The sequence below is a fragment of the Triticum urartu genome, chromosome 7A (assembly GCF_056163025.1).
Source record: "Triticum urartu cultivar PI428250 chromosome 7A, HENAU_Tu73, whole genome shotgun sequence".
NCBI classification, from domain to species: Eukaryota; Viridiplantae; Streptophyta; class Magnoliopsida; order Poales; family Poaceae; genus Triticum; species Triticum urartu.
Genome location: NC_141879.1, coordinates 668,438,788 through 668,510,876, shown reverse-complemented (window position 1 = coordinate 668,510,876; position 72,089 = coordinate 668,438,788). Strand labels below are relative to the sequence as shown.

Sequence of the window (72,089 nt, the reverse complement as noted above, 5' to 3'; positions counted from 1 at the left end):
GATTTAGCGTGCAGAGTTGGCCGCTGGCCGCTGGTGGTATGTGTGCATTCTATAGCATGGCTTATTCTTTCATTTGTATCTTTGGTTACAGCGATGTTGGTGGCCATAAACTGACGTTTTATAAACCATGTTGTCTTATTTACCTAGGCTTAAAATATGACAGAGAATGGCTTCTTCAAGGATCAGGTGGTGAAATTTTGACTCAAAAAAAGGTAATTGAATTATTCCTGCTTTCTTTGTGTTCAACCTTATGGATAACACCTCAATGCTGTCCCAAAAGCTGAAAGCAAAAATTTGCAACTACCCACTACTTTGTTCATTTTGTTAGATTTCTTGAGCTCTCCAGTAAAACAAATAGTATGGTTACAGAAGGTGAAGACAGATTATGCATCCTAGACATGAACAAAGCAAACTTGAATGGAAGAACTTTTTTACATTTTAGATATTTTGTTCAAAGTTTGTTGGCGAACCTGCCTGTCAGGATTTCTTTTTAGTGTGAGTTGACTTCCATATTCTTCAGGTACCAGAGTTGGCCTCTATCCGCACATTGATCAACCTGGAGCTTGGGAAGCTCTTTGTAGAGTCACCTAAACGAAAGGATAAATTGCAGATTTCTCTTCTGGAAAATCTGATTCATCTAACTGCAGAAGTAGATGTGTATGGCCAAAGGTAAGAACCGTACCAGTTTTTACATTATTTGATCAACTTCCTTTCCATTCACCATTTGGTGTTGGGTTTATTCGATGTTGCCTTTTTATTTGGAGACGGCCTCGAGTTTTTCACTTAGCTTCAGACTTAGAATAATCCTGGAATTTGCTTCAGGTACGAGGTAGAAAGTTATGATGAGAAGGTAAACACATGGTTCAGTGAAGCTATTGGACGCCATTGTACCTTTATGAGATGTTCAAGCTCCAAGAACAGTTTCTGCACATCTACTGGCAAGAACGGTCGTCTATGCAGGGATACTCGAAGCAAACTTAATTTTGTCAACGAAGGACAATTGCTGCTAATATCTGAAGAGAGCGTCTCTGACCTCAACAGTCGGCTTAGTTCAAGTATGCAATTTTCTTTCCCCGTTCCCTACTTATTGCAAAATGACCAAAAAGGGCTCTAATTGTTCATTGAAATCATTGGATAATTAGCAATTTTGACTGCCTCAGATAATAGTCTTATTTGCACAGCATTTTCTTGGGTAACATGATGTAAACATTTTGCAGGCAATGGAAATGGTAAGCAGCACGTTCTTGTTGATGCAATGAGATTTCGTCCCAACATCGTTATCTCTGGCTCGACGCCATACAGAGAGGATAACTGGAAGAGGCTTCACATTGGAGATGCCTATTTTACTGTAAGTGTTCTTCTCCTTTCAGCATCCATCGACAGAAGGGTTTTTTGTGCACACAATTGAACTTCCTTGTTAGAACTTCAGAGTGATCAAGCTCCTTAATTAACAAAATCCTGATGCTAGCTATTTAGACATATCACACCTGTTCACCAAATGTTGCTGAATCACTCCTGTTTGTCGGACTGTTTGTGTGCAGTCCATGGGAGGATGCAACCGTTGCCAGATGATCAACCTACATCAGAACGCGGGGCAGGTGATCAAGTCCAAGGAACCGCTGGCAACGCTGGCCTCCTACCGACGAGAAAAGGTGAGTCGCCTGCCTGTTGAGCGAGCCGGCACTTGCATTTTTCACCGTGTAAATTTTTTATGCTGTTCATATGTTTCCAGGGCAAGATTTTGTTTGGTGTCCTGTTGAACTATGAAGACGGCTTGAGCGGACAAGAAGAGACCGTCGCAGAGAGATGGCTCCAAGTAGGGCAAGAAGTGCACGCTTCGACAGAGTGATTTCGTGTACAGATACAGAGCCAGCACCCACACCAGAAAAGGTGCTTGGCAATGAGTTGTTTAGGACTACACTTCTACACGCAGTGTGTGCAACAATTTTTTTAATGCCTGTATGTAACATTTTTGTATACATACGACCTGCCTTTCGGAGAGGAAAAAGAAGTTGAAACATGTGAAAAATGTATAGTTGTAAACGGTTCAGATGCCAGAGTTACACAGAACTGATGTTCCTGTGACCATGACATTTGTATAACAGCATGCCAGTTTTGTATTTGTAACCGCGGAACACAGCCGAGCATTATAAAAACCGAGGAACATGACGATTCATGAACTCATGATGATACATGATGATTCATGAACTCATGATGATCCCAGAACTAAACTTGGTAACAACTACTGAGACATGAACTCATGGTAATTCCATAAATGAATTTGGTATAACAACTGTTCAGAACAAGGCAAAAAGGGGACACTGAGACGTCTCAGTGTGCTCGCTGTAAGGTGTAACGTCAGCTCACTCACTGCTCAGTGTGAGCAGTCACAAGCTACAACAGTATTGTGTATGCAGCAGAAAGGGTATTACAGACAGACAGGACAGCTAAGTAACATTTCTTACATCTTACAAGCTACAACAGTATGTAACATTGCATCACGGTGAAGGCGAAATTTTGGTGACAGGTATATGGTGGAGTGACAAAAAAAGATATAGCATTCAGGCGCGCAGCTTCAAAGGTTGAGGACTGACATATATCAACATTTGGATTGGGAGCTCTTGCCGATTATATTCAGCTTCCTCCACCATCAGGTCTCCTCCTCTACAAGAAACAAGTCTCCTCTGATAAGTTTCCTGTGTTAGAACCATGATGTTAGCACCAGATTGATCAGTGAAATGCGCAATGGGTTGGTGGCAAGTAGTTTGATGCATGGCAAAAGGGCTGAAAAAGCAAAAACAACAGGCCTAAATTGCGTCCATGTATAGAAAGGAACAAACCTCGGAGCGTTAGGCTGCTCATCCGACAAAACCCTCAACAGCCTCTCCTCGAATGGTGTCGCATGCCAGCTGACCTTTTGATCCTAACACCAGTGACATCTTAGAATGGTTAGCTCATGTTAACCATAAGTTTGGGTATGCATTACTGGACAAACCATAAACCATCAGAGCACATACCTCCTTGTATTTGGTGGTCGTGTTTGGAATGCCATTGCCATCCCATGCCTTGGGAAACCTTGGAGTAGGGTTATCGACATCTGCGTCCATCCCAGAAGCTGCCGTGAAGACGGGGCTCTCCGTGAAAAGCGTGTTCTCATCGCGCGGTTGGTCGGAAGCAGATGAAGTGACAACACCTTGATTCTCATTGTCTGTGGATGAAGGTTTTAGCCAGTGAGTCAGACTCATTGCAGCACGCTTTTCATCTGAATTTGATTTTGATAGAGCTCCACCATCCAACAGATTTGGGCTTCTGGTTTGGCACTTCGACTCCTCCGAAGGGGGTGATCCTTTTTCTTGGTATGAAGCATTCTCACTGGGAAAACTGAATGGCACTGATTTTGAGAATCCCACCTTAGTGACTGAATTTGAAGAGGTCTGCTGCAGTTTCTTGATATGATCTGCTCCCAAATTTGTACGTTTTGGAGAACTGGAGGGCAGCATTGGTGAAGAATCTTCTGGCGGTTCCATTTGCTGAAGCTTGTTCTCAATGGGTCTCAAGACAGGATAGATAAACTGTTTGCGGGTGCGCACACGCTTCCTAGAGATAGTAGACCCTGTGTGTGAAGCATAAATTGTTCCAGGGGTCTGCATATCATCTCTGAGAACCAAAGGTGTCGGGAAGGGTGAACCATTGCAGTCAGAGAACCTATTTTGCATGCTCCAGAATGGGGACTTATCACGGAGAACTGATCGAGGAACAGAATCAAGTGATTTATCTTGTAAAACTTCAAGTTCAGTCATCAAATCCTCCTCACATTTGAAGCTGAAAGGTTGACATAGGCATCAATTATATAACATCATCAAACCATGTTAAAGGAAGTCCAAACATATAGGAAAACTGGGGCAGTTATTACCATTCAGATGAATTAAATCCAGACACTGATGTTCCTCCCCTTGCAAGTGCATTGATGGACATGTCATCAGACTGCATATCCAAAAAGAAGGCATCAGAGATATGAAACTAATAACAAAATTATTCCATAGATACTGTCCCCACCTCATTAGCGGATTCAGAATTACTTTCATATGACACATTCCGAAGTTCAGCCGGGGTTTGCGATATTGTGCCGTACAACTGGAGGTGAGCTGCCTGGGTGGATTTAAGAGCCACATGAAAATTTCAAATTAGGATAGAATATAAAAACGCCTCAGTTCTTGGAATATTTTACAACATACTCCCAAGCTCTGAAAACAAAGTCAGGTACTGCCAGAACATAAAAAGTAAACAAATGCAGAAAATAAAAATATAAGAGATCAGAACAGACTGTACATTTTGGTCAATAATACCAGCACCAGTGAGCTTTCCCAATAAGAAAGGGCTAGGAAGAATGAAAAATTCTGGACTAAGCCCATATGTTCCAATGCTTAAAATAGAATTATTATCAGCAGGTGCAATGAATCAAGCTCGTGAACTCTTGAAAACATTGGATTTACTTATACAGCTACAGGACAATTAAAATGTAAATTTTACAGATATACTTTACAAAAATGCAAATGCACATACAGCTGTGGGTATATTGGCTATGCCAGCCACACATTTGCTTTCATGCAGTCAAAAAGAAACACAGGAAGTTTCTATTTTTATAACCAGAACATATAAAAAGAATGATTTACCATATACAACACCCAGTGCATGAAATTCCAGAACCATCCTTTTATTTGGTCATAACATATAAAGTAGTTATTTGCAGTGTGCATTTGACAAAATACACTAACTAAAGCACTTGCCATGGAAAATTGTATGCCACAGCTAGTAGGTACAGTGCAAATACTGGGTATACCTAAACCTCTTCATATAAACTACCATAATGCTGAACACAGAAATACAGCACAATCAAATTCAACCTAAACTGCTACCTTGTATCAGATGGAAACCTAAAGGTAACACAAATTACAATAAAACAATGAACCTAGATCCGTCGAACTACACTGGGACCGTCAAAATGGTTGCACAAACATTCCCACATATGTGACTCGAAGAAGGGACATAAGATCATTCAGTTATCAGGTACTGTGTAAACTTAATATCTCCATCTAAACTATCCACATACATTGTGCGCGTCAGGGAAATACAGTACCATATACAACACCCAGTCTATGAAATTCCAGAACCATCCTTTTATTTGGTAATAACATATAAACCATCCTTTTATTTGGTCATAACATACAGGAAGTTTCTATTTTTATAACCAGAACATATAAAAAGAATGATTTACCATATACAACACCCAGTCTATGAAATTCCAGGACCATCCTTTTATTTGGTCATAACATATAATGATATAAACTAGTTATTTGCAGTGTGCATTTGACAAAATACACTAACTGAAGCCCTTGTCATGGAAAATTGTATGCCACAGCTAGTAGGTACAGTGTGATACTGGGCAAACCTAAACCCCTTCCTATAAACTACCATAATGCTCAATACAGAAATACAGGCACGATCAAATTCAATCTAAAGTGATACCTTGTAGCAGATGGGAACCTAAAGGTACCACATATTTACAGTGAAAAAATGAAGCTAGATCCGTCGAACTACAATGGGACAGTCCAAATGGTCTTACACAAACATTCCCCACATCTGTGACCCAAAAGAGGGACATGTATTCATTCAGTTATCAGGTACTGTGTAAACTTGATCTCTCCATCTAAACTATCCATATACATTGCGCGCGTCGGGGAAATACAGTAACACATATGCAATCACAAAAGCAGCCTGGAACGACAATCTGACAGTCACAGTAAGCAAGCGCACGACCATTCCCCACATCTGTGACCCAAAAAAGGGGCAGGAGTTCACCTAGCTATCACCAGGCACTGTGTGAACCTGATCTCTCCATCTATAAACCATCCACATACATCGCACGCATTGCGGAAGCACAGGCGTAATTTGGAAACCTTGAGTTCTGAACCTAGAACTACAACCTGACAGACAGTAACAATATCACGCAGCCATTCCTCACGCGTGTGACCGAACAGAAATTCGTTTAGCGGTGCTCTGGTAGGCGTACCTCTCGCCGAAGCTCCTCGTCGGTGTCGTCGCCATCTGCCAACTGCTCATTCGACCCTGTGCTCTCCGCAAAACCTGAAGCAACACCACGCACGCATCGAAACGAACGACGCAGGGGTTAACCACAGCACACCAATGACGAATCCATGAGGCCAAAATCGCAAATCTGATGGAGACAATCGAGGATACCTTTCTCCTCGTCCGAGGCCGGGAGCGCCTCCCCTCCCCGGCCCTTGGGCACGAGCGGATCCTGCACAGACGCGACCGCACCAAAAACATCATCACCGCCTGGGCTCGAAGCACGACTGAATCGAGGAGCCGTAGGAGGGAGGAAGCGGGATGGAGAGAGGGAGAGGGAGGGTTGGCTTACCCGGTGGGCGGAGGCCGGGCTGTCGGGGCCGGGGCGGCGGCGGAACCAGGAGAGGAAGCAGTCGACGAGGACGGCGTCGAAGAAGGCGACCACCGCCCTCACGAGCGCATCCGCGCACCCGCACATCGGGGCTCCGCCGGGGGCCTAGGGTTTCGCCGCGCCGCCGCCGGATCGGGACGGGATGGGGACGGAGGCGAGTCGGCCGTTTGAAATGGGACACGGGAAGAGGAGGAGGGGACCGGAGAGAGGTAGCCGTAGTGAAACTCGAAGAAGCTCGACGCGACGGGCCGGGCCCGGGGAGTTTCGGCCCGGTTCGTCAGCAGGTCTTGAGTTCGTCGCCGCGGCCCAGCTCTTCTGTCATCACTGGGCCGTCCCGTGGTAGTCTTCCTGGGCCGCAGATGCGTTCGGGCAACGAACGAACAGGTCGCGGTCGCGGGCTGTGTGGTGAGATGCGACGTGATTTGACCGCCGTGGTGGATTCGGGTGGGAGGGAAGTCGGCGTCGAGAATGAGCATGGAACACTGTAGACACGAGGAAAATGACTCCTCCGACGCCGACTGTTCACCGGCCGCGGGGATTTCTTGCGGATTCCGGCGACGAACTGGCGGAAAAAGATGTGGCTGCGAGCTACGCTCGGCACCGCCTCTTTGACATTGCACCAAGGAGGAAAGAAGTTATATACGGATCCGCACAAGTTACCTGTCAATTAACTCGCCTCCTCGCTTTCTCCCTGCCTTCCAGAGTTTTCACCTAGAAGCGGGGTAAATGGGTTAGATCACACGTTTCTCGTGTGTCGTTGCAGTGTTTGAGTTTTATGCGTTGATCAACTAGTTGCTCTAGCGCGTAGCGCATCGACTGGTTCACAAAGGACTTAGTTCAGTGCGACAAAGAGGCATGTGTGAAGGTCTCTGAATGTTTTGGCTTGCCTACAACAGCTTCTTTGGGCTCGCCATGCTACCATCGATCGACGGTCATCATGGTGCCACGTGTCCGTCCCTTGACCAAATCTTCGAGGCAAACTCTGGCTCCACTCAGAGCTAACCATGTAAAGTTGACAGTGTATTGTGAGTGAGAGGGGGCTATAGTTTTTGAACTGTGGTCCAAAGACCTCACTCTAGTATTAAATAAGAAGAAGAGGGCGAAAACCCGCACAATAAACACTTGTCCACAAAAAATTAAGGCCACAGAGCAAAATCATCACTCACGTCATAGGGCTAATTCGACTTCATCCTAGACGACCAAACTGGAGACACCCCTAGTTATAACGACATGGTGCTGTCCATTCACATAAGCAAATTAATATGGGTGGCTGGTTTTTTTCGGTGAGCTTCCCAAACAATTTCGTAGAAAAAATATGACTCAAAATAAGAACCTTTAGGCAGGAGATGTCTCCAGTTTTTGAGTCAGCGTCGGAAATGAGCGAGGAACACCGTTGTCACGAGGAAAATTGTATCCCAGATGCCGACTGTTCACCGGCCGCGGGAATTTCCTGCGAATTCCGGCGACGAACTCGCGGAAAAAGATGTGGCTGCGGGCTAGGCTTGGCACCGCCTCTTTGACGTTGCACCAGGAAGGAGAGAAGTTACGTTGGGGATCAGCTCAAGTTACTTGTCAATTAACTCGCGGCGTCCCCTTCCCCCTGCCTTTCTGAGAGTTCACCCGGAAGCGGGTTAAATGGGTTAGATCACACATTTCTCGTATATCGTTGCAATGTTTGAGTTTTATGCGCCGACCGACTAGGTGTTCTAGCTCGTAGTGCATCGACTGGTTCGCCAAGGATTTAGTTCGGTGCGCCAAAGAGGCATGTGCGAAGGTCTCTGGATGTTTTGGCTTGTCTACAACAGCTTCTTTGGACTCGCCATGCTACCATCGATCAATAGTCATCATGCTGCCACGTGTTCGTCCCTTGATCAAATCTTCGAGGCAAAGTCTGGCTCCACTCATAGCTAACTATGTAAAGTTGACAGTGTATTGTGAGTGAGAAGGGGCTATAGTTTTTGAACCGTGGTTCAAAGACCCCACTCTAGTACGGAGTATTAAATAAGGAGAAGAGGGCAAAAAAACCACACAATAGACACTCCTCCGCAAAAAAAAAATTGAGGCCACATAGCAACATCATCACTCACGTCATATGGCTAATTTGACTTCATCCTAGACGACCAAACTAGAGACACTCCTAGTTGTAACGACATGGTGGTGTCCGTTCACATAAGCAAATTAATATGGACGGCTGTTTTTTTCCCGTGAACTTCCCATATCATTTCGTAGAAAAATTATGACTCAAAACAAGAACCTATAGGTAGGAGATGTCCCCAGTTTTTGAGTCGGCATCGGGAATGAGCGAGGAACACTGTTGTCACGAGGAAAAATGGTACCCCGACTCTGACTGTTCACCGGCCATGGGGATTTCCTGCGGATTCCGTGACGAACTCCAGAAAAAGATGTGGCTGCGAGCTGGGCTTGGCACCGCCTATTTGACATTGCACCAAGGAGGAAAAAAGTTACGTGGGGATCCGCTCAAGTTACTTGTCAATTAACTCGCCGCGTTCCCTTCTCCCTACCTTCCTGAGATTTCACTCGAAAGCGGGTTAAATGGGTCAGATCACATGTTTCTCGTGTGTCGTTGTAGTGTTTGAGTTTTATGCGCCGATCGACTAGTTACTATAGCGCGTAGTGCATTGACTAGTTCGCCAAGGATTTAGTTTGATGCGCCAAAGAGGCATGTGCGAAGGTCTCTGAATGTTTTGGCTTGTCTACAACAGCTTCTTTGGGCCCGCCATGCTACCATCGATAGTCATCATGCTGCCACGTGTCCGTCCCTTGATCAAATCTTCGAGGCAAAGTCTGGCTCCACTTAGAGCTAACCATGTACAGTCGACAGTGTTTTGTGAGTGAGAGGGGGCTATAGTTTTTGAACCGTGGTCCAAAGACCTCACTCTAGTATTAAATAAGGAGAAGAGAGCGAAAAACCACACAATAGACACTCGTCCACAATAAAAATTGGGGCCACAGAGCAACATCATGACTCACGTCACATGGCTAGTTTGACTTCATCCTAGATGACCAAACTGGAGACACCTCTAGTTATAACGATATGGTGGTGTCCGTTCACAGAATCAAATTAATATGGCCGGCCGGTTTTTTTCCGGTGAATTTCCCGTACCATTTCGTAGAAAAATTATGACTCAAAACAAGAACCTATAGGTAGGAGATGTCTCCAGTTTTTGAGTCGGCGTCGGGAATGAGCGAGGAACACTGTTGTCACGAGGAAAAATGGTTCCCCGACTCCGACTGTTCACCGGCCGCAAGGATTTCCTGTGGATTCCGTGACGAACTCCGGAAAAAGATGTGGCTGCGAGCTGGGCTTGGCACCGCCTATTTGACATTGCACCAAGGAGGAAAGAAGTTACATGGGGATCCGCTCAAGTTACTTGTTAATTAACTCGCCGCGTTCCCTTCTCCATGCTTTCCTGAGATTTCACCCGGAAGCGGGTTAAATGGGTCAGATCACACGTTTCTCGTGTGTCGTCGTAGTGTTTGAGTTGTATGCGCCGATCGACTAGTTACTCTAGCGCGTAGTGCATTGGCTGGTTCGCCAATGATTTAGTTCGGTGCGCCAAAGAGGCATGTGCGAAGGTCTCTGAATGTTTTGGCTTGTCGACAACAACTTCTTTGGGCTCGCCATGATACCATCGACAGTTATCATGCTGCCACGTGTCCGTCCCTTGATCAAATTTTCGAGGCAAAGTCTGGCTCCACTCAGAGCTAACCATGTAAAGTCGACAGTGTTTTGTGAGTGAGAGGGGGCTATAGTTTTTGAACCGTGGTATAAAGACCTCACTCTAGTATTAAATAAGGAGAAGAGGGCGAAAAACCACACAATAAACACTCGTCCACAAAAAAATTGGGGCCACAGAGCAACATCATCACTCACGTCATATGGCTAGTTCGACTTCATCCTAGACGACCAAACTGAAGACACCCCTAGTTATAACGACATGGTGGTGTCCGTTCACAGAAGCAAATTAATATAGACGGCTGGTTTTTTTCCGGTGAACTTTCCATATCATTTGGTAGAAAAATTATGACTCAAAACAAAAACCTATAGGCAGGAGATGTCTCCAGTTTTTGAGTCGGCGTCGGGAATGAGCGAGGAACACTGTTGTCACGAGGAAAAATGGTTCCCCAACTCCGACTGTTCACCGGCCGCGGGGATTTCCTGTGGATTCCGACGACGAACTCCGCGGAAAAAGATGTGGCTGCGAGCTGGGCTTGGCACCGCCTCTTTGACATTGCACCAAGGAGGAAAGAAGTTACGTGGGGATCCGCTCAAGTTACTTGTCAATTAACTCACCGCGTCCCCTTTTCCCTGCCTTCCTGAGATTTCACCCGGAGGCGGTTTAACTGGGTTAGATCACACGTTTCTCGTGTGTCGTCGCAGTGTTTGAGTTTTATGCGCCGATCGACTAGTTGCTCTAGCGCGTAGTGCATTGACCGGTTCGCCAAGCATTTAGTTCGGTGCACCAAAGAGGCTTGTGCGAACGTATCTAGATGTTTTGGCTTGTCTACAACAGCTTCTTTGGGCTCGCCATGCTAACCATGTAAAGTCGACAGTGTTTTGTGAGTGAGAGGGGGCTATAGTTTTTGAACCGTGATCCAAAGACCTCACTCTAGTATTAAATAAGGATAAGAGGGTGAAAAACCACACAATAAACACTCGTCCACAAAAAAATTGAGGCCACAGAGCAACATCATCACTCATGTCATATGGCTGATTCGACTTCATCCTAGACGACCAAATTGGAGACACTCCTAGTTACAACGATATGGTGGTGTCCGTTCAGATAAGCAAATTAATATGGACGGCTGGTCTTTTTCTGATGAACTTCCCGTACCATTTTATAGAAAAATTATGACTCAAAACAAGAATTTATAGTGATCGGGTGTTCGTTTCACATTCCATACCACAGAACCGAATCCTTAGGCAGGAGAAAAACTTGACATGTCGTCGATGTCTGGTCGACTTTGCCCATTCTGTTCAGAGTTCAACCGGGCTTTGACGTTTTTGGCAGGTTTGAGAAAACAACAACCAGAAGAGGCAATAATTCCTGGGGACCTTTGGATTGGATGGTTGCTCTACGCGGCAACTGTGGCAGCATGCCGTTGAAAAACGAACGCTGCCGGTAACTAATTCCCGTAGACGAGACGGTGTACGTACATACTATTCGGAGCAAACTAATCAAGTGATAAATTTTACTGTCTCCGTTCCATAATACGTTTTTTTAACTCTAGTATAGTGTCAAAAAACATCTTACATTATAGAATGACTAGTGTCAAAAAATGTTTTATATTATGGAACAGAGGGAGTAGACGAAGGCTACTTATAGGCAGCTGATAAACGCTACTACGTACTAGAGATTATATGTACAACCGTACCAAACTTTGCTAAAAAATTTAACTCTTACGTAAGTTATGAAACTACATGTTTGAAATTTTTGCTCGATTGACACGTGAGCATCCACATGTACCACGTGATTGGATTAACTAGTCGAATGTGTGTTGCGACGCACTGCGGCGCCGTAGAAGCTTTGGAGTTTGGAGGCATGCGACACGAGCGAGATGCCGTCCGGCGAGGCACCACGACCTTGGGGTGCCTGCCTGCCTTTTTACGGCTTTTTCACTCGGTTCAGCAGGATAAAAAGTCACACGAGTCGGTAGGATATTACGGGAATTCACATCCAACACACAACCTATGTGCACGTGCACGTGCACCTAGTCGAAAAAGCTAATATGGGTGTATGGAATTCCAAAGTTACGATAGGTACTATGTGCATGACAAACTAGCTTCATCCTTTCAATAGTGGATTCCACTTTACATCCTTCCTTTAGGACTGAGGATGTGGCACTTTTTACGTGGTTTAGCAGAATTTCTTCAAAAGCAGTGACCTAATTTGTTTGAAGAGATAGTACCACTTAAGCAAGTTTGTTCTAGTTTCTACCCATTTCACGCAAACACGACGGATTTTCATATAAACTGGAATATACAAGTACTACCCATTTCAAAATACTTTCTATGTTAGTTTTGTCTTAAGTCAAACTCTGTCCTGCTTGAACAACTCTTATTGAAATAATATCAAAATCTGAAATACAAAAATAAATGCAGTTTGGAAATACATTTAATGAAGGATCTAAATATATTGGTTTGGCGCTGTGCACATTGATAGTATTATTTTTTATATAACTTGATCAAACTTCACAAAATACGACTGAGAAAAAACTATTATGTAAAGTATTTTGAAACAGAGGGAGTGGAAGCCTCCACGAGGAACAAAACGCAAATGACAAAGAAAGGTATACACGTACAATATATACATTGCCAATAGATCGCCGCGCCAGAGAGAAGACTGTGGGTAGACTTGACGAAAGGTGACACGGCGGCCAAAAAGTATGAGCGGCCGCTGTCACATTGGAATTAGCCATGTGATGTTCAAGGGTTAGCTTAATTGTCAGTTAAGAAGTCGGCACCGTCGTTGATTAGCACGAAGATGACTGCAAACAGTACTAGTACTACTATGGTGTACTACTACTTGATATTAAAATTAAACACCATGCATTGACTTTAACGTCTACCACACTTAGCTGCTAGCTCCACTTGGTTAATTAGATATTTGGATTAGTCTTGCACGCGGCACACAAAAGCTGGCAAGACAAGTACACACATGTTCCTTCCTCGGCTGGCATAGCTCATGGAGTTAGCTAGTCTCATCGACCGTGAATGTGATGGCCATGAATAGTCGATAGATAGACCCGGCCGCATTTTGTATTTCTCATGCGCCTTGCTAGCGTGTGTCCACTGGAAACACCGAGTATGTTTGACGTACGTGCATGCATGCCTAAGTAAGCGTGTCCGTACGTTCCAGTGGTTGAGCTTTGTCAAACTCTTGGAACGGTCTCAATGACTAGAGGCTAAATATATACGAGTATACATTTCAAATCTCTTGCTTGATTACGTGCGTACGCACGTGCATGCGCCATGGAATTCAAACTGCCATTTGCTCGGCCGACAGGTGTAAGTACACGCCGACCGTTTTCAGCAACACCAATTCAGTGGCAAAGCTCCTCACGGTAAGGTTCCCATCGTAACCACTGATCCACTTTCTAGTCCCATCTCGAATGTTTGTTATGTCCATCGATCTCAATTTCTTTTGTTATGTCCTCCAACCTTTGCACCTGAGGTGCACCCAGCTAATTGTTACACAGTTTAACTCTCGCAATTATTATTTTTGCATAGAAGCATGTGTTAACCTTTGCACCTAGAGACAAGGGATCACCTTTTCTTTCATTGTCAATTTGCACAATTGTGCTGGAGCTACATTTGCACCAACTGGCTACCGGCACATACAGGCATTCAGGAGAAAATTAGCAACCTAAAGCAACTGCTGAGCGTACCATATGCGATGGAGATTATCATCCTAACCTGTTGGGCAATCTAGGAATGATTACATATTCCAACATATACAGCCAAGTATATACTGATGCAGAAAGAAGCTAAAAGAAGAACTCAAATGGAGCACCTACAGAGTCAAGAGGAAGGAATACACTGGATTTGACACTTGGATCAAATCCTTTAGATAATTTGCTATGCTGCTGTTGTATTTGTTGTTTTCTGTATTTTCTTTGTTTCATTAGTTTTGTTTGTTTCTTCGATGTATAGTTCTTCCTTTTATTTTTACAGACCTTATCCTTTGTACTCTATTTTTTAAAAATTAATAAAAACACGCAGTAGAGTCCCGCTGTTTCCCTAAAAAAAGGATGCTTATGTTGCTACAGTATTACAGTCTGTCCCTCTAAACATCAAGTTCAGGAGATCTTTAGTACGAGATCGATGGGGTACGCGGTTGCATCTCGTGTGGAGGTTGATGGACATTCAACTCTCTCATCAGCCAGATGCAATTCACTGGAGACTATCTGTAAACGGAATTTTCTCAGTGAAATCTATGCATTTAGATTTAATTGACTCTGGTCCAATCCCGATATCACTACATATTTGCAATATTAAAGTTCCTTTAAGAATCAAAGTCTTCATGTGGTTTGTTCACAAGGATATGATTTTGATAAAGGATAACTTAGCAAAGCGAAGATGGAAGGGCAGTCAACGGTATTGTTTTTGTGACCAGGATGAAACTATTAAGCACCTCTTTCTCGGCTGTCCTCTAGCAAAACTTTTATGGTGCTCGATTCATATAGCTTTTAATGTTAGCCCTCCAAGTAGTATTAACATGTTATTTGGGACGTGGCTAAATGGAGTGGAGCCAAACAATGTGGGACATATTCGGATAGGACTATATACATTACTTTAGGCTATATGGAACTGCAGAAATGACATGGTTTTAATAGACAAACTCATATAATTTTTTCTGCAGGTTATTTACAGGGCGACTACTTGGATCCATACGTGGTCGTTACTCACTCCTGCGGAAGCCAGGGAGCTTTTGGATACTAGGTGTACCCGGAGGGAGATGATAGCGCGGGATATCTACAACCAGTTTGGATGACGGTCCAATAATAGGCTAGGTGTTTAGTCATCTCGACCTATTTTGGCCAGCTGTGGCAACTTTTATCTTCTTTTTCTTTTTTTAAGCTTAGAGTGAGCTTGCACTACAACACAGCCTTTTAGATTTTTTTTAATAATATGGCTGCATGCATCAGTTTGATGCAGAGGCGGGGGTGATCCTCCCCCCCCCCCCCCCCCCCTATAGAGAACTTGGAAAAGGCAACTCGAACTTGAATATTCGACATACCGCCGGTAGTAATATGTTGTTAGCCAAAGTTGTAGAGTTTATAATCCATCCCAATGATTTCTAGCATATACACATATATTATGAAATCTAGTGTATGTGTAGGGTAATTAACCGAATTATTTTGTTTTTCATGAATTACAATTATTTACTTAAATTTTGGGTTTGTCTAGATGACCTGGGAGGAAACAAAAGGCACTTCCACAAATGTTCATTGATTAATTAAGTTTAATATATTTAACAAAATGCCCGTGGCTTTTGCTATGTGAGAGCCATAAAAAAATCCATAGTTGTAGAAATGCTAGGGATGTATGACATATACAATTCCATAAAAATATGAATATGTGTGTCACGTGCAAAAATATATAGAGGTAAATAAATTTGTCCTGCTGGTTCTTGATCCGTACATAGCATCCCTCATGTTCATGATCTTTAGATTTCTTCTGAAATTCCAAAGATACAAAACCACCCTAAATAACTGGTTTGAGGTTTGAATAGTGGTTTCATATTCTAAGATCTCACAACATATGAAATGATTCACATGTGTGGACTGTGGATAATTCTAAAAAGCAATAAAATGTGAAAAACATCAGCTAACTTGATCATCTATGTTCCATCCAAAAATTACCAAAGTTAAGTGAATCTCTCTTGTCATTTTTACACATGATACGGATAGTTGTATCTTCTCATGAATTTTTGTGGATATCATTTCATAACACTCTTTACATCGATGACGTTTTTCTTATTTTTGAATGTCTTGAAATAAAAAAAATCATATTTTAAAACATAACTATGGTTCATTTAGCAGGTTTAGAAAATTCAAGGTTTAATTGAGTCAATTTCATTGTTTGGGGTTCAAGTCAGACCAAGCACAACAATTCTGTGTGTAAAATAGACTTTTCTCTACATGTTTAACCTGTAAAATACTCTCATATTTAATCCCGATGAAAGAGAGAAGGGCGTAAACAACATTGAAAAGCAACACAAACTTGATTATTGTACACATCACAAGTAGTTATATTTGGGTAACCAAAATTTTAAAATTATATAAGTCACCCCATAGTAAGCATAGACATATATCTTATGAGGTAAATTACCATATATGTATGTATGTATTTTACAGAATTCTTTAGAACTTTTATGTATATTTATTTATTTTTTATTTTAGGTTCATCTAAAGTTCTGGGCTAATGATCAAAGAGTGGAAAATGCACTATGACACATTCTCGCGGATTAATTATTTTTGATGTGTAAAAGTACATGTAGCATTCTAGGTACATCTATAGCTTCCTAGGGAAAGAATTTCAAAAGGCCGCGTCATTGTCCCTATCTATAATCTAAACTGAACTGGTAAGTCATCCGTGAATCTGGATTTGTTGATTGAGATATGGACAGATGGAACCTTTTTCTCCTTTTCCCTTCTCTAAGAATGTGGTCCGAAACTCCATGATTCATTTCCCATATGTAAAGAATGCTTCATTTTCTTCGATAGGGATGTCACTAGATTGCTAGGCGGATAGGTAATCACAAACTGCTACCTTGACTTGATGGCGTTTTATCCTGCCTGCAAGGTTCCAATGGCAGCCACATATATATAAACCGTTGGTCGATAAATTCCCGTGGGAAGAGGAGAACTTTGCATCGATCTGATCCTTGGGACTTTTTTTTGAGAAATCCTTGGAACTATCCAAACGGCATAATTATGTGACTTAATTTGCCAAGTCATATCTATATATGTGCGCGTCATATAGTTGGTCAAAAGTTAAATTTTTGTATCTAGCTAGCCATCTCTTTCTCCAATCAACACAAGGCAACACATTGAGTTAGCAACTTGAACTCTATAAACTTCTTGAAATATAATTTTCTAAAAGGAAAATACATACGTTTCCACATGCTTTCACACACGCTATGCCAGCAATGGCCATATATACATATCCAAATTCACTACATGCGTTTGGTTTCCCATTGCCCTGGGGAAATCCATGCATGGCATGTCAGAGAGTTGAATTGACTTTAGACATATATATCAGCTAGCTAGCCTGATGTCCTACTTCTCTGACTGAATTTAAGTGTATATCGAATGCAGTCAACTCTATGTACGTATGTATCGACATCTCAACGAGCGTAGGCCATACGAATGTTGCTATATACTCCCTCTGTATAAAGTTAATACAAAGTCGGGTCACTTATTTTGGACGGATGGAGTACTATAGTTTTCTCGAGTAAGTTTGTCAAACCTAGCGACGGAGAGTGTGACAGAAAATAAACGCTGAGACGTTTTCTTTTCTTTTTTGAGATGAATGCTGAGACGTTGAACAAGCTTGAATCTCATATACGAAGTGGACAACGTCTTGGTTAGTTTGTCAAATGGGTGAACTGTTCACATATATGCCTGTCACACTGTGAAGGGAAGAGACCCAGACAAATCAATTAAGTCTGAGCTTGATGGGTTGACGCATATATGTGTGAAAGAACTTCAGTACTACTTGGGTGTCTCTCGTGGATGTGGACAGGCCAACTTTTTCTCGAATTTGGGCTCGTTCCTCTCGATTCTTCCCGGCCTCTGTTCTCTAGGTAGCTACCTAAGTTAAGTGAGCATGGATGTTTGACTGGACTAGGTCAGCAAAGTCAGCCTCTTCTCTCTCTTTCTCCCTTGCTCTCTCTTGGATCCACACATTCCATACATCGGCCCTATATAGTACGCTTGTACTTTAAAAATAGTACTTGAGCTTCGAGTTCATCATTGTTTGGCCAAACCAAAACTCTCTCTCTCTCCATATATATATTGGAACTTGATTCTGGAGAAGCATCATCAGCTGTGTTTATACTAGAAGCTTGGGTTTGGGATCGATCGGACCGAGTTGAAGGCCGGATAGCTTAGCTGCAGGGAGAGGACGATAAAAGCATGAGAGGATTTGAGAGGAGAGGTGTCCGGCAGTACATCCGATCGGACGAGCCGCGGATGCGTTGGACGGAGGAGCTTCACCGGCAGTTCATCGAGGCCGTGGACTGCCTCGGCGGCCAGGACGGTTAGTTCTTGCTTCTCGCTTCTCGTACGTTTTTTTTTTGACGATGCATCTCAGAGGTATTATGATCAAAGAAAGTCCCACGTGATATGCATGCATGATGAAAATGATAATATTGCCTTCTTATCGTTCCATCAAATTGATGCTCACTCACAACCGCGTGCTTGATTTCTCTGCATCTCTCTAATCTCTAATTTAATATTGGCTGACTTTGGCAAGAAGTGACAGCGGACCTGCCGTTTTGCAAAAATAAACAGCACTCATCATGATTTTGATCAATCTTTTCTGCCATTCATCTGTGCTCTCGAGTCTCGTCACAACATTTTTGAGGGAAACAACAGGACTCTGCTGCGTATTTTTATTGATTTTTTCTTAAAAAAAGAACAAAGAATAATGTCCAGAAAAAATAAAAAGAGCTATACAGCAAAAATAAATAAATAACCAAGAGTACCAATTTTTAGTTCATTTCTTCAAGGCCGGTCGATGTGTGCTGACATCAATTATCTTCACATATCTTGTGTGCGCAGAGGCAACACCAAAGCGAATTCTTCAGCTGATGGGCACAAAGAGAGTCAGTATATCTCACATCAAAAGCCATCTCCAGATGTACAGATCAAGCTCCAGCGGCAGCGGCAGCGGCAACAACCCACCCCATGCATCAGTGAATCATCGTCAAGATCATTGCATCGATGGGAACATCACGGCAACGTCGGCCTCAGACAGGATCGACATTCCCTCTTATGCTGTGTTTCGTCGCGGCCACCACTCGATGTCACCGCCGTACCAAATGTGAGTACTACCAATAATTGGATCATCAATTCCGCTCTTAATTAATTTTTATACGTTTTTATGATTGAGTTTATTAAAGATGCTAGCTATCTCATTGTGCAGACCGTCCATCGAGGAGGTTTTCAGGAGCTGGGAGCAGAGTAGAGGGCGGCTGCAATGGAACTCCTCCGGCATGCTAAATACACCAGAGAAGGTAGGTATCAAGTGTTTTCGTTAGTTAATTTGATTGTGTACATCGAGTAATGCTACTCACACAGACTGGTTGTTAAGGATTCAAGGATTGTAATTAGGTGGTAGTTTTTGATAGGAGATTAGGAGGGAGGCAGGGCCCACCCCCATGAAAATAGGGGGGGGGGGTAATTAGTGTTCAGATGCCTTATTCTTCGGCGCGTCTAGGATTATTGTTGTACATCTTTCCTGATCTCTTACAAGCTCTTGACGTCGTGTTGATGCAGAGATCAGGTGTAATTGATATATTTTCTATATTAATATATCATATTTATCAATAAAAAAGCTAGAGACAAACATGAATTGACTTATACTTATACATAAACTAACCATTAAAAGTTAACATATCAACAAATCTAGAGGAAGCAAATATTACTCAAATTAATTGTCTTCCTTACTTACCATCCACTATACATGCATGTGCTATATATGTTTTCAAACAAAGATGAAGCTTCTAGCTAGAATGTGCTACATCAAATATAGCAATGAAGAAAGACATTGGTAGTGATTGTCATATGTTAATCTTCTTGACATGGCTAATTAACCATGTACGTTGTTGTAGGCGACTGACTGGTCATGCCACGCTAATGGCAAGACGTGTCAGAAGAAGCAGCGGGCAGCGGCGGGGTGTGACCTGACGCTATCGATCGGCCAGTGGGAGGAGGAGGCCGCGAGTAGTGACACTGACATCTCGAGCATGACCACCGAGGAGGCCATCGTGCTGGCAAGGGGTCAAGGAGTGAGTGGCCACCGCCGCCCTAAGGCTTCCGCTGATCTGAACCTTGACCTGAACCTCGATCTTGCCATCTCATCTTCTTGGCTCTGATGTGTTATCCATAACCTCCTATGTAAATATATAGAGTTGCATTTTTGTAGAGGTACATAATATGTATATTTCTATTGATGTATGGTAGATCAATAGAAATGTGGGTTGCTTTATCGCAGTTGACTAATCCTTTGGTCTAGTTGATGAACTGCAACACCTTTGCCCTTTGCCACCCTGCTGAGCATACCGGAATCGCTAATCTTCTTAACTGCAAGATTAGTTCCTTCCTGACCAAGTATTATTGAGCATGAAGTTGAATTTCATCCTATGGAGCTTAAAGTTGGATCTAGAGGTGCTACTTGGCGGGATAGACACAATTCAGGAGGGGGGGGGGGGGGGGGGGGGTTATCCTTATCATTTCTTCTTTTTCTACCGATGTTTATACTATGGGATTTTATCGCCTTTCTGCGACTAATCATGGTAGTTTCGACAAAGATCGCAATGCTTTTTTACTGTAATACGATAGACAACAAGAAGAAATACCGATTGGTTAAATGAAAAATCATTGGCAGACCCAAAACCTATAGGGGCGGGCATCATTAAAACCTCCTTAATGAACAAATGTATAATCATGAAGTGGTGGTGGTGCATTCATCATAATTCGCCTCAAGTGTTATGGCTTAAACTCGTAATGGCTTAGACTTCAAATGGCCAAGTATTTTCCTGACGTGGTCCACGTGGATCCCTTGAATGCCAATCCTACAGGAGGGTCCAGAATCCAAATTCTGGAAATCTTTGGTTAAAGTTCATGATGAATGTCGTTCGCTGGTCAAATTTGAGGCTAGTTTGGTGACCATGGTTGGCTTTTGGTTAGACCGGAGGCAGGAGGGTGACCCCCCTTAGGATCTCATTCCCGGTTATGTTTTCCTATTATTCTAACCCAAAGATCTCCATTTCAAAGGTAGCTGCTAATAACTGGGATTTTGGTTTCCCCCGATCCTTGTCTCCCGTAGAGGTGGTGAACCGGGAAGAGCTCACTGCCCTGTTCCCAAACCTATGAGAGGCTTCTGATCAGCTCCTTTGTCCTCGCTCGTCCTCTGGCAAGTGCTTTGTTAAGTCCCTTTACTCCAATCATTGCGTAGGGTGACGCTCCAATCGATTCAATGGCGTCTGGGATGCAAAGATCCCGCTTAAGATCAAAATATTCCCTTGTCAGGAAATCGCGCGTCGTCTCCCAGCTAGTGATAAAAATTTAAAATACAATGGCAATGCTATGGCGACATGTTCTCTTTCTGGAGAGAATGAAAACACGGTGCACATCCTATTTAGATCATTAGATGTGCTGTAGATAAACTTGCTTGGAGTTGCATATGATTGTGGCTGAATGCTGACTGGAATCCAAGCAGCTTTCCTGATTTGTTCCCGCTGTTCGCTAATCAATTGAGGCAATTTATCCGTGTTCTTTTTGGTTTTCCCTTTCCGTGCTTTGTTGGTATTTATGGACGACTTGTGACGAGTTTACTGTTGAACTCATTTTCCCTATCTGATTGCTTGTTCAAATTGACCGCTCTCTTGTAGCAGTGGAGTCCGCTCGTTAAAGCTATGGATGTCGACCCCAACTTCCTGGTGATCTCCAGGATTCGCTAAACTACTATCTCCCTCTCCTAGGTTCATCACCCCTGTCTAGCTAGTTTCATTGCGCGACTATTCACCGACCGCGAGGATTTCCTACAGATTTTGGCTACAAACTCATAGAAAAAGATGTGGCTGTGAGCTAGGCTACAAGAGAGCCCCAAGCAAAAAAAAAATCCGCAAAGAAAAGAAGCTAGGCTAGGCACCGCCTCTATGACTTTGCACCAAACAAGGAAAAGTTACATGTGGATCTGGTCAAGTTACTTGTCAATTAACTTGCCTCCTCCTCCCTCCCTTCCAGAGCTTTCACCCGGAAGTGAGCTAAATGGTTTAGATCACATGTTTAATGTATCAGACTGGTTTTGTGTGTGTCATCACAATTTTGAGTTTTATGCGCCATTAGACTAGTTGCGCCAGGGCGTAGTAATTCGGTGCATCAACTAGTTCACCAAGGATTTAGTTGGATGCGCCAAAGTAGACCACGTGAGTTCCAGCCTTTTGGCTCGTCATTAACAGCTTCTTTTTGGGCACGCCATACTATCATCGACGGTCATCACACTGCCATGTGTCCCGTCCACCTAGATCCAATCTCCGAGGCAAAGTTTGGACTCTACTAAGAGCTAACCATGTATAGTCAATATTATTTTGGGAGTGGGAGGGGGCTATATTTTTTGAAACAGTTGTCCAAAGATCTCACTCTACTAAATAAGTAGAAGAGATTTATTCGGTAACTATAGGAAACCCACACAATAGATACTCGTCCACAAACAGATAGGACACCCTCGATCAGCCCACTTATCTACCAACACAGACTTAACAAACTCGATCAAGGACGGAGCCAACTTTTGATCTTGACAAGCATCAGTTGCCTGATTTAGTATTGTAAACTTTATCAGGGAGCGGATATAACAAACTTATCAGCAAACAAGAGTTCTAATGCCCCTGCTCGCCACTCATCTCCGTCTTTGAATGCAGTTGCAAAACCATCATTAAGGCCATTGAGCAACATGAATATGGCTAATTCGACTTTATCCTGGATAACCAAATTGGAGACACCCATAGTTGCAACAACATGGCGGTGTCCTGCAAAAAAAAATAAAAATAAAAATAAAACATGGTGGTGTCCATTCACACAAGCAAATATGGGTGCCAGGTTTTTTTTTCAACGAACTTTCCATACCATATCGTAGAAAAATTGCGCCTCCAAAACAAGAATTTCTAGTGATCATTCGTTTATTTCACATTCCACACCACAGAACGAAATCCGAAGACAGAAGAAAAACTTGTCAATGCCGATATGATCAACGTGTGCGGGTGCAAACAGAAAAAAAAAACTTGCAGCAGTAACTTCGGGTGTAAGTCTGGTTGACTTTGCCGATTCATGCATCAAGTGTTCGGAGTTCAGACCGGCCTTTGACATTTTGGACAGGTTTGAAAAAATAACAACCAGAAGAGGCAATAATTCATGGGGAGCTTTGGATGGTTGCTCTGTGAGTTAACTTTTTTTTTTTGCGGGATGCTCTGTGAGTTAACTGTCGCTGTATGCCGTTGAAAAACACGACTGCTGGTAACTAATTGCCGTGCACAATAGTCCGTGATATATACGTCCATACTATTCAGACAAACTAATCAAGTGAACAATTCTACTACTCCCTCTGTTCGTTTTTATAAGACGTTTTGGACAGCTAGTTTTGAACTGTTTTAGGCACGGTCTGAATTGTCTAAAACGTCTATAGAAATGAATAGAGGGAGTACTAATGGTCACTTGCATGCAGTTGGTAATTACTGCAGATTATATCGATAATTACTGCAGATTATACTACCAAACTTTTTCAATTTTAAAGTTTTGCTCTATAGATAGGTACGAGCATACGCATCCACATGGACACGTGATTGGATTAATTAGTCGAATATGTGTTGTGTGCGCACTGCGTCGCTGTAGAAGCTTTGGAGTTTTAGGGCATCTCTAGCCGTTTGCCCCTCAGGAGGCACCTTTTTTCGCCTCCTGGGGGGCTGCCGGCGAGAACTTAGACCTTGGAGGCCAAACCACTTCCACTCGTTGCCTCCCCACGAGCAGCGTTGGACTCCCACAATCGGAGCGTCATTTCGTCGAGCACCTTGACCGCGGCGGCGTCGACGACCTCCAGCTAGCGGAGGAGCGCGAGCGTCGACGGAGGCCTGGCGGAAGACCACACGGACATGAGCACGAGCAGCGCTGGGCTCCCACGGAGGCAGTAGCATTTCATCGAGCATCTTGACCGCGGTCGCGCCCGCTGCTCGCCGCCTCGACGCGCCCCGTCAGCGGGCTGCACGGGGACGGGGCGGGCGCCCAGGACGCGGTGGCCGGCGGGCGTAGTAGATGCGTCCCGCCCGCGCCGCGCCGTCCAGGCCACAGCTGCGCCCTACCTCATCATGGCGTCCTCCACTGTCTCCTGCTCCTTCCCGACGACGGCGTCGCCGAGGCACCGCGCGAGGACGACGATGTGAGCAACAAGGAGGAGGAGGAGGTTGCTGGTCGCTTGCCTTGTAGACAGGGCCGAAGCCGCCGCGACCGAGCAGGTTGTCGTCGGAGAAGCCGGCGGTGGCGGCCTCCAGCACCGGCAGATCGATGAAGAGCGTCCACTGGACGTCCTCCTCCTTGTTGCTCTCCCGACGACGAGGGCGAGGACGATCGAGCCCACAGCCGCGCCCGTCCGCCCAGGCAGCGCCGCCCCGCCCACACGCCATGGCCACACGCAGCGAGCTCCGGCCCGGCCACGCCACAGCCACACGCCGGCGGACGAGCTGCCGCGGCTCCGGCATGCCGCGGGGGCGGAGTCGGGCGCCCGCCCATGCCGCGGCGCCACGCAGTCCAAGCAAAGCCTTTCACCCGAAGCAAGCAACACAGCCGCGAGAGCGCGAGCCAGAGCGAGGCGGGGGAGGCGACCTGGCGGAGGGGGCAAGCGCGAGCCAGAGCAAGGCGGGGGAGGCGACCTGGCGGAGCAGAGGAGGGCGCGAGCGCGAGCCGGCGGGGGAGGCTGCGGGGGCGGAGGCGAGCGCGTGGGCGGAGCAGGCGGGGCGGCGAGCTCGGCGGGGCGGGACGGAGAAGGCGGGGCTAGGCGAGGGAAAGATTCCCACATGCACGGGTGGGCCTAGCAGGAAAAAAAGGAGAGAGAGTGAGGAGAGAGGCCGACATGTGGGGGTTTTGCATGCAAAAAGGAGCGCCGGCGCCCCCAAGTGCCTCCCGGCTTTTTGGGTTTGGATCGGGACCGCCGGACGTAACTTCGGTCAAATCCGGCGTTATATGAGCTCTTGGGGTTCCGGCTGGGAGAAAAATTAAGCGCCAGCGTCTAAAAAATGCTCGTGGGGGGTATCCTGGGGGGCCGGCTGGAGATGCCCTTAGCTGCCCCGAGAAAGAAAGGAGCTTTGGAGAATAGAGGCATGCGACACGAGCGAGATGCCGTCCGGCGTGGGGAAACATTTTCCATTGGGTTAATCGGTTTGGCACACGAGTTTTTGATATTGCTCATCATTCATGTCGGTAAAAAGTCACATAGGTTTTTTTTAGGGTAAAGTCACATGAGTTGGTAAGTACTGGCAAATTCGCATCCAACACACAGCCACGTGCACGTGCACCTAATAGAAAAAAAAATTCTAATTTGCGTGTATGGAATTCCCAAGCTACGTGTGTACGTGCACGATCAACTAGCTAAGTAGCTAGCTTCATCTTCTAATAGTGGATTCCACTTTTTATCCTTCTTTTACGATTGAGCATGCATGCACACTTTTTACACGGTTTAGCAGAATTTCTCCAAAATATACAACTTAAGAAAGTCTGTTCTAGCTTCTATCCATCTTTTTTTTGGCGGGGTAGCTTCTATCCATCTTAAAGCTTGGCATATATTGTCAGCCCGACATGGTGCACAAAGCCAGTACCACATCGATGGCGCCTTCCTTGGGGCCACGTTTGACGCGGTAATATGGGGCGCCGGCGGACCTACGCCTTCGTTTGCGCCAGCCTCTACATGTGCTCCACACCCCCCAAATCGACCTCCATATGCCCCCCACCCCCTCCCCTCAACACGAGTCACTGCCACTCACTACACGCTTCGGGCCGAGCACCGAATCTGAGCAAGCTTAGCAAACTCACCTGCCCTAGTTGTTGCACCAGGCACGCCACTTGGGAAGGAGATACCCATTTGGCATCTTATTCGGTGCGCCGTGGTGTACTGAAAGCGATCCCTACCTGACCAAACGGGACAAAACTTAAAACGGGTAAAAACAAATTTGCCCCAATGTACGGGGGCATTTTAGAGATTTTTCCGCTAAATGAGGTAGAAAGTATCAAAAATTTAATCTTAGGTGGTAAAGGAATGTAATGCACTTTCTTTATATGGAACCTTTTGAGAGTATAGGTAAAGCCCTACGGAAAGGATATGTATCACGTGGCTATATACGTACTCCTAATTTGAAAATACTTTGCATATTAGTTTGGTCTTAAATCAAAGTCAGTCCAAATCTATCATTTTTATATTAAAATAATATCAAAATCTAGATATACTCCATGATGGATCTAATCGTAATGATTTTGGTGTTGCTTTTTACATTGTTTTTTGCGGGATTTTTTTTGCGGGGTGTTGCTTTTTACATTTGATATATATTTGTATATAACTTGATCAAACTTCACAAAATATGGCTTGAGGCAAAACTATTATGCAAAGCATTTTGAAACAAGGAAGTAAAGCCTCTGCGAGGAACAAAACACAAATGACAAAGAAGAATATAGACAAATATGTAAATTGGGTGTGTTGTCTACGCGCTAGCCAATAGATCGCCGAGGCAGAAAGAAGATTGCGGGTAAGCCTTTAATTAAAGACTTGGCGAAAAGGCGGCATGATAGCTGAAAAGTATGAGCCGCCGTTGTCACGCTGAAATTAGCCATGTGATGATAATCAAGGGTAAGCTTAATTATCAGTTAGGGAATTAAGCATAGACCAAGACTAGTCAAGATTAGTACACTGTTTATGTGTATGGGTCATCTCTAGTTATTATATGCCAACATTCTAGGCTAAACGTATACCATATATATATTGACTACACTGTTTATGCGTATGGGTCATCTCTAGTTATATGCCAACATTCAAGGCTACACGTATACCATCTATATATGTATTGACGTAGTTGTCGACTAACTCCAACTAATATATACATTCACTTGCATATAGTAACAAAGACCCCGATAGAAAATGTAGAATTATGTACGCTGAACGCACATGGACGGTAGTGTGGACCAACACAAGAATGCAGAAATACGAAGGGTCCATACTAGCTCCCTTCGTTTTTATTTACTCCGCAATATTAACTTTGACTAAACTCAAATTTTATAAAGTTTGACAAAATTTATAGAAAACAATATGAATATTTACAAAAAACAAATCTATACTATATATTGACTTTAGCCTGTATCACACTTAGCTGCTACCTCCACCGGCTTTGATTAGTCTACTTCCTCTGATAGCTATAGTCTCATCGATCGTGATGACCATGGCCATGAATAGTAGATAGATAGACCCGGCGGCATTTTATATTTTCAGGTCGCTTGCTATCAGCCTATCATACATGCATATATTGATATATAGCTAGCGTGTGTCCACTGGTAACACGGAATATGTTTTGGCGCTTACATGCATGCATGGGTAAGTAAGCGTGTCCTTTCTCACATCTATATGGTGCATATTTTGCTTATGTTCGAGTAGGTAAACGTTTGGGCTTGTCTAAATTCGTGGGACGGTCGCATGACTCAAAGCTTAACATACTATTCAGATCTCTTGCTTACCTGCGTGCGTACGCTACGCACGAGCATGCACCATGGAATTCAAACTTCCATTGCTCCGCCGACAGGTGTACGTACATGTCGACTATTTTCAGCAACGACAATTCAGTGCAAAGCTCCTCGCGGTAAGGTCCCCATCGTAACCATGGATCCACATTCAAGTTTAATCTCAAATGTTTGTTAGGTCTCCCAGCTGTTGCATGCACCCATGGTACACCGAACTAATAATTACTACAAAGTTTAATAACTCCTGACACTAAGAAAAATTGCATAGAAGCAATGAGCTACCAACACATTGAGAACCCTGTGTTACAAATTTTATTGCTAAATTGCTATCTATGTCCGGACATAACTCTTGGTAACTCACACCGGCTTGTTGATATCCGCCTTCAGGTGTTTCTGATGTTCTGGATATTGTGGCTTGGACTAGCATAGCAACCAACTCGTAGATATGAACGAATTCTGAAAACATTTTGACATTTTTTGTTTGTCATAAAAACCAACATTGTTATGGATTTTGTAGACCAACATAGAACACCGACACCAACAAGAATATGTGCATGCACTCATGGGATCCTCTTAAGTTAATACCAAACATGTGCCGGTCTCCACCTCATATGTAAGACATTAAATCAGCAACAAAGGGATAACACTCGATGTAAAGACAATTGACACCGTACCATTACAAAAGGTATTATGTAAATCATGAATTATAGGGCTACGTTCAATTGAAACCTACTAACCTGGTTTTAGATAATGGTAGTTATTTCTATTTTTATGTTTTAAAAATGTGGAAAAAAGTGACATATGCAGGAAATGCAATTACAACGTGCATGATGTCATGTCATATGCAAGAACATCTAGAAAGAAAATAAATTCTCATTGACCTTTTTTAACACAAAAGGTAAATCAACATAATTTTTGGTTGAATTTTTGCAAGTTCTCCGTCTGTAACATCCAATTTTTTTTGTCTAAAACTTCAAAGATATAAACCAACTCCAATTGATTGGTTTAAGGTTTGGATGGTGGTTCCATATTCTAAGATTCCCCAAACATATGAAACAATTCAAAAGTGGATGCTATAACGGTTAAACATGATAAATGTCAATAGCAACCAAGATCATCTAGACAAGAAAAGACAAGTGACATAAACATTGTTTGTTAATTATTTTTGGAGGTTATCATTTCGTAGCATTCTGTCCATACACGGAATTTTTCAATTTAAGGCGAAACATACAAAACCATTTTTCAAATTAAATATAGGTCCATTTTAAACATTTTTAGAAAGCTTAATGTTTAATTTAGACATTTTCATGGCTTTGGGTTCAAGTTACAACATGCACAATGGTCCAATGTTCAAAATAGACTTTCCTCTATATATTTAACATGTAAAAGACTCTTATATTCTCCGATTATGCAATAGAGGAAGACATATATAAAACATGGAAAAGGCAACACAAACTTGATTATTCTACATATCTCAAATAGTAACACGCTGTTAACCTAAGTTTTAGAATGTATAATCAATCCCAAAACTTGCAAGCATATACACATATATTACGAGATGAAGTGCATATGTGTATGGTATTTAAAAGAATTACTTTGAGCTGTATGTATTACAATTTATTTATTTCCATTCTAGATTTATGTAGATGTAGATGACCTAGAAGGAAACAAAATGCACATCCACACTTGTTAGTTGATTAATTAAGTTTTCTCAACAATGCATTTCACAAAAATACCCATCGCATGGTAACTCGAGTGCTATGGGAAAATCCATAGTTGTCGGGATGCTCGGGATGTATACCATATAGGACTTCATAAAAATATGATTATTTTTTGTCATGTTCAAAAAAAATATAAATAAATTCATATCATTGGTTCTTGAACCGTACATAGAATCCCCCACATTCATTATCTTTTTAATTTCTTCTGAAATTCCAAAGATACAAAACCGTCCTAAATAACTGGTTTGAGGTTTTTCATATTCTAAGACCTCACATCATATGAAATGATTCACATGTATGGAGAATGGTAGAAAGTAAGAACATGACGAAAACATCAGCCAACATGATCATCTTTGTACCGTACTAGAAAGACACAAAATAAAACGAATGTCTCCTGTCATTTTTCACGTGACTCAAATAGTTGCATCTTCTAATTATTTTGGTGATTATAACTTCATAACAATCTTTACATCTATGAAGTTTGTTGTATTTTTGAAAGTCTTGGAATCAATGTTGAGGATATCGCTTATCATTAGTGCCTCGGTCAGTTGGGGATTAGAGATTAATCGGAAATCGAATGATTAATCGGTTTTATCATACGACTATTAATCAGCCTTTTTTGCAAATACCAGGTTCTCACCACTAAATTATGCTATATTCAACTGTTGGAAATATGCCCTAGAGGCAATAATAAATTGATTATTATTATATTTCCTTGTTCATGATAATCGTTTATTATCCATGCTATAATTGTATTGATAGGAAACTCAGATACATGTGTGGATACATAGACAACACCATGTCCCTAGTAAGCCTCTAGTTGACTAGCTCGTTGATCAATAGATGGTTACGGTTTCCTGACCATGGACATTGGATGTCATTGATAACGGGATCACATCATTAGGAGAATGATGTGATGGACAAGACCCAATCCTAAGCCTAGCACAAGATCATGTAGTTCGTATGCTAAAGCTTTTCTAATGTCAAGTATCATTTCCTTAGACCATGAGATTGTGCAACTCCCGGATACCGAAGGAATGCTTTGGGTGTACCAAACGTCACAACGTAACTGGGTGACTATAAAGGTACACTACAGGTATCTCCGAAAGTGTCTGTTGGGTTGGCACGAATCGAGACTGGGATTTGTCACTCCGTGTAAACGGAGAGGTATCTCTGGGCCCATTCGGTAGGACATCATCATAATGTGCACAATGTGATCAAGGAGTTGATCACGGGATGATGTGTTACGGAACGAGTAAAAGAGACTTGCCGGTAACGAGATTGAACAAGGTATCGGGATACCGACGATCGAATCTCGGACAAGTATCGTACCGCTAGACAAAGGGAATTGTATACGGGATTGATTAAGTCCTTGACATCGTGGTTCATCCGATGAGATCATCGTGGAACATGTGGGAGCCAACATGGGTATCCAGATCCCGCTGTTGGTTATTGACCGGAGAACGTCTCGGTCATGTCTGCATGTCTCCCGAACCCGTAGGGTCTACACACTTAAGGTTCGATGACGCTAGGGTTATAAAGGAAGTTTGTATGTGGTTACCGAATGTTGTTCGGAGTCCCGGATGAGATCCCGTACGTCACGAGGAGTTCCAGAATGGTCCGGAGGTAAAGATTTATATATGGGAAGTCCTGTTTTGGTTACCGGAAGAGTTTCGGGGTTTATCGGTAATGTACCGGGACCACCGGGAGGGTCCCGGGGGTCCACCAAGTGGGGCCACCAGCCCGGGGGGCCACATGGGCTGTAGGGAGTGTTCCTTGGCCTACATGGGCCAAGGGCACCAGCCCCACTAAGGCCCATGCGCCTAGAAGGGGAGAGGGGGCAAACCCTAAGGGCAGATGGGCCCTAAGGCCCATATACCCTGCGCCTCCCTCTCCTCCCCCTTGTGGCCGCCACCCTTAGATGGGTTTGGGGCTGCCGCCCCTCTAGGGGTGGGAACCCTAGAGGGGGCGCAGCCTCCTCCCCTTCCCCTATATATATGAGGCCTAGGGGGCTGCCCATAATACACGCGATTCGATCTCTCGTTGGTGCAGCCCTGCATCTCTCTCTCCCTCCTCTTCTGTGGTGCTTGGCGAAGCCCTGCAGGATTGCCACGCTCCTCCATCACCACCACGCCGTTGTGCTGCTGCTGGATGGAGTCTTCCTCAACCTCTCCCTCTCTCCTTGCTGGATCAAGGCGTGGGAGACGTCACCGGGCTGTACGTGTGTTGAACGCGGAGGTGCCGTGCGTTCGGCACTTGGTCATCGGTGATTTGAATCACGACGAGTACGACTCCATCAACCCCGTTCACTTTAACGCTTCCGCATAGCGATCTACAAGGGTATGTAGATGCACTCTCCTTCCCCTCGTTGCTGGTCTCTCCATAGATAGATCTTGGTGACACGTAGGAAAATTTTGAATTTCTGCTACGTTCCCCAACAATGGCATCATGAGCTAGGTCTATTGCGTAGATTCTATGCACGAGTAGAACACAAAGTAGTTGTGGGCGTTGATTTTGTTCAATATGCTTGCCGTTACTAGTCTTATCTTGATTCGGCGGCATCGTGGGATGAAGCGGCCCGGACCAACCTTACACGTACTCTTACGTGAGACCGGTTCCACCGACTAACATGCACTAGTTGCATAAGGTGGCTGGCGGGTGTCTGTCTCTCCCACTTTAGTCGGATCAGATTCGATGAAAAGGGTCCTTATGAAGGGTAAATAGCAATTGGCATATCACGTTGTGGTCTTTGCGTAGGTAAGAAACGTTCTTGCTAGAAACCCATAGCAGCCACATAAAACATGCAAACAACAATTAGAGGACGTCTAACTTGTTTTTGCAGGGTATGCTATGTGATGTGATATGGCCAAAAGGATGTGATGAATGATATATGTGATGTATGAGATTGATCATGTTCTTGTAATAGGAATCACGACTTGCATGTCGATGAGTATGACAACCGGCAAGAGCCATAGGAGTTGTTTTTATTTATTTATGACCTGCGTGTCAACATAAACGTCATGTAATTACTTTACTTTATTGCTAACCGTTAGCTATAGTAGTAGAAGTAATAGATGACGAGACAACTTCATGAAGACACGATGATGGAGATCATGATGATGGAGATCATGGTGTCATGCCGGTGACGAGATGATCATGGAGCCCCAAGATGGAGATCAAAGGAGCTATATGATATTGGCCATATCATGTCACTACTATTTGATTGCATGTGATGTTTATCATGTTTATACATCTTATTTGCTTAGAACGACGGTAGTAAATAAGATGATCCCTTACAACAATTTCAAGAAGTGTTCTCCCCTAACTGTGCACCGTTGCGACAGTTCGTGTTTCGAAGCACCACGTAATGATCGGGTGTTAGATTCATATGTTCATATACAACGGGTGTTGACGAGCCTAGCATGTACAGACATGGCCTCGGAACACATGCAAAACACTTAGGGTTAACTTGACGAGCCTAGCATGTACAGACATGGCCTCGGAACACAGAAGACCGAAAGGTCGAGCATGAGTCGTATGGCAGATACGATCAACATGAAGATGTTCACCGATGTTGACTAGTCCGTCTCACGTGATGATCGGACACGGCCTAGTTGACTCGGATCATGTAATCACTTAGATGACTAGAGGGATGTCTATCTGAGTGGGAGTTCATAAGATGAACTTAATTATCCTGAACATAGTCAAAAGGATTTTGCAAATTATGTCATAGCTCGCGCTTTAGTTCTACTGTTTAGATATGTTCCTAGAGAAAAAATTAGTTGAAAGTTGATAGTAGCAATTGTGCGGACTAGGTTCGTAAACTGAGGATTGTCCTCATTGCTTCATAGAAGGCTTATGTCCTTAATGCACCGCTTAGTGTGCTGAACCTCGAACGTTGTCTGTGGATGTTGTGAACATCTGACATACACATTTTGATAACTACGCGATAGTTCAGTTAAACGGTTTAGAGTTGAGGCACCGAAGACGTTTTTGAAACGTCGCGAAACATATGAGATGTTTCGAGGGCTGAAATTGGGATTTCAGGCTCGTGCCCACGTCAAGAGGTATAAGACCTCCGACGATTTTCTTAGCCGACAAACTAAGGGAGAAAAGCTCAATTGTTGAGCTTGTGCTCAGATTGTCTGAGTACAACAATCATTTGAATCGAGTGGGAGTTGATCTTCCAGATGAGATAGTGATGTTTCTCCGAAGTCATTACCACCAAGCTGCTAGATCTTCGTGATGAACTATAATATATCAGGGGCATATATGATGATCCTTGAGATATTCACGATGTTTGACACTGCGAAAGTAGAAATCAAGAAGGAGCATCAATTGTTGATGGTTGGTGAAATCACTAGTTTCAAGAAGGGTAAGGGCAAGAAGGGATACTTCATGAAACGGCAATTCAGCTGCTGCTCTAGTGAAGAAACCCAAGGTTGAACCCAAACCCGAGACTAAGTGCTTCTGTAATAAGGGGAACAGCCACTAGAGCAGTATTACCCTAGATACTTGGTAGATGAGAAGGCTGGCAAGGTCGATAGAAGTATATTGGATATACATTGTGTTGATGTGTACTTTACTAGTACTCCTAGTAGCACCAGGGTATTAGATACCGGTTCGGTTGCTAAGTGTTAGTAACTCGAAATAAAAGCTACGGAATAAACAGAGACTAGCTAAAGGTGAGCTAACGATATGTGTTGGAAGTGTTTCCAATGTTGATATGATGAAATATCGTACGCTCCCTCTATCATCGAGATTGGTGTTTGCATTGAGCATAGACATGATTGGATTATGTCTGTCGCAATACGGTTATTCATTTAAGGAGAATAATGGTTACTCTGTTTATTTGAATAATACCTTCAATGGTCTTACACCTAAAATGAATAGTTTATTGAATCTCGATCGTAGTGATACACATGTTCATACCAAAAGATAGTAACGATAGTACCACCTACTTGTGGCACTGCCACTTAAGTCATATCGGTATAAAACGCATGAAGAAGCTCCATGTTGATGGATCTTTGGACTCACTCATTTTTGAAAAGTTTGAGACATGCGAACCATGTCTATTGGTGTGTATGCATGAAGAAACTCCATGCAAATGGACCGTTTGGACTCACTTGATTTTGAATCACTTGAGGCATGCAAATCATACCACATGGGCAAGATGACTGAAAGCCTCGGTTTCAGTAAAATGGAACTAGAAAGCAAATTGTTGGATGTAATACATTTTGATGTGTGCAGTCCAATGAGTGCTGAGGCATGTAGTGGATATCGTTATGTTCTTTCTTCACAGATGATTTGAGTAGATGTTGAGTACATTTACTTGATGAATCACGAGTCTGAATTATTGAAAGGTTCAAGTAATTTCAGTGTGAAGTTGAAAGATCGTCGTGACAAGAGGATAAAAGATCTATGATATGATCATAGAGATGAATATCTGAATTACGAGTTTGGCACAAAATTAAGACATTGTGGAAATCGTTTCACAACTAATACAGCCTGAAACACCATAGTGTGATGGTGTGTCCGAACATCATAACTGCACCCTATTGGATATGATGCATACCATGATGTCTCTTATCGAATTACCACAATAGTTTATGGGTTAGGCATTAGAGACAACCACATTCACTTTAAATAGGGCACCACGTAATTCCAATGAGATGACACCGTATGAACTATGGTTTAGAGAAACCTAAGCTGTCATTTCTTAAAAGTTTGGGGCTGCGACGCTTATGTGAAAAAGTTTCAAGCTGATAAGCTCGAACCCAAAGCGGATAAATGCATCTTCATAGGACACCCAAAACAGTTGGGTATACCTCCTATCTCAGATCCGAAAGAAATAAGAGATTGTTTCTAGAATCGGGTCCTTTCTCGAGGAAAAGTTTCTCTCGAAAGAATTGAGTGGGAGGATGGTGGAGGCTTGATGAGGTTATTGAACCGTCTCTTCAACTAGTGTGTGACAGGGCACTGGGAGTTGTTCCTGTGGCACCTACACCAATTGAAGTGGAAGCTTATGATATTGATCATGAAACTTCGGATCAAGTCACTCCCAAACCTCGTGGGATGACAAGGATGCGTACTACTTCAGAGTGGTACGTAATCCTGTCTTGGAAGTCATGTTGCTAGACAACAATGAACCTGCGAGCTATGGAGAAGCGATGGTGGGCCTGGATTCCGATAAATGGCTTGAGGCCATATAATCCGAGAGAGGATCCATGTATGAAAACAAAGTGTAGACTTTGGAAGAACTACTTGATGGTCATAAGGCTGTTGAGTACAGATGGATTTTAAAAGGAAGACGGACAATGATGGTAAATGTCACCATTAAGAAAGCTCGACTTGTCGTTAAGATGTTTTCCGACAAGTTCAAGGAGTTGACTATGATGAGACTTTCTCACTCGTAGCGATGCTAAGAGTCTGTTGGAATTATATTAGCGATTACTGCATTATTTATGAAATCTTGCAGATAGGATGTCAAAACATTGTTTCCTCGACGTTTTTAAGGAAAGGTTGTATATGATACAAACCGGAAGGTTTTGCCAATCCTGAAAGATGCTAATAAGTATGCAAAGCTCCAGTAATCCTTCTAAGGACTGGAGTAAGCATCTCGGAGTTGGAATGTATGCTTTGATGATGATCAAAGATTTTGGGTGTACACAAAGTTTATGAGAAACTTGTATTTCCAAAGAAGTGAGTGGGAGCACTATAGAATTTCTGATGAGTATATGTTTTAACATATTGTTGATCGGAAATGACGTAGAATTTCTGGAAAGCATATAGGGTTATTTGGAAAGTGTTTTCAATGGAAAACCTGGATTAAGCTACTTGAGCATTGAGCATCAAGATCTATAAGGATAGATCAAAACGCTTAATGGTACTTTCAAATGAGCACATACCTTGACATGATCTTGAAGTTGTTCAAGATGGATCAGTCAAAGAAGGAGTTCTTGCCTGAGTTGTAAGGTATGAAGTTAAGACTTAAAGCTCGACCACGGCAGAATAGAGAGAAAGGACGAAGGTCGTCCCCTATGCTTAAGACATAGGCTCTACAGTATGCTATGCTGTGTACCGCACCTGTAGTGTGCCTTGCCATGAGTCAGTCAAGGGGTACAAGAGTGATCCAAGAATGGATCATAGGACAGCGGTCAAAGTTATCCTTAGTAACTAGTGGACTAAGGAATTTTCTCGATTATGGAGGTGGTAAAAGAGTTCGTCGTAAAGGGTTACGTCGATGCAAGCTTAACACCTATCCGGATAGCTCCGATAGAGATACCGGATACGTATAATGGAGCAACAATTTAGAATAGCTCCAAGTAGAACAGTTATTTGGAATAAGCTCCAAATAGAACGTGGTAGCTACATCTAGGAGATGACATAGAGATTTGTAAAGCACACACGGATCTGAAAGATTCAGACCCGTTGACTAAAACCTCTCTCACAAGCAACATGATCAAACCCAGAACTCTTTGGGTGTTAGTCACATGGCGATATGACCTGTGAGTGTTAATCACATGGCGATGTGAACTAGATTATTGACTCTAGTGCAAGTAGGAGACTGTTGGAAATATGCCCTAGAGGCAATAATAAATTGATTATTATTATATTTCCTTGTTCATGATAATCGTTTATTATCCATGCTATAATTGTATTGATAGGAAACTCAGATACATGTGTGGATACATAGACAACACCATGTCCCTAGTAAGCCTCTAGTTGACTAGCTCGTTGATCAATAGATGGTTACGGTTTCCTGACCATGGACATTGGATGTCATTGATAACGGGATCACATCATTAGGAGAATGATGTGATGGACAAGACCCAATCCTAAGCCTAGCACAAGATCATGTAGTTCGTATGCTAAAGCTTTTCTAATGTCAAGTATCATTTCCTTAGACCATGAGATTGTGCAACTCCCGGATACCGAAGGAATGCTTTGGGTGTACCAAACGTCACAACGTAACTGGGTGACTATAAAGGTACACTACAGGTATCTCCGAAAGTGTCTGTTGGGTTGGCACGAATCGAGACTGGGATTTGTCACTCCGTGTAAACGGAGAGGTATCTCTGGGCCCATTCGGTAGGACATCATCATAATGTGCACAATGTGATCAAGGAGTTGATCACGGGATGATGTGTTACGGAACGAGTAAAAGAGACTTGCCGGTAACGAGATTGAACAAGGTATCGGGATACCGACGATCGAATCTCGGACAAGTATCGTACCGCTAGACAAAGGGAATTGTATACGGGATTGATTAAGTCCTTGACATCGTGGTTCATCCGATGAGATCATCGTGGAACATGTGGGAGCCAACATGGGTATCCAGATCCCGCTGTTGGTTATTGACCGGAGAACGTCTCGGTCATGTCTGCATGTCTCCCGAACCCGTAGGGTCTACACACTTAAGGTTCGATGACGCTAGGGTTATAAAGGAAGTTTGTATGTGGTTACCGAATGTTGTTCGGAGTCCCGGATGAGATCCCGGACGTCACGAGGAGTTCCGGAATGGTCCGGAGGTAAAGATTTATATATGGGAAGTCCTGTTTTGGTTACCGGAAGAGTTTCGGGGTTTATCGGTAATGTACCGGGACCACCGGGAGGGTCCCGGGGGTCCACCAAGTGGGGCCACCAGCCCGGGGGGGCACATGGGCTGTAGGGAGTGTTCCTTGGCCTACATGGGCCAAGGGCACCAGCCCCACTAAGGCCCATGCGCCTAGAAGGGGAGAGAGGGCAAACCCTAAGGGCAGATGGGCCCTAAGGCCCATATACCCTGTGCCTCCCTCTCCTCCCCCTTGTGGCCGCCACCCTTAGATGGGTTTGGGGCTGCCGCCCCTCTAGGGGTGGGAACCCTAGAGGGGGCGCAGCCTCCTCCCCTTCCCCTATATATATGAGGCCTAGGGGGCTGCCCATAATACACGCGATTCGATCTCTCGTTGGTCCAGCCCTGCATCTCTCTCTCCCTCCTCTTCTGTGGTGCTTGGCGAAGCCCTGCAGGATTGCCACGCTCCTCCATCACCACCACGCCGTTGTGCTGCTGCTGGATGGAGTCTTCCTTAACCTCTCCCTCTCTCCTTGCTGGATCAAGGCGTGGGAGACGTCACCGGGCTGTACGTGTGTTGAACGCGGAGGTGCCGTGCGTTCGGCACTTGGTCATCGGTGATTTGAATCACGACGAGTACGACTCCATCAACCCCGTTCACTTTAACGCTTCCGCATAGCAATCTACAAGGGTATGTAGATGCACTCTCCTTCCCCTCGTTGCTGGTCTCTCCATAGATAGATCTTGGTGACACGTAGGAAAATTTTGAATTTCTGCTCCGTTCCGCAACATCAACACCAAAACAATATTGGACATAAGTGTTACCTAGATTCCTAGCCTTTGAATCCTCGTATAATGACAAACAAAATAGGACAATAGTACATATAGCGTAACAAGGTCCACAAAAAACACAAATAAACATTTTTTGCAAACATAATGCTATGAATAGTCCCGATTTATCGGTAGATTCCTGATAAATCGCTTGTCAGAGCGATAAATCGGCCCAAACAATAAATGGTGAAGATGAGACATAATCTTATCGGTCACCTCACGAGTAGCGAGAAATCGGACGATAAATCGATGTTGAAATACAAATTCAATTTTGATATGGAACTAGGGTTCATTTTAACAGGTTTAGAAAGATCAAAGTTTAATTGAGTCAATTTCAAAGTTTGGGGGGTTCAACTATACCAAACACAACAATTCAGTGTTCAAAAATAGACTTTTCTCTATATGTATAATGTGTAAAATACTCATGTTTAATTCTTATGCAAGAGAGAAAGACATAATCAACATTGAAAAGCAATACAAGCTTGATTATTCTATGAGCGCAAGTAGTTATATTTGGTAACCAGCATTTTAAATTAAATAATTCATCCCATAATATGCATAGACATGTATCTTATGAGATAAGTTATCTTATCGTATATATAAATGTATGGATCTTACATAATTCTTTAGAACTTTTATGTACTATATTTTGTTACATTTTAGTTTCAACTAGAGTTCTAGATCCTACCGACCGAGGAGCGAAAAAAGGGGCACGCAGATTAATTAATTTTGATGTGTAAAACTACCCCTAGCATGCTAGGTACATCTATAGCTAGCTTGGGAAAGAATTTCAAAAGGGCGTGTCACTGCCCCTTGTTGGGGAACGCAGTAATTTCAAAAATTTCCTATGCACACTCAAGATCATGGTGATGCATAGCAACGAGAGGGGAGAGTGTTGTCTACGTACCGTCGTAGACCGAAAGCGGAAGCGTTAGCACAACGCTGTTGATGTAGTCGTACGTCTTCACGATCCGACCGATCAAGTACCGAACGCACGGCACCTCCGAGTTCTGCACACGTTCAACTCGATGACGTCCCTCGAACTCCGATCCAGCCGAGTGTTGAGGGAGAGTTTCGTCAGCACGACGGCGTGGTGTCGATGATGATGTTCTACCGACGTAGGGCTTCGCCTAAGCACCGCTACGATATGACCAAGGTGGATTATGGTGGAGGGGGGCACCGCACACGGCTAAAAGATCAAGAGATCAATTGTTGTGTCTTTGGGGTGCCCCCTGCCCCCGTATATAAAGGAGTGGAGGAGGGGGAGGGCCGGCCCTCTCTATGGCGCACCCTAGGGGAGTCCTACTCCCACCGGGAGTAGGATTCCCCCTTTCCTAGTAGAACTAGGAGCCCTTTCAAGTAGTAGGAGTAGGAGGGAAGGAAAGGGAAGGGAAAAGGAGAAGGAAGGAAGGGGGCGCCCCCCCTCCCTAGTCCAATTCGGACCAACCCATGGGGAGGGGTGCGGCCACCCTTTGAGGCCTTTCTCTCCTTTCCCGTATGGCACACTAAAACTCAATACGAATTCCCGTAACTCCCCGGTACTCCCAAAAATACCCGAATCACTCGGAACCTTTCCGATATCCGAATATAGTCGTCCAATATATCGATCTTTACATCTCGACCATTTCGAGACTCCTCGTCATGTCTCCGATCTCATCCGGGACTCCGAACTCCTTCAGTACATCAAAACTCATAAACTCATAATATAATTGTCATCGAAACCTTAAGCGTGCGGACCCTACGGGTTCGAGAACAATGTAGACATGACCGAGACACATCTCCGGTCAATAACCAATAGCGGAACCTGGATGCTCATATTGGCTCCCACATATTCTACGAAGATCTTTATCGGTCAGACCGCATAACAACATACGTTGTTCCCTTTGTCATCGGTATGTTATTTGCCCGAGATTCGATCGTCGGTATCTCAATACCTAGTTCAATATCGTTACCGGCAAGTCTCTTTACTCGTTCTGTAATACATCATCCCGCAACTAACTCATTAGTTGCAATGCTTGCAAGGCTTAAGTGATGTGCATTACCGAGAGGGCCCAGAGATACCTCTCCGACAATCGGAGTGACAAATCATAATCTCGAAATACGCCAACCCAACATGTACCTTCGGAGACACCTGTAGAGCTCCTTTATAATCACCCAGTTACGTTGTGACGTTTGGTAGCACACAAAGTGTTCCTTCGGTAAACGGGAGTTGCATAATCTCATAGTCATAGGAACATGTATAAGTCATGAAGAAAGCAATAGCAACATACTAAACGATCGTGTGCTAAGCTAACGGAATGGGTCATGTCAATCACATCATTCTCCTAATGATGTGATGACAACTCTTTGTCTATGGTTAGGAAACATAACCATCTTTGATCAACGAGCTAGTCAAGTAGAGATATACTAGTGACACTCTGTTTGTCTATGTATTCACACATGTATTATGTTTCCGGTTAATACAATTCTAGCATGAATAATAAACATTTATCATGAAATAAGAAAATAAATAATAACTTTATTATTGCCTCTAGGGCATATTTCATTCACCCCTATCTATAATCTAAACTGAACTGGGAATACATCCACGAATCTGTATTTGTTGATTGAGATATGGACAGATGCAACTTTTTTCTCCTTTCCCATCCTAAGAATGTGGTCCCAAAGTCCACAATTCATTTCCCATGTGTAGAGAATGCTTCATTTTCTTCGATAGTGACGTCACTAGACTGCTAGGTGCAGTAATGTTGATAGGTAATCACAAACTGCTACCTTGACTTCATGGCGTTCTATCCTGCCTGCAAGGTTCCAACAGCAGCCACGTATATAAACTGTTGGTTGATAAACTCCCATGGGAAGAGGAGAACTTGGCATCGATCTGATCTTTCTTTTACCTGATAAATCTTATCCTTGGGACTTTTTTTTGTGTGAAATCAATGGAACTATTCAAATGACATAATTATGCGACTTAATTTGCCAATTCATATCTATATGTGTTTCATATAATTCGTCAAAAATTAAATTTCTATATCTAGCTATAGCCATCTCTTTTCCAAAAAAAAGCTAGCCATCTCTTTCTCCAATCAACACAAGGCAACAGATTGAGTTGGCAACTTAAACTCTATAAACTTCTTGAAATAGAATTTTTTTAAACGAATATATCCATTTCTACATGTTTTCACACACGATATTCCATCTATTGGCCTATGGCCATATATATGCGTTTGGTTTCCCATTGCCTTGGAGAAATCCATGCATGCCATGGCATATGGCAGAGAGTTGAATTGACTTTAAACATTTCAGCTGGCTAGCCTGATATCCTACAGCTGACTGAATTTATCAAGTCTATGTACGCAGTCCACTCCACATATGTATGTACCAACGACTCAACGAGTGTAGTTCATAGGTACGTTGCTATATACTATAGTTTTCTTGAGTAAGTTTGTCAAACCTAGCAACACTGAGAGGGATAGAAAATAAATGACGAGACGTTATACAAGCTTAAATTTCATATATGAAGTGGACATTTTTTTTTCCTTTTGTCAAACGGGTGAACCGTCCGTATACATACCTGTCACTGTGCAGGGAAGAGACCCAGACAAATGGATTAATAGCGTGAGCTCGATGGGTTGACACATATATATGTGATAAATACCATTATGTCTTATTAGTAGTATATATGTGAAATAATTACCATTATGTCTTATTAGTAGTATATATGTGAAATAATTGTAGTACTAGTGTCCCCTCAGGCGGCCAGGCGGACGCGGGTGGGCCTCTGCCATTGGTGGGCATGGGCACCCTGTCACTCTCTCGGGAGGAGACAGCCGACAGTGCAGTGCGGACCCCACTTCCCCGCCAATGCTAACTGCACAGGTCTGCCCCCCTGCGGCCTCGGATCTGCATGTCGCTTCCCCCCCGAGTCGGCCTTCCATGGTGACGACGCTGTCGGATGGTCGGGCGGGCGGACCGATGCCGGCCAAGGACGACGCTGGGTCCGCTGATCTGCACGGGCCGCTGACCCCGATGCCACGCGCCTGCCGGGTCCCACTAGCTGTGATGGCAGGGGGGGCCACATCGCTGGGGGGGACCGGGAGGAGAATCCAAAGGAGGCCAATGATGGGCTGATCTTCCAACCAATCACCCACGAGCAAGCAACGACACACTTCCTGGAACTAGTGGCAACTCCGGTTGAGCCCGCCATTCTGCATGCACCAACGGCCAAGCGCGGCCGCCCCCGCCGCTCAGCCAAGCCACCCGGAACGGCCACCAGGCGCAGCTACCGCCTCTCAAGCAAGAAGAAGCTGTTCCCGGAGAACCAAGGCAACATCATGGCGCAGGCAAGGAAGCTGGTCATGTCCAAAAGGGGACTTGCCATACCAGAGCGTGGCGAGACAGAAGAGCAACGCCTTCTTGAGTACAGAAGAGCCTTTGATGAACCACTCTCACCTGTTTAGATAGAGGCCCTTGCCTCGCTTGCAAGGGCGGGCAAGAGAGGCTCGGCCATGCCAGTGCCGGCCTCCGCCTAGGGCGGAAAGGCTGCCGTTAGTCGAGCAATTTACCTATGGAAAACAACTGGATTGTATGGAACGTGAGGGGTTTGAACAACCCGGCTAGGAGAACAGTAGTTAAGGAGGTGCTGTACCGGAACAATGTATCCCTAGTATGTTTGCAAGAAACAAAGCTATCTTTCATCGACAGAGCCATGGTGAACCAATGTTGTGGCATAGAATTCTCTGAGTTTGCATACCTGCCGGCTGTTGGGTCAAGAGGAGGTGTGTTATTGGCATGGAAGGGCGACCACTACTCCATGACCACCATTGCAGTTCAGGGGTACACGGTGGCGGCTGTGGGAAAAGATGCCAAGGGAACCCCAGTGGGTGTGATTGGGGTATATGGTCCGCAGATCTGGGAGGAAAAGATTGCATTCCTTTGGGAGCTCAAAGACACTATTCAGGGCAGTATCCCCAATGGCACTGCCCTGGCGCTGGTCGGCGATTTCAACCTCATCGTCGGCGCAGCCGACAAGAACAACCAGAGGATCAACAGAAGCTGCATCACAGTCTTCAGAAACTTCATCAATGAACTTCAACTGAAGGACCTATATCTCCATGGTCGTAGATATACGTGGAGCAACGAGCAACCAAACGCTACGATGGTGAAGCTGGACAGAGTTCTCATCAATGGAGACTGGGAGGAGGCAATGCCCAACTGCATGCTCCAAGCTTTATCCTCGGACATATCCGACCACTGTCCTCTCCTCCTCAACTGTGAGATTGCTTTCCGTCAGCGCAGAACATTCAGATTCCAGAACCACTGGGTGAAACTTGACGGCTTCGACGAGGTAGTTCAAGGGGCTTGGCATGGGGCGCTGACGTCGGGGGATCCGGTCGGCCAATTTGCAGGAAGGCTTGCGGCCACAGCTAAAGCTTTGAAACAATGGCAAGGCCAATTCTGCAACGACATCAAACTGAAAGCGGCCATTACAAGCGAGATCATTGGCTAGCTTGACCGGGCCATGGATCTTCGACCCTTATCAACAGCAGAGAGACAACTCCGTGCCGCCTTGAAGATGCAGAGGCTAGGGTATGCAGCGCTTGACAGAGCCATCTGGCGGGAGAAATCGAGAGTGAAGGGCATTAAAGAGGGAGACGCAGGCGCAAAATTCTTCAAAGCGAAAGCATCAGCCAGAAGGAGAAAGAACTTCATCATCAAGTTACAGGTCGACGGCTGATCATCACAGACCAAGACGCAAAAGTGAAGGCTTTCCACTCCTTTTTTGAGCCTATTTTCGGAGCAAAGGAACCCCGCTCCAGGAAACTGAACCTGTCCAGGATTGGATACACAAGACTAAACCTTGCAGAGATGGACGAGGCTATCACGGAGGAAGAAATCCTGGCGAACATCAAGGAGTTGGATGGATACAGTGCCCCAGGGCCTGATGGGTTTACGGGCTTGTTCTACAAGCGGTGTTGGCCCATAATCAAAGAGGATCTGACAAGGGCCGTCCGGGCCGTACAAGCGAACGCATCGACGCACCTGCATCGGCTGAACCAAGCTACTATGATCCTCCTCCCAAAGAATGCAGAGGCCCTGACCACAAAAGACTTCAGACCCATCAGCCTTGTCTGTAGCTTCGCCAAACTAATCACCAAGATTATGGCCACGAGGATGCAGCGCCGGATGAATGAGCTGGTCGGCCCTTGCCAGAATGCGTTTATCAAAGGGCGCGCCATCCACGACAACTTCTGTTACGTCAGCGGGCTGGCCAAAGCTCTCCGGCGTGCGAACACGCAGGCGATAATGGTGAAGCTAGACATCCAACGCGCCTTCGATACCGTTTCATGGGAGTTCCTGCTTGAGATGCTTGCTGCAAGAGGTTTTGGGAGAGGATTCACCAACTGTTTGTCAGCACTCCTCAGCTCCTCTTCGACAAGGATCCTGGTCAATGGTGATCTATCGGAACCGATCAATTTAGTGAAGGGACTGAGGCAGGGAGACCCACTATCACCGCTACTGTTCGTACTGGTCATGGACTGCCTTGCTATGCTCATCGACAAGGCGGTGAAGGCCGGGATTTTGGGACCGATCGGCAGTCAACAACTACCCTTCAGGCTCTCGCTGTATGCAGACGACGCAATCTTGTTCATCAACCCATGCCGCAAGGAGGTACTGGCACTGACACAAATTCTCAAGCTCTTCGGTGAAGCTACGGGCCTACACACCAACTTTGCAAAATCTTCGGTCTCCACGATCTGCTGCAATGGGATCGACCTCCAACAACTGCTGCAGGACTTGGGCTGCCCCATCAAAGAATTTCCCTGCACTTATCTGGGCATGCCACTGACGGACAAGAAGCTAAAGAAGAATGACTTACAGCCAATCTGCGACAAGCTCATTGCAAGGATGAAGGGGTGGAAGCTTGCCTTTCTTTCCCTTGATGGGCGGCTGGATCTGGTCAAGACAGTGCTCTCGGCGATGCCGATTTTTCAAATGCTCGCATTGATACTACCTGGGTGGCTGGCTAAGCTGATCGACAAGGTTCATCGTGGATTCCTCTGGGAGGGCAGCAAGGTGGCGGCCGGAGGCAAATGCCTCGTCAACTGGGGTACTGTCTGTCGACCAAAGGAGTTTGGAGGGCTCGGCATCACCAACTTGACAGCCCAAAGTCGCGCCCTACGGATGAGGTGGTTGTGGCTCTCCTGGAACGACGGCACCAAAGCATGGCAGGGGCTGGAGTTGCCTATCGACTCATCGGTCAGATCTCTATTCAACGCGTCTGTTGACTTCCAGCTGGGCAAGGGCGACCGCATTCTCTTTTGGAAGGAGCCGTGGTATAAGGGCATCAATCTACAGGACACCTTCCCGGTGCTGTTCATTGCACCAGGAAAAACCTCACCATTGCGCAGGCCTTGGAGAACAACAGATGGATCCAGCACCTAAAAGCCAACCTCTCGGCTCAGGCAACGAGGGAATTCCTGAAATTGTGGGAGGCAATCCAAAATATTCAATTAACTCAAGAACATGACCGTGTCCAATGGAAATGGACAGCAGACGGCGTGTACACGGCGAGATCGGCATACAAGATTCAGTTTGAGGGCTGCACTCGACCATCTTGGGCTGCATTCCTTTGGAAATCTGATGCACTGGGCAAATGTAAACTTTTTGCGTGGTTGGCGCTGCTGGGACGATGCAACACAGCCGATGTCCTTGCGAGGAAAGGCTGGCCTCACAATCCATCTTGCTCTCTTTGCAATGGGCCAATGAAGGATATCGTGCACCTGCTAGCTTCCTGCCCCGTATCCATCCGAATTTGGCAAGATATCATCGCTCGCTGCAACCTTCATCCGGGCCTCGCTCCATCCTCCGCTACAACCTCCCTGGGGACTTGGATCGAGCAGTCCAATGGCCTCATTTCTTCATCAGCATGGAAGCCATGGAGTGCATTCGTACAGCTGGTCTGGTGGTCATTATGGAACGAACACAACGCACGGATATTCAGAAACCAGCCATCGCCACAAAGGACCATAGTTGAACGATTGATTGAAGAGGCAGCAGTCTGGCAAAGGGCGGGACGGGGTAAGGCCATCTCCCTCCTCAACAGACCAAGAGAACCAGACTAAGACAGCTTAGTGCAGGAAACGGAGATGCCATGTACAACTTGTGCAGGCCTGATCATGTAACAATGCTGTAAATTAACTTTCTTCAACCCCCCCCCCCCCTATATCAATGAAAAGCTGCTCCATAAGCATTTTCGTTAAAAAAAATTGTAGTACTAGTTGGCTGGGTCGTGGACATGGACATGCCACTTTTTCTCCAATTTGGGCTTGTTCCTACCAATTCTTCCTGGCCTGTGTTCTCTAGGTGCTACCTTTCTGAGAGGTAGCGAGTTAAGTGAGCATGGATGTTTGACTGGACTAGGTCAGCAAAGTCAGCCATCTCTCTTTCTCTCTCTCGCTTTCTTTGATCCACACATTCCATATATCCGCTCTATATGAAGTACGGTTGTACTTAAAAAATTGTACTGGGCTTCAAGTTCATCATTGTTAGGCCAAACCAAAACTCTCTCTCTCTCTCTATACATATATATTGGACTTGATTCTGGTGTAGCATCATCAGCTGTGTGTGTAATTGTGTACCAGAAGCTTGGGAATCAGAATCAGACCGAGTTGAAGGGTGAGCTCTAGCTGAGAGACATACTGTGCAAATATGAGAGGGTTCGAGAGGAGAGGCGTCCGGCAGTACAACCGGTCCGACGAGCCACGGATGCGGTGGACGGAAGAGCTGCACCGGCAGTTCATCGAGGCCGTCGACTGCCTCGGCGGCCAGGATGGTCAGTTCTTGCTTCTCTCTCTCTCGCGCGCGCGATAATTGCGAAGTTGCATTGCATGCATGGATTTCACTGATTTGCACTGCCGGAGGATCACCTGTCAAATATTGTGCATATGGACCGATTTAAGGGTGGATTTTGCTTTAGTCGTGCGGTAGGTTAATTAGGCCGGATTTGGTTCAAGTTCATGGCAGGAAGGAATGATAGAAAGCCCCCCGTGATATGTATGCATTATTAAATTGATTAACAGAAATGATAAATGGCAGTACTATCGTCTTCGCGCTGCTTTATTTCTCCTTAATCTCTCCTTCAATATTGGCTGACTTTGGTAATAGGTTTTTTTTTAGAAAATGAGGATGACCCCCGGCCTCTGCATCTGGGTGATGCATAGGTCACTTTATTAATTATTCTCACAGGACCTTACAAAGTAATACCATAGTAAGACTAAAGCCGCCGTCTAAGCAACAAACTATTGCTACACCTATCGAGTTGATGAAGGGGCGCAGATAGACTGGGCCTAATACCAAAGAGACATCGCAGCCAAACCTAACATCTAAGACCTGAGGACCCATCCAGGACCCATGCCGGGCATGGGTCTCGCCGATCCGGCATGCTCTCAGAGGCCGCCGCCGCCAACTGCCACCGCCCCATCTTCAGAACTGTACTGATGCATCAACCTTGCTCGGTCTAGCTATCGTCGACGCCACGACGGCGCCCAACGGCACCTCCTCCATGCGCGCAAACAGCTGTGCATGTTGCGGTCGCCACTGATACAACTCAGCACCATGCTGCCGAGTACCACCAGCCGACACAACTTGAAGTCTTTGGAAGATCTGTCGTGCGTAGCACCTGCCGACTAGGCATGACAAAGCGTAGCACCTGTCAGTCAGGCATGACTTAACATCTCCACCGAAGCTTCGTGCAAGACGAAGCCGCTCTACCTCCTGCCTCTGACTTCCAGCGCTGCTCCACAAACGATGCTTCCAAGAGAGAAATGACACCGCAGTGCCGCCATCATCCGATCTGGAACACCAGATCCTAGGGTTTCCCCCAGAGCAGCACGAGTGGGTCGACAATAGTTACACGACGATGCCTCCATCAAGGTAACGGCGTATAATGCTGCCATCGCCTGCCAACGGCTTGGTTTTCACCGGCAACCATGTCTCCCCAACTCGCAGCCGGGACTAGATGATGGATCTCGAGATCCGATCACCAAGCCTCTGGCCGGCCGTCTCTGACGGCGAAGATGACCACCACCATTGGCCAGCGAGACTTTGGTACTAGGTGACAGCGGAACTGCCGTTTTGCCAAAATAAACAGCATTCATCATGATTTTAATCGATCTTTTCCGCCTATAGAAGTCTACAATTTGTATGTTAAGTACATCCTTTATCTGCCATTCATCAAGTACTCTCGTCACAACTTAGGGATCGGCTATGGATAAGTTGCCTGGTCGTCCTTCTTTCTTCTTCCCCCAGCTTTCTTCCTCCTTCAACTGTTTCTCCTCCCACAAAGTCCACTTACCCAAATTACAAATTCAGTCAAGTTACATATAGCTATTGTGCACAACTTAACCATGTCCAAGATTATCAATTTTTAGTTCTTTCCTTCACGGCCGGTCGATGATCCGGTATATACGCTGACATCAATTCTCTCCTCCCTTGGTCTGCGCAGAGGCAACACCAAAGCGAATTCTTCAGCTAATGGGCACAAAGGGGGTCAGCATATCTCACATCAAGAGCCATCTTCAGGTACTTTCTTACTATCGCATGTTTTTTATTCGCAAAGGAGATATACCTGGCCTCTCCATCAGTTGATGCACGATCACCATTAATTTCAGAGTCTCTTAAATGTGTATGAGTTGTTTCTGCACCCCAACTTCTTGACTAATTTCTCTTAATTATTTCAAAACTTGGTCCATTTGCAAATGTATAGGTCAAGCTCTAGCAACAACAACAACAACACTAACCCACCCCACACGTCAGTGAATCGTTGCCATGATCATTGCATCGATGGCAACAACACAAGAACAGCGTCTTCAGACAGGATCAACGCTCCCTCTAACGTCGTGTTTCGCTGCGGCCACCGCTCGACGTTGCCGCCGTGCCAAATGTGAGTACTACCATAATTGCATCATCAATCCGGTTCTTAATTGAAGTTCATATGTGTCAATGTGTGTATTATTGAGTTTATTAAACATGCCAGCTATATCTCATTATACAGAACATCGATAGAAGAGGTTTCTAGGAGCTGGGAGGAGAGTAGCAAGCGGCTGCCATGGAGCTCCACCGGCATGCTAATTACACCATAGAAGGTTGGAGTAACTACTAGTGATCAAGCATTTCACAAATTAATTTGATTGTGTACTTGTCTGATGTCTTGACTAGCTCTTGACATTGTGTTCATGCAGAGCTTGCGTGTAATTGATATTTTTTTGATATTAACATGGTTTTTATAAATATAAAAGGCTAGAGACAAGCATGAATGAACTTAGACCAGTAAAAAATAATATATGAACCAATCTAGAGGAAGCAAATATTACTCATATTGATATCTTTCTTACTTACCATCGACCATACATGCATGTGCTATATAGGTTTTCTAACAAAGATGAAGCTTCTAGCTAGATGTGCAATATTAGTTGCTTGATTACTAGCAATATTATACAAGCACTCAAACACATGTTAAATTTTCTTGACATGGCTAATTAACCATGTACGTTGTTGCAGGCGACCGGTTGGTCACGTCACACCGTTGACAAGATGCGCCAGAAGAAGCAGCTACCAGCAGCGGGGTGTGACCTAACATTGTCGATCGGCCGGTGTGGGGAGTCAGAAGCGACCAGTGACGCTGACATCTCGAGCACGGCCACTGAGGAGGCCGCCGCGCTGGCAAGGGGTCGAGGTGCCGGTGGCCACCGTCGCCCTGAGGCCGCCGCTGATCTGAACCTTGACTTGAACCTCAACATCGCCGTCTCATCTTCTCGGCTCTGATGTGTGATCCATGACCCCATGTGTAAATATTAGAGCTGCATTATTGTACGTATTGTATATATTTAGTCCCTGCATCACATATTAGTAGTTGCTGAAATGGATGTATTTTGGTGCTAGGTACATCCGTTTGAGCGACAACTAATATGGGACGAATGAAGTATTGATGTATGGCAGGTCATCATACTTGTTATAACGTTGTTGCTATGGTAGTTATTTTTGTGGAAAAAAAACTACCATAGCAACCACCGGCACCTATCGGGCTAACTTTTTGGCCAAATTGATGAATTGTCACACGTTTGCTCTCTCCAACCCCAAGCTAAGATGCTTCCTCTTTGGCTGCGATTGATTATTTATTTTTGAAGAAGGGGATCTCTCCCTAGTTTCATTAATGACCATGTATAAATACAATGTACTACTCCCTCCATCCAGGTGTCTAATGAGCTGCATTGCAATCTAGGTGATCAGAGTGAGGACAACAAATTTTGTGGAAGCATACAAATAACCTATGCCTTCCCTTATAGCATCTAAAATCTAGCAATTAATTATTTTGGAAATCCTGGATTCCTGGACAAAGGGAGTAAAACAGTAAAAAAGATAGGAAACTAGGCGTGGAGCACTCCCATGCAAAAAAATAAAAGTTATCCAGGGCCACATCATGCACAAGAAAGCAGAGCCAAAAGCATACTTGCACTCAAAATGTACTTCTTTAGTGCTGCACATCCCCTTAACCTGCTAAACACGATGGACACCACGTCCATGACTCTTCTGGATTCATCATGATTTCGATCAATCAAATGTTTTCACTAGTTAATTTGGATGTGTGCATCCTTATTGTCTTGAGTAGCTCTTTTACATCATGTTGATGCTGGGTGTAATTGATATATTTCTTATATCGATACATTTCGTTTATAAAAAAAAGCTAGGGAAAACATCAATTAACTTTGACGTAAACCAATCATTAAAAACTAATACTGCGAACAATCAAAGAGGAAGCAAACTCGGGGGGTGGGGGTGACTTTGTGGGAGTCCGGACACCATGCGAAGATCCGCTTGGCCCACTATCAATTGGATCACTCCTTATAACACATATGCTTTGTCATTAGGTCCTTCTGGCCTACCTGTGTTGTCTGAATTTGTTGTCTATTTAAGGGACATGATTGGATAACCGACTCCCGTATGCTGTTCGTGGATGGATAGTGTGTCTGTTTTATGGGTCAGCGTTCGAGATGCTCTAAATCCTCAAAAGATACTATTTTGAGGAGTTAACAAATTTGTTAGTTCGCACCAGCAGACTGCCGTGTTTTGACTGTCCAGGGGATGCATGCATGCTCCTGTAATTAAATAGGAGCTGCTTGGTTACTAGTAGCAGTATTAGCATTGAAACATAGCTTTAATCGTCCTCACATGGCAAACTAACTACTTCACGCTGTCAGCAATTGGCTGGCCACAGGCCACGTCACGCTGGCAGCAAGACGCGTCAGAAGAAGCAGCTAGCAGACGGCCGCCGCCGTTTTGCCGCCGCTGATCTGAACATTGACCTCCAGGAGCCGTTATTGGGCTGTCTCGTGATAATTAGTTTGGGCCACAGATTCGTCAGGACCATCACGGTCGCTAGTATAATATGATGTGGTTGGACTACTAGGGATTCGGCTGTGAGAGAAGTTGGCGTCGAGAACGAGCAAAGAACCATGTGGTCACAAGGAAAATGCTTCCCTGTGTTAAGCAACGCATTATGTGCCCAGTCGTGACAGGCTGTTGGCATACGTTCCAAGGGGAGCCCGGCTAGGATAGCCCGGGTTGTTAGCATGTTTATCTTTGTAACAACTCTATCTCTCTATCCTCTTATCCCTTGTACCCCAAGTTATAATCTCAACCATGTATGTGATCTCGGAGTCGCGCCCCAGTATATTAACACGTAGCCGTTGGTCAGACGAAGACACGACGTTAAACCCAAGTTTTCACACCCTGAAGCCGATTATTCGCTGGCCGCGATGATTTCCTGCAGATTCCGGCAATAAACTCGCAAAAAAGATGTGGCTACGTGCTTGGCGCTGGCTAGGCACCGCCTCTTTGACATTGCAACAACCATAAAAAAGTTACGTGTGGATCCGCTCAAGTTACTTTTCAATTGACTTGCACCACGGGGAAATTTTCTCTCACCCTCCACTCCTTGAGTAAGGAGGCAAAATGGTTTAGGTTACACATTTAATGTATCAACAGTTCATTTACTCACGTCGGCGTAGTATTGACTTTTGTGCACTGATCTTATGTTCTAGTGCATAGTGTTAGCAATGGCGGAGCCAGAATTTTTGTGAAGCCTGGACAAAGTTGAGCCAAGTGTCTAACTTAAAAATCAAAGGGTACCAAGGGTACTCGGCCAAGGCCGATATCCGCTCGGCAACCAGTTTACCGATTGTGACACTCGGTAAACTCTATTCGGTGTACCCTCTTCAGTTTCACCGAGTTCCTTCCCTCAAATACTCGGCAAAGACTTTACCCAGTGTCAACATGAGCTACAAGGCAGAATCTACCTTTCGTACCATACTTGGCAAAGATGGATCCACTAAAGGGTGGCGTGTGTCCTTGATGTTTACCAAGTGTCGTCTTCGACAAAGTGTTCACAGGTTTGCCGAGTACCTATTGCACGATACTCGGCGAAGATGAGTCATTGGAGGGCGCCATGTGTCAAAAGGCTCGGAAGCCATAAGTCATAAAGCAAGGCCATGCCTAGAACTAAACCTGCTATGTTGACGTTAAAAGTATAGCTAAGTGGTGAGGTATCTAAAAACAATGAAAATTTTTTAGCATCCAAACATCTTATAGGACACTACAAGGTAAAAAGAAGGGCAATTCTACGCGTCCGCCGGATGATAAACTGATAAGATCAGTCGCCTCGGCAACCGTCGGATGCCACCCGAAACACCATCCGATCTACCGTCCCAGTCAACTGGGCGCCTTCGCAATAGCTAGCTTGTTGCGCCCATGGCTTTGCATCAAGGACCTTGTTGCAAAGGTCCACTGAGACATCATCACTACCCCGCCATGGACCGTCGCCGGCCGCCGGAATCGACGCGCCTCCTCCGAACCAGCACTCCGAGCAGTTGCCTCTACTCCAGCACGACAACAATGAAGTCTCACATCGGCACTCCTCTGTCGATTTCTGCAACCTGAGCTATGTTTCTGAAACATGCGTCTTGTTGCAATGCTTGCCCTCGTATAGAGCAGGGCGCTCATTCTGTGCTTTCTGCAACTGGGACTATGTTTCTGAAACAATACCCTTGTTGCAGAAGTGAAAAATATTGATCGTCGAACCATTTTTCTTCTTTGTGAAACAAGCCCTCTGTTGCAAAAAAATTCTGAAACTAGACCCTGTTGCCGAAAGAAAAACTTCACCACCAAGCACTTTTTCTTTCTTTCTGAAACTAGATATTTGTTGCAGAAAGCTAGTGAAACAAGATGCTTGTTGTGAAAAAAAACTAGCTGCAAGGGACTTGTCATCAGTGCAAGCGCTCGATCAAGATCAATCTGACGGCTACACAGGCGGCGGATGTTGTGCGGGCATCAGCCGGCTGAAGGTTACCGTTTTCCTAAAAAGAATGAGTTTCTAATTCACATATATAGATTAGGTGTTGTGATTTGAAGATATTCAACATAGAGAGGTTGTAAGAAAAGAGAAACATACAGAATATACCAGTATCGTGCTAAAGAACGAGGCAAATGCCGATCGCCTGAACTAAAAATTTAAGCCCTAAATCTATTAATCTTGAAATTAGTGTGTAATCTTACCTAGACATAAGAAAAAGCAAGAAGCAACAAGTAGTTGAGGATGTATAAGCCATTCCTAGAGATGGATTTGTTCCACCCGCCGTCGGCCGGACGTGCGCCTGTGCCAGCTGCCTCCATTTCACTCGCCGCTGGTTAGTCCCTACGGTACGTCAGAAACTAACAGCCGAAATGACTGCTCGTTTCCTCTCGAGTAACTGCTGAACATTATGCTTGGTGTAGGCGTTTGGCAGGCTTAATTAATTAGCCTATCACTTAAATATTAGTTGGACGCTAGGTAGGAGCCCATCCCACTTCTTTTCTGATAGGAGCCCATTGTTTAGCACCAGGTACACTGCTGCCCGGGTAAACCACCATGCATGGCAGAATTTGCATCGTTGTTTATCACGTCTGTACTGTGTCTCGTGACCAGTGAGCCCGGGCAAGTGCCCGGGGTGGCCGGGTGGTGGCTCCGCCACTGAGTGTTAGGGTTCATTGCACGGACTAGTTCATCGAGGATTTAGTCTGACACGCGAAACGGCTAAAGCGAACCACACGAACGATTGGGTCGCTGTAGCTTGTCAACAATAGCTTCTTCGGGATCGCCTCCCCATCATCAACGATCATCATGTTGTCACATGTCCACCCTGCTAGATCTTATCTCCGGCACAACTGACATAGAGTTTCAACTTTCAAGAAAGAGCTAGCTATTGTTTTCTGAGCTAGAGTCCAAAACGCTCACGCTATTAAAATAACAGAATATAATTTTACTTAACTTTGGGAACAGGGTGAAAATCTAAACACTTCTACAAAAACCAGGGCACCGCCGCCTACTTGATCACCAACATGGACTTAACACACAGTACTACGAGACCACCGACAGGGCCATCGAGCAATATCATCAGCATCACCCATCACTCCTGATATGGCTACTTCGACTTCATTGATAACCACTAGCATTGTTCGCCACAGCAGGATGCACTCGTAGTCGTTATAACGTGGTGGTGCCCATCCGCACATGCAAATATGGGTAGCTTGTTTCATCCAGTGAGAGGATTTTTTTTTCCGAGTTGCTATGGGAACTTCGCTCTAAAAATTCTATCCTAAAAACAAGAATTTGCTCCTAAAACGTGTGCATATGGTGTGCGCTTTAGGTAGGCTACACCAAATGTTTGTTTCGATATGTTATGTAGATGGATCGACGACGACACTGGTTTTAGATATGGGAAGTGAGAGCATTTCACATTATCAAGTTTGTAAGTGTGAGTGGTGGCTTCGGATGGATTGATGTATATTCTTGTCAGACGTTAATTAATAAAGATGTGCAGCATCGATTGATGCAGGGGTTTTACCTCCTTTTCTAAAAAAAACTTGTAGCAATTGTGCCCTCGCTTCACATTGCATAACGCGGAACTGAAAATCTATACCGTGGAAAATCTATACCGTGAAGCTCCCAACCCCACTTAATACCTCCGGGGGAAACCCTAAATCAGTTGATCGGATGACGGTGGCAATCATGTGTCATTACCCCCTTGGGGGCGGCATTCTTGAAGATGCACTCGTGCTCGAGGGACCAGCGGACGGCTTCTTCGGTGGAGCGGTGTTTATTTCTACATATTCAAGGCGGCGGTTCTCGGCGGCATGGAGCAGTGGAGGCTTGGCGTCAGATGTGTGGCGATGAACACGCGCAAGAGGTCGACGTTGTCTGGCGTCGTGGTGGCGTCGATGGCAGAGAGGCCTGACAAGGTCGATGCGTCAGTATATGCTTTGAGGATGAATCGATGGAAGACGGAGGTGACGGCCCTTTGCAGCATGTGCGTGTTGACTCACTGAGAGTGCGCCGGTCTGAAATGTTACCCAGTCCCGCCTATGTGGCTTGGATGGGGCATCCAGTGTTAGATGTTAGGCTTTCGTGCGATGTTGTATTTGGCCCGGACGTTCGGCACACCTTCATCAAGAGGATAAGAGTAGCGACAGGTGTCGTCTAGATGGTGGCATCGGGCTTACTATTGTATTACCTGGTAAAGGCTTTGTGAATAATAAATAAAATGGTCGCATGCATCTACCAGATGTAGAGGCCGAGGGTGCTTCCTCCCTTTCCAAAAAAAAAAATCGAGCAACATCATCAGCATCACCCATCACTCCTGATATGGTTACTTCGACTTCGTTGATAGCCATTAGCATTGTTCGCCACAACAAGATGCACTCGTGGTCGTTATAACGTGGTGGTGCCCAGCCCCACAAGCAAATATGGGTGGCTTGTTTCATCCAGTGAGAGGATATTTCTCCGAATTGCTATGGGATCTTTGGTCTAAAAATTCTAACCTAGGAACAAGAACTTATGGCGATTGTGCGCTCGCTTCACATTGCATAACGCGGAACCAATGGTCTAAGCCGTGGAAAAACTTAGCATGTAGTCGACATGATGGATTGGAAAAATAAAAACTTCCAACGGTAACTTCTGGTGTAATTCTCGTTGAGTTTGCACCTTCTTGCATCGGAAGGTAGTGTTCAGAGTTCAGACCGGGCCTTGGAAAAGGTAACCGGCAGGGGCAATAATTCCTGGACAGCATTGGATTGTTCCTCTTGGAGGCAACTGTCGGAGCGTACCGTTGAACAACACAAGCGCTGGTGGCTAATTGTCGTACACAACGGTGTGCGTACGTCCATACTATTCAGAGCAACTAATCAAGTGAAAACATTTCTAGATGAAGATTACCTGCATGCTGCTGATCGATAATCACAGGAGATTATGCTGCCAATCCTTTTCCATTTTTACATCCTACATAAGTATGAGATTGCATATTTGGGAAATTTTGTTCTGCCGAGTGCATGCGCCCACATGTATCACGTGGTAGAATCAATTATAATCGAATGTTTTGTGAGGCAGCAACGCTGGGCGCGCGCGCATGGAACATTTGTGTTTTGCGTGTGCTGCATGCATTGCGGCGCCGTAGGGGAAGCTTTGGAGCCATGCGAGTGAGATGCCGTCCGGCAGGGCACCATGACCGCCTTAGGGTGAGTATAGTGCTGCCTTTTTAGGGCTTCTTTGGGGCAGCCTATTCATTAGGTTCGGCAGGATAAAAAGTCACACGAGCTGGTAGGATTATGGACAATTCGGATCCAGCACTCAACCACGTGCACGTGCACCTAATCCAAAAGTTAATTGTACTATCAAATTCCATCAAGTTACGTATGTACTTGAAGGACCAACTAGCCTCATTTTTTTTATAGTGGATTCCACTTTTTATCCTTGAAGATTGCGTATGCCACACTTTTTACATGACTTGGCAGAATTCCTCCAAAATATGTCTTTAAACAAGTTTGGTCCAGATTTTATCCCTGCTAAAGTTTGGCATATATTGTAAGGTGAGGCCCACGCTATCAGTGTGACATGGTGCACGTCGTCTGATGCTACATATATAGATGTCACCTTCCCTCAGTGGTGCATACAATGTTGTATACAGAGCGCGGGCCAACCGCCGTCTTCCTTTGCATCGGGTGCAATCGCTGTGTCGATCCCGCTTCAGCATGAGCCATTTTAGCAAAGAGGTAATAGCACCACAGGTCTCTGAACTTGTCATGGAGGTGATGGTTTGATCCTTAAACTTGAAAAAACTGATTATTTCATCCTTCAACTTGTTCATGGAGGTGCAAGTTTGGTCCTGGTCCAATCAGAACTCGCCAAGTGGAGCCAGCTCGGCTGGGCCGGTCAGTGCCGCGCATTTTGCAATTTGCCCCCTGCCTTTAGCCCTTATCAACCCGCAGGAGGGCATTTGTGCAACTGGGCATGAACATGCCCGCCCAGGCGGAGCGTAGCTCGAAGAGAATGCTCGGCAAGTTCCTTCTGAACGAGAGGCACCTGTTCATAGCCGCGCCGAGCGGGGGACCGTGTGATGTCTACCTCTTCTTCGGGATAATCGGCATCCTGCAAGACTACGACATAACCAAGAAGCTGGAGCACGCCTACAAGTCTTTCCAGGTCAACCCTGGCTGCATTTCTGCTGTGGATCCCAAGCTCTACTTGAGGAGGTTCCAGGATTTCATTCGCAGGGTGTTCGTGAAACAACAGCAGTGAGAAGAAGAACACACATGGTTAACTGACTTTTTACATCTGGAGGAGGGCTGGCCCCTCAACAAAACGTGCAGAAATGCTCGGGTAAAATGGCCGTATATCCTTTAGTTTAGCGATGTAGATCCTTTGATTTGTTACTACTCTGTACTACTAGTACATTACAAAACTTCCTTGCGTGTGTGTGTGTGTGTAATGCGCTAGATGTGCTGAAGCCCAACACAAAGCCCAGTTTCAGATCGATCATCCAATCTGCGCCTGCCGCCGCTGGCTGCGATGCTAATCGCCCGCAGCCGATCGCCGCTACGGCACCATCGCTGATCGCCATCAGTTACTAGCATCCGCGACTGACGACATCGCCGCACTGCCATGCTAGCCAGTCCAGTCGTGTTTCCCTGTGTAGATCCTCCCATTGTCTCGCATGACGATCAGTGTGCCTTGCCATCGAGTCCGAGACTCCATCCATCACTTCATACCTCAAACGCTCAAGTCTGAAGGTACCACATGGTCATTTTTCTCATAGATTGCACAACGTATAGTTAAATTAACTGTCTAACTTGCATCTGTATGTAAGACACAGTTGATTAATATACAAATTAGATGTGTGTTTCATTCATCTGAGATGATTTCTGAAATAATACTAGTTTGCTATGCTGAAAAATATATAACTGCAAAGTTCACCCTAATAAGATTATCTTATTTTTCGATCAGCTTGGTAGCTAGTTACAAAGCTAAATATAATGCCATTGTTTAATTTTCATTCGCAAAAAAATAAAAAATAATCCCATTAAAATGATGCCATTTGTACATTGCCAAAAATATAATGCCATTTTTTATCGCAATGGTATTGTCGTTTATCTTCGAAATTTTCTTCCAATACAAAACCACACACACTTAGAAGTGTTTGAAGAAAAAAATTCAGTATGTACGATCCTGTAGACATTCTTGCCCTCTTTGCTAAGCATTTAACATGTGCATTGATTTTTTATGGCCCTTAACAATGTAGAAGAAATTAAACATGTGCATTGATAAGGGCTAAAGGCAGGGGGTAAACTGCAAAATGCACGGCGCTGACCGGCCCAGCCGAGCTGGCTCCACTTGGCGAGTTCTGATTGGACCAGGACCAAACTTGCACCTCCATGACAAGTTGAAGGATGAAATAATCAGCCTTTTCAAGTTTAAGGACCAAACCATCACCTCCATGACAAGTTCAGGGACCTGTGATGCTATTACCTCTTTAGCAAATGCTTCCCCCGATGCTAGGCCGTGACCGCTGACGTGCGCCTCAGAATCCCTAAATCTAGGCTGCACAGTACACTAGTAGAAAAAGGGCCTATAGTCCTGGTTCGTAAGGGCCTTTAGTCCCGGTTCCTGAACCGGGACTAAAGTGTCGGTACTAATGCCCTGTACCTTTAGTCCCGGTTCAATCCAGAACCGCGACTGATGGGCCTTCATGTGGGCAGTGCGCAGAGCCCAGGCAGGAGACCCTTTGGTCCCGGTTGGTGGCACCAACCGGGACCAATAGGCATCCACGCGTCAGCATTTCTGTGGCTGGAGTTTTTGTTTTTTTTTGAAAGGAGGGGGGGGGGGTTGGGGGTTTTGGGGGGTTAATTTAGGTGTTTCATATATTGTGTTAGTTAGCTATAATTAATAGAGAGAAGTGTCCTCTCTTATGTCCGTGCTTGGTCGACGCTACGTACTATACATACGTATAGAGAGGACTAGACACGCTAGTTAGCTAGTAAGCAAACGAAGGAAACAGAAGATCGTCATGAACATATATGCATACAGAGAGAAGTGATATCGACCACCTCTCCTTCTCCGAGAGATTGGTCGAACAACAAGTTCTCGTATATCTATCCGACACTACCGGCTACATATATACAATAATTATCTCTTACAAATATAATCATACGGACTCATGGTCCACATAGTATTCTCCGTCTTCAGCGATCACTTGGTCAAGAAAGAATGCCGCCAATTCCTCTTGAATTGCTCGCATCTGGTGCTAGGAGTTCATCCCGCTTCCGAAACATCTAATTTGAAGAAGGGGGTCAATACATATATATATGAATGAATGAAACTCAATACAAATAATGGTAATAAAATAAAATTGTGAATGTTGTTATTTACGTACTTCATATTGTTCATCAGAGTACCCGCCCCCTCACAGGTCGTGTGGCGGATGGACTCGCAGACGTAGTATCCACAGAAATCATTCCCTTTTTCCTGCCACAACCACTTTACAAGAAATAGAGGTCAATCAAACTGATAAGCAAGAATGCTAAATGGTATTGATGAAACTAGCGCTTGAATCACTAGGAGATGTGTGGAACATGCTACTATAGTACTTACTTTCGGGTGTCTAAATTCCAGCTCCTTCGGCAGTACCGGAACTTTTTTGGTGAATTTTCTCCAAACCCTGCCGGACAAAGAAAACAATTACTTGATATCAGGAAATGAACAAAGTTGCTGATATGGTGGATAATGATCGATTTAACTTACTTCTTGAGGATTTCAGTCATGTCCGCATACTCCTGGGGATCTTTTCGTTTAGACTCCAAGACGGTTACTACTCCCTACTCAAGCCTAATCTCTAGGAGAATATAGTGGAAACTGCACACGCATGCATAACTCATCAATTACATTACTATAACCTGGACTAATATATAAGGGAAACCGAATATGCACAAGACAGTAACACTCACTTGAAGTTGTAAGGAAAGAGTATTATATCTTTGTTTTCATTTTTTTAATGATCGTAGCAAGTTGGCCTCGGTATCTCCAGGACGATGTTGAACCTCAGTTGCATCTATGAGATATGTGTTAACGAACCCAATATCACCGATTTGTCTTTTCTTCAATTCGGCGATCTTCATTCTGCATAATATAGTGAGGATAATTATAAATACATGCAATGAAAGAGATGAGCTATATAGAGAGACTTAATGACAAAAGTAGTAGTACTTACAGACAGTAGCAGGTGATCATTGTTTTATCGAGGGCCAATTGATTGAAAAACTGATAGAACTCCTCAAATGGAATAGGCAATAGTTCAATTCCAACGAGGTCATGCTCCGGTTTAACTCTCGCATACAAAGTACTCCTCCCCCCAGACTCTCTACGGATTTTCAAGTACCAATCATGTAATCTTCGCATCATCGTTGTTAAAGATTTTTCATCTTTGACGAGAGGCTTCCCGTACTCGTATCTGTGTATCTGCACCTCCATGGGATCATAATGTACATCGTCGGGCAGGTAATCGTCAACATTGCCATAACCGGGCACCATCCTCGTATCGACGATGTCGCTAGGCACCTTGAGGGGGGGGGGCACGATTGCTTCGCTTGTTCGCCGAGCTGGGCAATTTGTTTCCCAGCTGCTCGTCGTTCTTTCAGCCTTTGATCACTGACTGTACTTCCCGACCGCTCCGCTTGGGCCCATGTTTTTGCAATAATGCGCTCATAGTTGCATTTCGGCGGAGACTTGGGTGGTTTTGCCAGGGCAGCCAGAGTGCGCTTCACTTTCACCGGATCTACCTTCTCCTCCGAAGGTGGATGTCTCTTTGCTCTCAACCCTTGAAACCAGTCATCCACTTCGGTTCGCGCGATCTCGGCGTTCTCCTCCGGGGTCCTCTCATATGGTAACTTCTGTGGAGTCTTCAGAGAAGGACCGAATCTGTATGTCCTCCCGCCTCTGGTTGTACTGCTAGACACCGACCGAGCAGACGGAGCGGTTGTCTTCTTTACTTGTTTACGAGGCGGAGGAGAAGGACTACGACGCGCCGGAGTAGCTGGAGCGGCGGCAGGTCTCTTCCGCCCTTGCTGACGAGGCGGAGAAGGAGGAGGCTGGCTGCTCGGGCGCGTCGGCGCAGGCGGAGAAGGAGGCGGAGTGCCGCCACGCGCCGGAGAAGGAGTCGGCCGAGGGCCCTGATCATCACTCGCCGGAGGAGGAGGCGGTGGAGGAGGCGGAGTGGCCTGACTCGCCGGAGGAGGAGGAGGAGGCGGAGGCGTCCAGTTCGGAAGGTTGATGAGCTCCTTCCGCCATAGGCATGGAGTCTTCAGAGCAGACCCCAGCCGAGTCTCCCCTTCACCGGTAGGGTGGTCAAGCTGGAGGTCCTCAAATCCCTCCGTTATTTCATCCACCATCACCCTACAATATCCTTCTGGAATCGGCCGACAGTGAAAAGTTGCGCCGGGTTCAGTAGGATAAACAGAGCCAACAGCCGCCTTGACCTTCAAATTCATCCATTGCGTCATAAGGTGGCAATTTTGAGAATCCGTGATAGCATCCACGGGATAGCTGGCAGGAGCCATCAAGGCATGCTCCGGCTGAAGCAGCTCGGTGGAAGCCACGCTGCTTCTACGCTGAGATGGCGGGGTAGCTTCGGGGGAGGCTTCGGCAGTACGTTTGCTACGATTTGCTTCTCGTTCCTCTATCGCGTCTACCCTTGCTTGCAGCGCCTGCATTTGGGTCTGCTGCACTTTTTTCCTCCTCTCATGGGATTTGTAACCGCCTGCGTCCGGAAACCCAACCTTCCACGGAATGGAGCCTGGCGTGCCTCTTGTCCGTCCAGGGTGCTCAGGATTCCCAAGGGCCATTGTGAGCTCGTCGTTCTCTCTGTCTGGAAAGAACTTCCCTTGCTGCGCTGCTTCGATATACTGCTTAAGCTTCCTGACTGGTATGTCCATTTGATCGTTCGTCCAAATGCACTTCCCTGTTACAGGGTCCAAGGTTCCGCCAGCCTCGAAGAACCAAGTCCGGCAACGGTCTGGCCAGCTAATTGTCTCTGGTTCGATCCCTTTATCAACCAGATCATTCTCAGTCTTGGCCCACTTAGGCCGGGCTACGAGGTAGCCACCTGACCCCGTGCGATGGTGAAGCATCTTCTTCGCAGCATTTTTCTTGTTTGTCGCCGACATCTTCTTACTCTTTTCCGATGTCTTGTGGGCCACAAATGCGGGCCAGTGATCTCTGATCTTCTCATATCTGCCCTTGAATTCTAGTGTCTCATTATTTTCGACAAACTTATTCAGCTCTTTCTTCCACCTCCTGAATAGTTCTGCCATCCTCTTAAGAGCAAAAGACTTGATTAATCACTCTTTAACTGGGTTCTCTGGATTATCCTCTGGCGGTAGGGTGAAATTTGACTTCAGCTCAGTCCAAAGATCATTTTTCTGCATATCATTGACATAAGACACCTCAGGGTCTTCTGTAGCCGGCTTAAACCATTGCTGGATGCTTATCGGGATCTTGTCCCTAACCAGAACCCCGCACTGAGCAATAAATGCGCTCTTTGTCCGGAGGGGTTCAATCGGTTGGCCGTCGGGCGCGATTGCTATGATCTCAAACTTTTCATCCGAGCTCAACTTTTTCTTCGGGCCTCGTCTCTTTACCGAACTTGTGCTCGATCCGGAGGGCTAGAAAAAAGAACAAAGTCTTAATTAATATGTGTACATACCGAAACAATGAATGCATCAATCAGCTAGTCAGCACAGGCTTAACTAATATATATACCTGGCCGGACTCGGTTCGGTCACCGGAGCCGTCATCACGGACTCAGTTTGACACTAGGAAACCTCTCTCGACCCCTCGGCGATCCTCGACCCCTCGAACCCTCGACGACCCTGGAACCCTCGACCCCTAGACGACCCTGGAACCCTCGACCCTCGATCCCTAGACCCTATAGAACCCTCGAACCCTCGACCCTGAAACCCTCGACCCTTGACCCCTTAACGACCCTCGACCCTCTACCCTAGTTCCCGACCCTCGACCCCTCGGCGATCCTCGACACCCTCGTTCCCGATAAAAATTAAGAAGAAGAAGAAGAAGAAAAAAAAAGAGGAGAAGAAGAAAGGAATAGCTAGAGGAGAAGATCGAAGAAAAAAAGAAGAAAAAAAAGAGGAGAAGAAGAAAGGAATAGTGGAGAATAAGAGAAAATAGAATATTCTATTTTCTCTTCCTCTCCACTATTCCTTTCTTCTTCTCCTCTTCTTTTTCTTCTTTTTTCTTCTTCTTAATTATTTATTTCTCCTCTTCTTTTCCTCTCCTCTTATTCTTTCTTTCCTCTTCTTATTTTCTTCTTTCCTATCCTTCTTTTTCTAAAATTGTAACTTTTGCATATATAAAACTTTTCTAAAATTGTAACTTTTGCATATAGAAAGGAATAGAGGAGAAGATCGAAGAAAAAAAAGAAGAAAAAAAGAGGAGAAGAAGAAAGGAATAGAGGAGAAGAAGAAAAAATAGAAAATTTCTATTTTTTCTTCTTCTCCTCTATTCCTTTCTTTTTCTCCTCTATTCCTTTCTTCTTCTCCTCTTCCTTTTCTTCCTCTCCTCTTCTTCTCCTTTTTCCTCTTCTTATTTTCCTTTTCCTCTCCTAAATATATAAAACTTTTCTAAAAATGAAACTAACCTAGAATGTACTAAATCAGAGAACATATATAGATAATCCTTGTCTAAATATATAAATCTAACTTTTTTGCATATATGAACATATATACACAGAGAACATACAAACATATATACATTTTTATAAAAAAGCAAAATACAAATCATCATATGTATGAAAAAAAATCTGAAAAGAAGCAGCATACACAATACATATACTCACATATATACATATATATATAATCTGAAAAAACAAGCATATAATATATGAAAAAAAAGGAACAGGGGAGGGCGGCGCCGGCCGGACCAAGGGAGGGGCAGGGGTGCGGGTTCGGCGGCGAGGACGGCGACGGGGCAGGGGGCGCGCGTTCGGCGGCGAGGAATGGGGCGGGGCAGGGCGACGACGATGACGGGGGCGCGCGGGCCGGGGCGCGCGACGCGCGTCGGGGCAGGGCGGCGATCGGCGACGGCATCGGGCGAGGGCACGGGCGACGGCGAGCGGGCGGCGACGGCGACCTTGGGCGGCTAGGGGAGGCGACGGCGACGTCGGGGCAGGGGCCGGCGTCGAGGAGCAGCGCAGCAGCCTGGCGGCGTTGGAGAGAAGAATGGCGGGTGGGGGAAATTTCTTAAGTGTTTGGTTATATAGAAAAGGCTTTGGTCCCGGTTCGTGGCTTCAACCGGGACCAATGCCCCCCTTTGGTCCCGGTTGGTGGCACCAACCGGGACTAAAGGGGGGCATTGGTGACGGTTGGTGCCACAAACCGTGACCAATGCGACCTTTTTTGATTTGTTTTTTGTATTATTTATTTTCTTTTGTTTTTTGCTTTAATTTTTAATTCTGTTTGCTTTTAGGTTAGCAAAATTATAAACTTTCTGTTAGTGCCATTAGTTTTAGAAAAATTATAAACTTTCTGTTAGTGCCATTAGTTTTCAAGTTTGAAAACACTTTTTTAGTTTTTTTGTTTTCTTTGTTGCTTTATTTTATTTTATTTTTTGATTAACTTTACTATAAAAATAGTTTTTTCCTGTTTTTTTATTTGTTTTTTGCATTATTTATTTTCTTTTGTTTTTTGCTTTAATTTTTAATTCTGTTTGCTTTTAGGTTAGTAAAAATTATAAACTTTCTGTTAGTGCCATTAGTTTTAGAAAAATTATAAACTTTCTGTTAGTGCCATTAGTTTTCAAATTTGAAAACACTTTTTTAGTTTTTTTTGTTTTCTTTGTTGCTTTATTTATTTTATTTTGTGATTAACTTTACTATAAAAATAGTTTTTTTCCTGTTTTTTATTTGTTTTTTGCATTATTTATTTTCTTTTGTTTTTTGCTTTAATTTTTAATTCTGTTTGCTTTTAGGTTAGCAAAATTATAAACTTTCTGTTAGTGCCATTAGTTTTAGAAAAATTATAAACTTTCTGTTAGTGCCATTAGTTTTCAAATTTGAATAGTTAAAATTTGAATTCTTTGAAAATTGTTTGAATCACAAGTTTGTGATTAACTTACTAAAGAAATGAGAATAGATGCACTTATAGAGAAAATTCAACCTAAATTCCTAGTAAATTTCTATGAATTTCAGAGAAATTCACTATGAATTTAGGTTAAACTTTTCTCTATTAGGGCATCTATTTTCACTTTGAGAGGAGCTCAACAAGGCAGAGAGGGAAGGGCTTATAAACCGGTGTGAGCCCCCTTCGGTTGGCGAGGTGAGACTAAAGTCGGCCCGCAACGAGGACCAACCCTTTAGTCCCGGTTTGAAAGTTGGCATGGGCCAGGGACTAATGGTCATGGTATTACGAGGGCCGAACCATAAGACATGAAAGCATTTCAAATGAACTCTGAAAAAGTTGAAAGTTGGGATGGTATCATAATTTCACCCACATAGCATGTGCATGTACAAAACGGACAATGGTGGCATGTTCGTGTGTTACAAAGTTGCCGGAGAAAGTCTTCACTTTTTCTTCGCTTCTGTCATTTGCTTATTGCGCCCTAACCATGGATAATCTTCATTGTTTATCAGGATGGTTGGGTCAGCCTTGACATTGAAGGGAGGAATTTCATGAAACTTTTCATAATCTTCAGACATGTCTGTCTTGCCGTCCACTTCCAGGATGTCCCTTTTTCCTGAAAAAACTATGTGGCGCTTTGGCTCATCGTATGATGTATTCTCTTCCTTATCTTTTCTTTTTCTCGCTTTGGTAGACATGTCCTTCACATAGATAACCTGTGCCACATCATTGGCTAGGAAGAACGGTTCGTCAGTGTACCCAAGATTTTCAGATCCACCGTTGTCATTCCGTACTGTGGGTCTACCTGTACCCCGCCGCCTAACATATTGACCCATTTGCACTTAAACAAAGGGACCTTAAAATCAGGTCCGTAGTCAAGTTCCCATATGTCCACTATGTAATCATAATATGTATCCTTTCCGCTCTCGGTTGCTGCATCAAAGCAGACACCGCTGTTTTGGTTGGTGCTCGTTTGATCTTGGGCGATCGTGTAAAATGTATTCCCATTTATCTCGTATCCTTTGTAAGTCAATATAGTTAAAGATGGTCCCCTGGACAACAAGTACAACTCATCACAAACAGTGTTGTCACCTCTGAGACGTGTTTGCAACCAACTGCTGAAAGTCCTGATGTGTTCACATGTAATCCAGTCGTCGCACTGCTCCGGGTGTTTGGAGCGCAGACTGTTCTTGTGTTCATCGACATACGGGGTCACCAAGGTAGAGTTCTGTAGAACTGTGTAGTGTGCTTGAGACCAAGAATATCCGTCCCTGCATATTATTGAGTCTCTTCCAAGAGTGCCTTTTCCAGCCAGTCTCCCCTCATACCGCGATTTAGGGAGACCTATCTTGTTAAGGCCAGGAATGAAGTCAACACAAAACCCGATAACATCCTCTGTTTGATGGCCCATGGAGATGCTTCCTTCTGGCCTAGCGCGATTACGGACATATTTCTTTAGGACTCCCATGAACCTCTCAAATGGGAACATATTGTGTAGAAATATGGGCCCCAGGATGACAATCTCGTCGACTAGATGAACTAGGACGTGCGTCATGATATTGAAGAAGGATGGTGGGAACACCAGCTCGAAACTGACAAGACATTGCGCCACATCACTCCTTAGCCTTGGTACGATTTCTGGATCGATCACCTTCTGAGAGATTGCATTGAGGAATGCACATAGCTTCACAATGGCTAATCGGACGTTTTCCGGTAGAAGCCCCCTCAATGCAACCGGAAGCAGTTGCGTCATAATCACGTGGCAGTCATGAGACTTTAGGTTCTGAAACTTTTTCTCTGGCATATTTATTATTCCCTTTATATTCGACGAGAAGCCAGTCGTGACCTTCATACTGAGCAGGCATTCAAAGAAGATTTCTTTCTCTTCTTTCGTAAGAGCGTAGCTGGCAGGACCTTTATATTGCTTCGGAGGCATGCTGTCTTTTTCGTGCAAACGTTGCAGGTCCTCCCGTGCCTCAGGTGTATCTTTTGTCTTCCCATACACGCCCAAGAAGCCTAGCAGGTTCACGCAAAGATTCTTCGTCACATGCATCACGTCGATTGAGGAGCGGACCTCTAGGTCTTTCCAGTAGGGTAGGTCCCAAAATATAGATTTCTTCTTCCACATGGATGCGTGTCCCTCAGCGTCATTCGGAACAGCTAGTCCACCGGGACCCTTTCCAAAGATTATGTAGTGTAAATCATTGACCATAGCAAGCACGTGATCACCGGTGCGCATGGCGGGCTTCTTCCGGTGATCTGCCTCGCCTTTGAAATGCTTGCCTTTGTTTCGACATTGATGGTTGGTCGGAAGAAATCGACGATGGCCCAGGTACACATTCTTCCTGCATTTGTCCAGGTATATACTTTCAGTGTCATCTAAACAGTGCGTGCATGTGTGGTATCCTTTGTTTGTCTATCCTGAAAGGTTACTGAGAGCGGGCCAATCATTGATGGTCACGAACAGCAATGCCTTAAGGTTAAATTCCTCCTGTCTGTGCTCATCCCATGTACGTACACCGTTTTTATTCCACAGCTGTAAAAGTTCTTCAACTAATGGCCTTAGGTACACATCAATTTCGTTGCCGGGTTGCTTAGGGCCTTGGATGAGAACTGGCATCATAATGAACTTCCGCTTCATGCACATCCAAGGAGGAAGGTTATACATACATAGAGTCACGGGCCTGGTGCTGTGATTGCTGCTCTGCTCCCCGAAAGGATTAATGCCATCCGCGCTTAAAGCAAATCATACATTCCTTGGGTCCTTTGCAAACTCATCCCAGTACTTTCTCTTGATTTTTCTCCACTGCGACCCATCAGTGGGTGCTCTCAACTTCCCATCTTTCTTTCGGTTCTCACTGTGCCATCGCATCAACTTGGCATGCTCTTCATTTTTGAACAGACGTTTCAACCGTGGTATTATAGGAGCATACCACATCACCTTCGCAGGAACCCTCTTCCTGGGGGGCTCGCCGTCAACATCACCAGGGTCATCTCGTCTGATCTTATACCGCAATGCACCGCATACCGGGCATGCGTTCAGATCCTTGTATGCACCGCGGTAGAGGATGCAGTCATTAGGGCATGCATGTATCTTCTCCACCTCCAATCCTAGAGGGCATACGGCCTTCTTTGCTGCGTATGTACTGTCGGGCAATTCGTTATCCTTTGGAAGCTTCTTCTTCAATATTTTCAATAGCTTCTCAAATCCTTTGTCAGCCACAGCATTCTGCGCCTTCCACTGCAGCAATTCCAGTACGGTACCGAGCTTTGTGTTGCCATCTTCGCAATTGGGGTATAACCCTTTTTTGTGATCCTCCACATGCGATCGAACTTCAGCTTCTCCTTTTGACTAATGCATTGCGTCCTTGCATCGACAATGACCCGGCGGAGATCATCATCATCGGGCACATCGTCTGGTTCCTCTTGATCTTCAGCAGCTTCACCCATTGCAGCATCATTGGGCACATCGTCTGGTTCCTCTTGATCTTCACCAGCTCCCCCCGTTGCATCATCACCGTATTCAGGGGACACATAGTTGTCATCGTAGTCTTCTTCTTCGCCGTCTTCCATCATAACCCCTATTTCTCCGTGCCTCGTCCAAACATTATAGTGTGGCATGAAACCCTTGTAAAGCAGGTGGGAGTGAAGGATTTTCCGGTTAGAGTAAGACCTCGTATTCCCACATTCAGTGCATGGACAACACATAAAACCATTCTGCTTGTTTGCCTCAGCCGCATCGAGAAACTCATGCACGCCCTTAATGTACTCGCGGGTGTGTCTGTCACCGTACATCCATTGCCGGTTCATCTGCGTGCATTATATATAATTAAGTGTCCAAATTAATAGAAGTTCATCATCACATTAAAACCAAAGTGCATACATAGTTCTCATCTAACAACATATAGCTCTCCAGAGCATCTAATTAATTAAACCATATATTGAAACTATGTAAAACATTTCAATGCGAAAACAAATGCGATCATAATCGCAACCAAGGTAACAATTGATCCAACGGCATAATGATATCAAGCCTCGGTATGAATGGCATATTTTCTAATCTTTCTAATCTTCAAGCGCATTGCATCCATCTTGATCTTGTGATCATCGACGACATCCGCAACATGCAACTCCAATATCATCTTCTCCTCCTCAATTTTTTTATTTTTTCCTTCAACAAATTGTTTTCTTCTTCAAATAAATTTGACCTCTCGACAATAGGGTCGGTTGGCATTTCCGATTCACATACATCCTAGATAAATAAAATCTATGTCACGTTGGTCGGCATAATTTTCATAAACAATAAATGAACCAATAGTTATAAAGATAATATACATACCACATCCGAATCATAGACAGGACGAGGGCCGACGGGGGCGGATACCAAAACCATCGCACTATATAAGATGCAATAATAAATGTAAGAAAATGATACAAGTATCTATCTAAACATACAAGTAAGAATATTTTTCCTTTCAGAAAGAAGATAAGAACAAGAGGCTCACCACGGTGGTGTCAGTGATGAGATCGGCGCGGGTGATCGACGGCGGTGAAGACGGGGACGGGGCGTGATGGACCGCTAAATCTAGACAAATCTTGAGGAAAATGGAGCTTGGAGGTCGAGCTTCGAGAGGAGAAAGCTTAAGTAGTATGGCTCGGGCATTCCATCGAACACCTCATGTGCATAGGAGGTGAGCTAGAGCACCACAAAGCCCTCTCCCCCTCGGCCAGAAAAAACAGAGCAGTGTGCTCTGCTCTTGCGCGAGGGGGTATATATAGGCACCTCATTGGTCCCGGTTGGTGACATGAGCCGGGACTAAAGGGGAGCCTTTGGTCCCGGTTCAAGCCACCAACCGGGACCAATGGTGGTGGGCCAGGAGCGAGGCCCATTGGTCCCGGTTCATCGCACCAACCGGGACCAAAAGGTCCAGATGAACCGGGACCAATGGCCCACGTGGCCCGGCCGGCCCCCTGGGCTCACGAACCGGGACCAATGCCCACATTGGTCCCGGTTCTAGACTGAACCGGGACCCAATTCTAAACTGAACCGGGACTAATGGGCTGACCCGGCCTGGACCAAAGCCCTGTTTTCTACTAGTGGTAAGAAGGTGGAGTGATTAAGGCAGATATGTCAATAGTACGACTTGGTTGGGGTTAACCAGCTTGCATGCCCTGATTGATGTTTCGTAAATGTCCGCGAAGAAGGATATACCAATCTAGTAACATCTAACTCGGCACACCATGTCGAACTCACGGCGGGCTCCACCTAAGTGTAGAACAAAATTGTAAATAGGTATAAACTAAAACAAATTTTCTTAGATTGTGCATCGTATAGAAATTTCTACCAAATTTAACAGTAAGTATCACAAATTTAATCTCAGGTGGTGAAAAAACAAATAGAATTCACCTTTTTCATGGAACCATTTCAGAGTTTAAATAGACCCTTTCAAAAATATATTTATCATGTGGCTTGGTAAGCATTCCATGCATTTCAAAATACTTGCATATAAGTGTTGTTTGAGTCAAAATTTGTCAACTTTGACCAATTTTACATTAAAACAGCTCATCATCTAATACCAAATAGATATAATCTGGAAATATATTAGATAACAACTCTAATAATATTGATTTGGTATTGTGCACGGTCATGTTTATAAATCCGGTCAAACTTTCCAAAGTAGGATTTGAGAAAAAAAAACTATTTTGCCAAGTATTTGGAAAGGGAGGGAGTAGGAGGGAGTACAAGTCTCTATGAGGAACTCACTTGCGGTGTAATGGCACTCTCGGTGGATAGTTCATTCTGGGAGGTAGATGAATGGTGGCGGCCGGGATGATTCTACGAAGGCATGATGCCTCGGTTATTTTGTCTACTTACCGCTACCTGTTTAACTGCAATGATGCTCTTGAGGCGGAGATCTATGCAGTGATGGTCGGTATGATG

The 72,089-nt window shown here is 44.8% G+C and overlaps 4 protein-coding genes across 4 annotated transcripts in view; 3 read left to right on the top strand and 1 right to left on the bottom strand.

Annotated features, from left to right (window-relative positions):
* ABA3 (molybdenum cofactor sulfurase (LOS5) (ABA3)) overlaps nucleotides 1–2,088 on the top strand; it is a 6,412-nt gene extending 4,324 nt beyond the window's left edge. The window contains exons 16-22 of the mRNA XM_048690172.2: nucleotides 1–36; nucleotides 148–212; nucleotides 521–669; nucleotides 823–1,055; nucleotides 1,218–1,348; nucleotides 1,542–1,652; nucleotides 1,733–2,088. The exon at nucleotides 1–36 is cut by the window's left edge and continues 75 nt beyond it. Coding sequence (XP_048546129.2) covers nucleotides 1–36; nucleotides 148–212; nucleotides 521–669; nucleotides 823–1,055; nucleotides 1,218–1,348; nucleotides 1,542–1,652; nucleotides 1,733–1,849 — 842 coding nt within the window. The 3' untranslated portion in view covers nucleotides 1,850–2,088. The remainder of the gene's footprint in view (nucleotides 37–147; nucleotides 213–520; nucleotides 670–822; nucleotides 1,056–1,217; nucleotides 1,349–1,541; nucleotides 1,653–1,732) is intronic.
* A 158-nt stretch (nucleotides 2,089–2,246) lies between these two features.
* LOC125525154 (uncharacterized) lies at nucleotides 2,247–6,687 on the bottom strand. Its single transcript, XM_048690173.2, has 8 exons — nucleotides 6,440–6,687; nucleotides 6,259–6,319; nucleotides 6,071–6,144; nucleotides 4,057–4,149; nucleotides 3,914–3,984; nucleotides 3,018–3,822; nucleotides 2,841–2,923; nucleotides 2,247–2,696 (listed from the first exon to the last, which is right to left on the bottom strand). Exons 1-8 carry the CDS (start codon nucleotides 6,563–6,565, stop codon nucleotides 2,651–2,653), a joined length of 1,359 nt encoding a protein of 452 aa, XP_048546130.2. The 5' UTR covers nucleotides 6,566–6,687; the 3' UTR covers nucleotides 2,247–2,650.
* An 11,190-nt stretch (nucleotides 6,688–17,877) lies between these two features.
* LOC147961239 (myb family transcription factor MPH1-like) lies at nucleotides 17,878–20,219 on the top strand. Its single transcript, XM_048690335.2, has 4 exons — nucleotides 17,878–18,266; nucleotides 18,791–19,052; nucleotides 19,155–19,245; nucleotides 19,843–20,219. The coding sequence occupies exons 1-4, from the start codon at nucleotides 18,143–18,145 to the stop codon at nucleotides 20,104–20,106; spliced, it is 741 nt and encodes a 246-aa protein (XP_048546292.2). The 5' UTR covers nucleotides 17,878–18,142; the 3' UTR covers nucleotides 20,107–20,219.
* Nucleotides 20,220–47,170: 26,951 nt separating this feature from the next.
* LOC125525336 (myb family transcription factor MPH1) lies at nucleotides 47,171–50,704 on the top strand. The gene is given in 5 exon segments (XM_087536289.1): nucleotides 47,171–47,435; nucleotides 49,107–49,203; nucleotides 49,368–49,544; nucleotides 49,656–49,746; nucleotides 50,162–50,704. Coding segments are annotated over 5 exon segments (753 nt in total). The 5' UTR covers nucleotides 47,171–47,311; the 3' UTR covers nucleotides 50,426–50,704.
* The last annotated feature ends 21,385 nt before the right edge of the window (nucleotides 50,705–72,089 follow it).

Excerpts from the sequence above, each read along its gene's own strand:
- LOC125525154 (XM_048690173.2), bottom strand. The coding sequence starts at position 6,565 with ATGTGCGGGTGCGCGGATGCGCTCGTGAGGGCGGTGGTCGCCTTCTTC. Across the intron at positions 3,985-4,056 it reads ATTCTGAATCCGCTAATGAG|TCTGATGACATGTCCATCAA; the intron begins GTGGGGACAGTA and ends TTGGATATGCAG. Across the intron at positions 3,823-3,913 it reads GGATTTAATTCATCTGAATG|CTTCAAATGTGAGGAGGATT; the intron begins GTAATAACTGCC and ends TCAACCTTTCAG.
- LOC147961239 (XM_048690335.2), top strand. The coding sequence starts at position 18,143 with ATGAGAGGATTTGAGAGGAGAGGTGTCCGGCAGTACATCCGATCGGAC. Across the intron at positions 19,053-19,154 it reads ATGTCACCGCCGTACCAAAT|ACCGTCCATCGAGGAGGTTT; the intron begins GTGAGTACTACC and ends CTCATTGTGCAG. Across the intron at positions 19,246-19,842 it reads TGCTAAATACACCAGAGAAG|GCGACTGACTGGTCATGCCA; the intron begins GTAGGTATCAAG and ends ACGTTGTTGTAG.